We start from the raw sequence: 72089 nt of genomic DNA, 5'->3' as shown, positions 1-72089 counted from the left end.
GTAACACAGGTATTGGCTCACAGTACCTGTTGGGAAAATTCAACTCACTCATGGTTTTCCTTATATTTCATCACTGTTCTATGTGTGTGTGTGTGTGTGTGTGTGTGTGTGTGTGTGTGTGTGTGTGTTTATATACAGTGCTGTGCAAAAGTATAGGGCGTCCTGTAGAGTAGTTGTTTTTGCAGCGTTGAAATGAACATGCATTTTTATTTCTCAGTTTCTTTTAAAAACTTAAAAGACACACACAAAAAACATAACTAAACAGGTTGTAAAGGTTTAAGCCAGTATTTAGACCAGTGATTTTCCACCTTGGGTTGGGACCCCACATGAGGTCACCTGAAATTTCTAGTAATTGATTTTAAAAAATAAATAAATCATAATTTATAGTTTGAGTTCTTGTTTGTTCAGTATTAATTATCCTCCTTGTAAATCACAGCTGGACTGACTGGACAGATCCTGACCAAGGAAAATAAAATTCTCCCTTTGTGCAGTAATCTACACCTGGATTTACTGCCTCTGTCCACAATAATATACATTATATAGACTAAATGTGTCTAAAATTAACATGTATTTGAAACATAGTATAGCAAACTATTACAGGATCAAAAACAAATTAATTTTAGCCAAAAATTTTTTCAAAAAAATTACATCATTTTAATCATTAATTTAATCATTTCTTCCTTGTGCCAGTATCAACATTTCCTGAAAATTTCCTGAAAATCCGTCCATAACTTTTTGAGTTATCCTGCTAACAAACAAACAGACAAACACACAAACAAACAAACAAAGCGATCACAATACCTCGTGGCAGAGGTAACAATCCTGTCAGTATACTTTATTTTAAAATACATCTAAAATTTAAGCTAAAACTCTAAAATAATCTCCTGCATTTAGCATTTTTCAGTGAAAATCAGTCCTATATTTAATTCAACAGATGTTCATAAAAGCTGAGTAATTTCAAAGGTTATTATACAGACAAAACTGAAGAAAAATGGGACTTCCTCAACCAAATGTATCAATAACTCAACATAAATACAAACATCTGTCATTGATCCAGCTCCATGGGTTTTACTGGTGAATCAATGTTGTAGAAGATGATGCGTTTCCACGGTAACTACAGAGCCTCTGAACGTCCAAATATGGTCATATCTGATGACCATGAAAAGATGAAGAACTGCATTTGACACTAATTATTGACATGGACTGATATGATTAGTGGATCAACAGGAATTAAACAGTTTAGATCAGTAGATGGTTTTTGTTGGTGGTGAATGTTTGGGTCTTCATGGGTTAAATAAAAGGTGCCCAGTTATTACCATCATACATTTATATATTTGAGAATTCTGGTAAAACCATCAATTTTTAGACAAATCAACTATAAAATTGGTACCTTATGTAAGTTTTATGTGAAAAACATGGAAAACACAGATGTGGAAGAATAATGAAGGGTTAACGTTTTTGTCACAGGTTTGTGGGGGACTTGAAATAAACAATATCAGAATCAGTCATCAGAATCCAAACACTTTATTGATCCCAGGGGGGAAATATCAGGTGTTGAAGTCACTCCATTCAAATAGAATAAAAAATATGAGGAAAAAAATTATCACTACAACAGAAAAAGAAAAAATATATACATATATAAAGCTCTAAATATACAAACATGTATATGTAGCTCTTGATATATATTCACCAAATATACATATTAAATATACATATTAACCCTTAAAGACCCAAACATCCTCCTTTAACCTAAAACATCTACTGATCGAAACTGTTTAATTCCTGTTAATCCATTAATCCTATCAATGCATGTCAATAATTGGTGTCAAATACAGTTCTTCATCTTTTCATGGTCATCAGATATGACCATATTTGGACATTCAGAGGCTCCATAGTTACCGTGGAAACACCGTCATCTTCTACAACATTGATTCAGCAGTCAAACCCATGGAGTTGGATCAATGACAGTGGATGGACACACTGGGCTGTTCAGTTAATGACAGATTGGACTGAAAAAGACACTTTTTCTTCAGTTTTCTCTGTTTTGATGTAATAACTTTTGAATAAACTCTGAGTTTTCATGAATATTTAAATTAAATAATAACAATATAATACATGAAATGTAGGAAAATACATGGTTTCCAGTGAAAAATGCAAAACACAGAGGATAATATGACAATAAATGGTTATAAATCACTTAGCAAAAGTTAAATAGACAGAAAACTTCATTTGGAAACTGGTGCAGAAGTAGCACTGGGTCTTTATGGGCAATTTGTACAATATGTACAAGACAATATATTATCGATATGATAATGAAAGAAAGACACGTGATAAGTGTGCAAAAATACTGTTGTGTGTAATCATAATTATGTGGTTATAAGTCATATAAAAGCATCAGTGTCCGAATGGAAAGGACTGAGTGGCAACAAGGTACAAGTAAAAGTATTTAGAATAAAATAAATAATAACAGACGGTTTAGTGTTCACAGTTAAAGTTAAAGTCAGCTTTAGTGTCAGTTTTTGTCATATGTGCATCACATACAGAAAACTGAAATGACAAGAGTCTACAAGACTCATGGTGCAAAGTGAACATAGAAAAAATATCAAAAAATAGAATAGAATAGAATAGAACTATATCCTATAAACACTAAACAATATAAACTTAGAATATACCAATAAACAGTAGGGGTTTGAGGAGACAATAAATAGACAGGTACAACAGTGAAGTTAAACAGATGAAGTATTATTATAATAATATTATAAAAAAGCATCTATTAAACAAAAATAAAAGTTCACAGTGTACTGTGTAAAAAAAAACAGACCAACATCTGTTAAAAAACATGGATTGTTACATGATAAAAGCATCATTGTAAAAAGAAGAAAAGAAACTCTGGTACTGTAAACACTGGAAATGTCAAGCAATGCTGTTACATTGATATGTGTGTGTGTGTGTGTGTGTGTGTGTGTGTGTGTGTGTGTGTGTGTATGTGTGTGTGTGTGTGTGTGTGTGTCAAAATGCATCATGTGTAATATGTGAAATTAGTAGAAGCTTTTTTCCACAAATTTCCAAGATTTCATGGTCTAAATTCACATGTCATGGTAATAATTCATCAAGAATTATTTATACATACATATATATATATATATATATATATATATATATATATATATATATATATATATATATATATATATATATATATGTATACAAATGTCAATTTATGAGAGATTTTGTGTTGCTAAAATGAATACTCATAAATAAAACAAGTGAATCTGGCATTATAGAATTTTTGTTTTTTAATTTTATATTCAAATAGATTTATGGCTTGTGACAAAAAACTGCAGGATATATTGCAGAGAACTTTTCACCCAAAGTCCATGAGTGTACAGTCTAAACAAAAAGGCATTTAAACAGTAGTGTCCAGACATGGGAAGGAAAAGCCTTTTCTGGACACTTTTCCCGGTTCACCTTATGGCCTATTAATACAAGTTATTGATTTAAAGTGACATGAACAACATGTGTAATATGCAATAAAGTGGAGAGTGGCTGGAGCGGGGGGGTGGACTGTGTGTGTGTGTGTGTGTGTGTGTGTGTGTGTGTGTGTGTGTGTGTGTGTGGGGGGGGTGCACTGCAGGTTCATGCATCCACAGTCCAGAAGGTCAGATCAACTCTAAGGTAATGTGGTAATGTGAGAGCAGGTGTTCAGCCCGTCTCATGTGTCGCCACTTGTTGTTCGTTCGTTCGTTTGGTTTCTTTATAAAACAGAAGCACATATCACAAACATTTAGTTCTTCATTTATTTATCTTTCACTTCCTGTCATTTTTAAACCATTTCGTTTGTTGTTTTTTTTTTTTTTGCCTTTCTTTCTCCAGCCTCTGTCACAGTTCCCTCTCCTGTTCTCAGCCTCTCTTTCATTCTTTTCTCTCTGTCTCCAACGTTCATTCATTCTCTCTCTCTCTCTCTCTCTCTCGTACAGGATATGAGCGCTGTGCCTGCCGTTGCCACGCAGTTACCACGGAAACATTGTGCATTATTGATGGGGTGCGCTGACTGCATCCCACCGAGCAGCACCCAAACTGTCCCAGCAGAGCACCAGCAGCATCTATGGAGCGAAGAAAGAAAGAAAAGACACATATGAGGTGGAAGGCTTCTGCACAGCACCAACAATCAGCTGAGCCACATGTCTGAACATTTACCTGAGCACGAAGTTTGATTTATCTGTTTAAAATACTGTACAGAAGTAACAGTAACTAAAGAACAGACTGGAACAGTACTGGAAAAATACACAAGTAAAGGCATGTACAGACATAGAATAATAGATTATTACATGGTTCACTGGTTCATAATATTATTATATTATTTTTATATATATTAAACTTTACTCATTTATTGATTTATTTTCTATGTCTGTTTTTTATGCAGGTTTGCTTACCTCCAAAACCTTGATGGTCACTACTGGCTCCTAAAAGCCAAGATGGTGACTGCCAAAATATGAACTTAAGGCTTCAAAATGACATTCCAAAATCCACTGTGTTGAGTCAAGTCAAATCAAATTTGATGTATATAGCTCCAAATTATACCTAAAGTTATCTCATGACACTTTACATTCAGTCTAGTCCAGACCAGAGTCTTGATAAACCATGTGTGACATTACAGTGGCTCTGTCCACTTCTTAAATATAGTTGACGACCAAATAGAATACAAACAGATACAGAACTAACAGTCTGAGTTCCAGGGTCATTGCAAATATTTCATTTAGTTTACCATATATGTTAGGCCTGTACCGGTACTCACACCGAACCGTTTCGGCACACACCTGTTCGGTTCGGTCCACAGCTGAACCCAAACGGCACAGTGTGATGAGAAAAAGAAAAAGGAACGAAAGACGTTGGTCAATGCGGAACTTTAAATCCGCGCAAGTTCCACACGGACATATTGAAGGAGCGCACATTGACCTGAAATATGAAACAGCAGCTGATATAAGGTAAAAAAACCCAAAACAAATATGATGTGAACCCGGAAGGAAGAGACTGAAGACCCTCCACCATCAATCCAGTCCAGTTTGGATCAGTTCAGGTTCAGGTGAAAGACAACAACCAGGAAAGAGAAGATAAGACAAACGTTTGGCCCCTAGGAACTACGGTAATTCTAAAACACTTACACTAACTCTCTCTCTCTCTCTCTCTCTCTCTCTCTCTCTCTCTCTCACACACACACGCTGTATAACAGAGGAATAGAACCTGGGAGTTGGATGCTGAAAGGATGTAAAGTTTCACTTTTGTTTCACACCAGCACACCAGAGTTATTGACCTCACTACCAGCTGTGACACCCCCCCCCGACTCCTACAAAAAAAAACCCAAACAAACATCCCCCCCTCTGTGTTTTTGACAAATCGCACCCTGCACATACAGTTTGTTAGCCATCCTAAAATAATGTTTCTCTTCGGTTTGTTTCAGCAGAATACCAGTTTGCCCTCTTCTTAATGTTGCACTTCATGTGGAATTTTTTTGTTATTTTTCTGCAGAATGTGAACTGACAGAACTGTGATTTGATTTTCGTTGTTTGTTCAAAACTCAGTTTCAAACTAACTTGCAATACTAATGTTTAAAATACATTTAGTAATATTAATAATTTATTTTATTTTCTACTTAATTTATAGCAGCAGAATTACATTATTCCTGTTTTTCTATATTCTGTTGTCTCCAAAAGTTGGGGGAAAAATGTTCAAAAATTCATAAAGGCATTAAAAACATTCTGAGTTTCTTTTTCTTCCCGTACCGAACCAAAAATACCGAACCGTGGCTTTCAAAACTGAAAACGTACCGAACAGAAAATTTTGTGTACTGTTACAGGCCTAGTATTTACATGTACATGTCAGTACGTTAGCAGTTAGCATTAGCTTACCCCTTGTACTTCTAAAAAGCACAGTGAACACTTCAAAATGAAAACGATAATTATGAAGGCTCTGTTTTCTTCCTGTACACAGTCAAGTATTCGGGTTAGAAGGGTTCAAAGTGAATACATTACAGAGCTTTAAGGCTGAGGTATAGTGACTGGAATTATGTCATTATGTTAACTATTAACCCTTTAACCCCTGAGCCCTGGTTCCAGGTAAAGGTTCACATATCCTCCTGACACCCAGCAATGCATTTTTGTCTTCTGTAGTGGACAAGAGTTTTATAGCTTTACTTTAAATAAATAAATAAATAAATAGATAAATAAATAAATTTTAAAAATGGGGCAACACGGTGGTGCAGTGGTTAGCACTGGTGCCTCACAGCAAGAAGGTCCTGGGTTCGATTCCAACACCAGTCGACGGGGGGTGGGACCTTTCTGTGTGGAGTTTGCATGTTCTCCCCGTGTCTGCGTGGGTTCTCTCCGGGTACTCTGGCTCCTCCCACCATCCAAAGACATGCACTGATAGGTTAATTGGTTAATCTAAATTGCCCATAGGTGTGAATGTGAGAGTGACTGTTTGTCTCTATATGTTCAGCCCTGACATGAACTGGAGAAATGTCCAGGGTGAACCCCGCCTTCGCCCCTATGTAGCTGGGATAGGCTCCAAGAGACCCCCATGACCCTAGTGAGGATAAAGCGGGTTCAGAAAATGAATGAATAAGTAAAAATGTGGACTGAAAAGGACATTATATTAAAAAAAATTAGGACTGGGCAAGTTAACGGGTTATTACTGCGTTAACGCATTCATTAAACTAGAAGCACTCGGAGAGCGCAGACCTCCGCCAAGGCTGATCAGTGGCCCCCCCCGTGGGCCCCCCCACGCCAAGGAGGTTATGTTTTTGCCAGGGTTTGTTTGTCTGTCTGTTTGTCTGTCCGTTAGTGTGCAACATAACTTAAAAAGTTATGGACAGATTTTGATGAAATTTTCTGGTCTGTGCCCCCCCCCCCCCGTGGGCCCCCCCACCCCCGATCACCACCAAAATTTAATCATTTCTTCCTTATCCCATTTCCAACAAACCCTGAAAATTTCATCAAAATCTGTCCATAACTTTTGAGTTATGTTGCACACTAACGGACAGACAAACAGACAGACAGACAAACAAACAAACCCTGGCAAAAACATAACCTCCTTGGCGGAGGTAATAATGCCGACAACTTTTTTTTATCTCACGTTAATGCCGTTTTATTATTTTTCTGCCTTTCAAGCAAGTCTTAGTTGATTACTAGTTGAGATATTTGATACTGTTCATTCTTACAACAACTGAACATAAAATACTCACAGGCAAACGTTTTGGGGCCATACAAACAGAGTGAAAGAAACACGTCTGTTAGTTTGTTCTTATGTCCGAACTAACTACGGTAACACGGAAAGGACAAAACATATGTTAGTGCAGCTTATTCTGACCACTTCAGGGCCCCTTTTGCCTTTTGAACAACTGAACATCACATATTATTGGGCTTATTAGTATTAGTACTGATTAGTGGGCTCAAGACTCCTGTCAGTCACTCACAACCATAAATACACTGGTGGGGACATAAACGTGTGTAAAAGTAGTGGTTTTTTACATGGACATTTTCATTTTAAATGTCTTCAGATGGTGGGGTTGGGAAGGACACAGTTGTTTGGAAGCACTGACATGCAATTATTTTTTTTTTATCACCGGAGTACTTCCAGTCTGGAATATCACTTAAAGGCAATACATGCTGTTGATGCACCCCCCCCCCCCCCCCCCCCCCCCCAACAACTATGCGATTAATCGCAGAAATCCACGCGATTAATCACGATTAAAAATTTTAATCACTGCCCACCACTAAAAAAAATTTAAAAATGTACCTGAAAAAACTGCTGTATCATGCTGTTTCTGATTAAGGCAAATATTTCATGTAAAATGGTGAAAGTGTTTTCTTACTGGGCCTCAGGATGATATTAATCTATTTCAGTAAAACAGGATTTAGCATTAACTCACCCCTAACACCCCCCCCCCACTAATGGCTCCAGAAGATGACAATGGTCAGAATGCAAACCCCAGAAACCCAGGACTGCTCCGCCCACTTTAGGTCTACGGTGTTTGGGTAGAACTACTGTTTACTAATGACCCTTAAGGTGTTTGTTTAAGTTGAACTCAACCATAAACCACGCACACGTCTTTTATACGTGGTCTTACCGTAACACCAGGCCTTTGGTTCCAGTCTGCGGACGTCAGATCCGTGCAGTTAGATACAGGCAGAGGGATAGGAACTGAACTGGGACCAGGCCATGGAGCGTTTTAAAACTTATGACTAAGATCTGAAAATCAATTCAAAAACAAACTGGCAGGCAGCATGAAGTCATTAAAGTGGGAGTGGTCAGTGGTCTGGTGGAGTCTGTGTGCTGCAGCCTGTCCTCCTGTACCAGCTGCCTTTACTGCACTGCCTCTGTCCACTGCCTCTGTCCACTCCTACTGTCCACTGCTACTGTCCACTGCCTCTGTCCACTGCCTCTGTCCACTGCTACTATCCACTCACTACTGTCCACTGCCTCTGTCCACTGCTACTGTCCACTCCTACTGTCCACTGCTACTGTCCACTGCCTCTGTCCACTGCCTCTGTCCACTCCTACTGTCCACTGCCTCTGTCCACTGCCTCTGTCCACTCCTACTGTCCACTGCCTCTCTCCACTGCCTCTGTCCACTGCCTCTGTCCACTGCTACTGTCCACTGCCTCTGTCCACTGCCTCTGTCCACTCCTACTGTCCACTGCTACTGTCCACTGCCTCTGTCCACTGCCTCTGTCCACTCCTACTGTCCACTGCCTCTGTCCACTGCCTCTGTCCACTGCTACTGTCCACTGCCTCTGTCCACTGCCTCTGTCCACTCCTACTGTCCACTGCTACTGTCCACTGCCTCTGTCCACTGCCTCTGTCCACTCCTACTGTCCACTGCCTCTGTCCACTGCCTCTGTCCACTGCCTCTGTCCACTGCTACTGTCCACTGCCTCTGTCCACTGCCTCTGTCCACTCCTACTGTCCACTGCCTCTGTCCACTGCCTCTGTCCACTGCCTCTGTCCACTGCCTCTGTCCACTCCTACTGTCCACTGCTACTGTCCACTGCCTCTGTCCACTGCCTCTGTCCACTCCTACTGTCCACTGCCTCTGTCCACTGCCTCTGTCCACTGCTACTGTCCACTGCCTCTGTCCACTCCTACTGTCCACTGCCTCTGTCCACTGCCTCTGTCCACTGCTACTGTCCACTGCCTCTGTCCACTCCTACTGTCCACTGCCTCTGTCCACTGCCTCTGTCCACTGCTACTGTCCACTGCCTCTGTCCACTCCTACTGTCCACTGCCTCTGTCCACTGCCTCTGTCCACTCACTACTGTCCCGTCCACCTGTGTGGTAAAGGTCACTGATGGACATGCGTTTCTGACCCACAGACTCCAGGCAGATCAGACAGTGGGACTGAAAACACTAAACAGAAACACCCAGTGCTACTTTTATGTCCGTTCTCTGTATCTAAGGTGTCTTAAGTGATTTATCACCATTTATGTACAATATCATCCCCTGTGTTTTGTATTAAATTAAGTCTTTTCCTGTATTTAACCCTTTCAGGCATAGTGGTCACTGCAGTGGACAGTTCTTCTCCAGCTGTTGTCTCATATATTCATGGGTTTAGTTGTTTTAGTTCCATATCAGACAACACAGCAGACTCTTATGCAACATCCCAAACACTGCAATTCATACCATTACTGTAACTTTGTTGTTCTTGACAAATGTAATCTGCAGTAACATGTTTGAGTGTAAATCATTTGCTTGTTATTGTTATTAGACTGTAATTAGCAGTTTTTATTTTTTATTTTTTAAACAAAACGTTTTTTTTTTTTGCATATTATCTCCATGAACTGAGTAATGACTAGTACTAGAGGATGTTAAAATGTGAGAAAACAACAGATTAGCAGCATTAGAAATGTTTTTATTTCACAGTTTAGTTTTTCTTTGCCTCAAATATTAAACACATGGTGTCCAGCTGAGGGGACATTTTTGCAACTCCATGAAAAATAGGTTCATAAGTACATTTTCAATTGCATTGTGTTTTTCATGCCTAAAGAGGAATAAAAACATTCAGGGAAAAAAAAAAAAATCTTGATTAAGGTTCTTATAATTCATGCATGAAAGGGTTAATTCACTGATCATGTTCATAAAAGTTCAAATTAACCCTTTCATGCACAGTGGTCACTCCAGTGGTCAGTCCAGTGGACAGTTCTTCTCCAGCTGTTCTCTTGTATATTCACAGGTTTTGTTGTTTTAGTTCCATTTCAGCCAACACAGTGGACACTTGTGCATCATCCCATACACTGACATTCATACCATTACTGTAATTTTGCTGTTTTTGATCAACCTGATCTGCAATAACATGTTTTAGTGTAAATCATTTGCTAATTGCAATTAGACTATAAGAAAAATAGTTTTCTTATACTTTTTTTTTTTGTTGCATATTATCTCCATGAAGTGAGTAACAGCTAGTCACATCGGATTAGCTGCATTGAAAATGTTTTATTTTATAACTGTCACACAGTACATCACTTTCTGATATACATGTTTCTTTGTTTTGTGGTTTTTCTAACTAAAACTAACTGTTTTTTTTCCTGCCTAAAGAGCAACAAAAACAATCAGGTAAAAAAATCTTGAGTAAGGTTTTCATAATTCATGCATGAAAGGGTTAAAGTTGAGCATTAATACATCAAAAACAAAGAAAACTGAAGAAAAAGTGAATTTTTCAGTCCAATCCATCATTAACTGAACACAAACCCAGTGTGTCCATCCACTGTCATCGATCCAACTGCATGGGTTTGACTGGAGAATCAATGTTGTAGAAGATGACGGTGTTTCCACGGTAACTACAGAGCCTCTGAACGTCCAAATATGGTCATATGTGATGACCATGAAAAGATGAAGAACTGTATTTTACACCAATTATTGACATTTATTGATAGGATTAGTGGATCAACAGGAATTAAAGTTTAGATCAGTAGACGGTCCTAGTCTGTGGTGGATGTTTGGGTCTTTATGGGTTAAAATAGGAAGATCCTGTCCGGTTGATTAAATGGACGTCAGGAGCAGATCTATGCAGCACTACCAGCACATCCGTACATCGGACAAACACTGAGAAATGAAACAGGATCCGCCGTCTGACGCTCAACATGACACTGGAGGTCACAGCGCAGCCGCTCAGAGGACGACAACAGTAGAACCAACCAGGAACTAAAGCCACGCAACAGGTTTAGGATCTTTGAACCTACAGTTCATTCATTTAATGAAAACAGAAAACTACTAGTAATCATGTTGCATTTGGCAGCTTGAATTTCTACATAAAAAGACTTCATCAGACAGTGTGTCTGAATGTAAGCTTCAGTGGACTAGCTCAGCTGTTATCTCTGTAACGTAGCAGGTGTCACATCACTTAGACCAGGGCTGTCAAACTCATTTTGGTTCAGTTCCATATTCAGCCCAATTTGATCTCAAGTGGGCCAGACCAGTAAAATAATGACTTAATAACCTATAAATAATGACAAATCCAAGTTTTACATTTTGTTTTAGTACAAAAAAAAAAAAAGAAAATATTTACATTTTGCAAAAAAGATGTGAATGACCTGAAAAAACAGAAATTTCATTTGAAAAATTAGTATATTACCTGTATACATTCTATATTTCCTGTATATATTCTATATTACCTATATATATATATCCTATATATTACCTGTATATATCCTATGTATTACCTGTATATATTCTATATTACCTGTATATATCCTATGTATTACCTGTATATATTCTATATTACCTGTATATATCCTATGTATTACCTGTATATATTCTATATTTCCTGTATATATCCTTACTTGTACATGTTTGTCATCTGTAGTATAGAGTTAGCGTTTGTATATATCAGTAGTTTTAATAGTACTTTAGTCGTATATGTATATTTAATATTTTATCCTGTAGCTTTTTGCACATGCTTACATTTTTCTTTCATATTTTATGTGATATTTTTATTCAGTTCTTTTTTGCACTAATTGTTTTTGCTGCTAAACTGATTTTCATTGTTCCTGTGACACTGATAATACAGATCTATTCTATTCTATTCTATTCTATTCTATTCTATTCTATTCTATTCTATTTCATTCTATTCTATTCTATTCTATTCTATTCTATTCTATTCTATTCTATTCTATTCTATTCTATTCTATCCTGGGCTTTACCTGAACATCCTGTCAGTCGGTGCTCAGGTCCCACTCACACTCATGTTTCCTCCTTCTTCACCCTCACTGGTTCACAGCTCGTGTTCTACTTCTTTAAACGCTGTTTCCATTCATGTTTCACATCAGTTCAGCCAATCAGTAATAATTAGGCAAGGCCGAGCGCGTCCGTGCGACCAGGTGGACAGTCAGCCGGCCAGCAGCATCACTCACCTGTTGTGCCCCAGGCCACGCCTCCCTCCGGATCCCCATGACGCAGCTGTCATCCCAGCCACTCCACCACTCTTTCTTTCTTTCTCTCTCTCTCTCTTTCTGCTCCTTTATTGTCCATCCTGCCGTGCACCGCCTACACACCCAGCTGAATGAGGCCTATTGTCCACTGTGCTCGCTGTTGCATCATCATCCTCATCCTCTGTGACCTCCTGAGTTCTGCAAACCAAGTTTTCTTCACAGCGCAGCCATTCAGTCCCATCATCCTCTGCTGTCATTTTATCCACACATATTTGATTATTAATCTGCAGACAAAACACACTAAACACATGGATAAAATACTACAAAAGCCAAAAAAAAGGGTCTAACTGGAACTGTATTCCACTAATCCCAGTTCTTTCTCGTTTGTACTCCTCTGGTAAAACTGATCCAGTTGTAAAAAAAAAAAGGAACAACAAAACAGAAAAAAAAACAGAAAAGCAAGAGAGAACAAATAAAAAATAAAGATGAGGGCATGTGTAGAGAGTCCACCGCTGGACCCCAAAGGGTTCCCTGTGCCGCATGTGGAAAAAAACAAAAAACAAATAAAAAAGAAAGACAGAATGAAAGAGTGGGAGCGGTGCCTGTGCTTTGAGCAGCAAACAGGAGTCTGAGTGAGGAGGAGAGGAGGCAGCCGGCAAGTTTATATGTGTTCTCTGCCCTCGACCAGGGGACTGAAAGGAATAAATAATACAATAGATATTCCTGTGATGAGATCTCAGCGTGCCATTCATAATTATTTCATTGTAGCTGTAATGAGAGCACCGGCCCTCCCAGTGCTACCAGGTACAAGTCTCCAGAAACCAGGGCCCAGAGGCAAGAGGAGCACGGACCTGCACTCAGACACCATTACCCACTTCCACACACAAAAAAACAGCTGTTGCATGGTGATTCAGTGGACGGTGATGACGGATGATGAGATAATCCACTAATTCACAGCAGCTTCTGCACGATTTTACAGGAAACGGTTTTTGAGTCCAACAGCCTGAAGGTCCCACACTGTAAAAAAATCTAAATCTGACACAAGGTTATTAACGAAAACTAACAAATGACGAAAACTAGAATTGAAAAAACATTTTCGTTAACTGAAATAAATCAAAACTATAATTAAAAGGAAAAAAAAAAAAACATAACTAACTGAAACTGTATTGTGTGTTTACAAAACTAACTAAAACTTAGAAAAATTATGGACAAAATTCCCTTCGTTTTCGTTTTTGTCAATGTTGGATTGATATGAAACTGATTTATTTCACTCCATCAGTTTTAGCTGCTGGCACCATATGATACTTCATGGTCTGTCACTTGGTTTGGAGTCGGAAACATGGAGACTAAAGCAGCAGAGTCCTGTCTGGGGAGAAAAGATATGAAAAAACTAAAACTAATACTAAAACTAAACTAAAACTAAGCATTTAGAAAATAATGAAAACTAATAAAAACTGGAAAACCTGCTCTAAAAACGAATTAAAACTAACTGAATTAGAGAAAGGAAAGTCAAAACTAAATAAAACTAAACTATAATGAAAAAATCCAAAACTATTATAACCTTGATCTTACCAAGTGTATTTTTCCCATTTCCAGTCCAAATATCTCATCACACTTAAAATCAGACAGAATCACCTAAAGCAGGGGTGTCAAACTCATTTTCTTCTAGGGGTCAAATTCAGCCCAATTTAATCTGTAGTGGGCCGGACCAGTAAAATAACAGCATGACGGCCAATAAATAATAACAACTCCAAATTTTTTTTAGTGCAAAAAATAACATTCAGTTATGCCAATATTTACATTTACAAACTATCGAACAAAAAGGATGTGAATAACCTGAAAAAAATACGGTTTCTTAAGAAATATAAGTACAATTACAAGTATCATTTATATACGGTGGCCCAGAGGTGCAACAGCTCAAAAAATTATCCACTATAAGAAAAAAAGAGAACAGCCCAAAAAATTATCCACTATAAGGAAAAAAAAAAAATCCTCCACCTTTTCAATAACAGGGGCGCTGTTTACTCAAAAGGTCTCTTGCTTTAAAATTAAGGTGACCACAAAAAATAAAAGCATAGGCTGAAAATTTTTAAGGCCTTCAGCTAATGTGGCTAATGCTAAGGGTAAATAGCACCCCCTTAATTAAAAAAGTGGATGATGTTTTTTTTTTTCTTATAGTGGATCATTTTTTGGGCTGTTGCACCTCTGGGCCACCACATTTATACATGTGCATTACAGATCTGATCTACAAAGGCACCACACATTTAGTAACAGGCTGAATAGTGTTAAAATTGCACTGAATTCTCTGTAGACATTTCAGGTTGTTCATATTTGTTCAGGTTTTTCACATTTTATTGTTAAAGGATAGTTTGTTAATGTAAACATTTTCATAATTTAATGTTTTTTGCACTAAATCAAAGGGGAAAAAATGGTGTTGTCATTATTTATAGGTTATTATATTATTTTTGAGTTTGATGCCCTAACTTGCACTTTGCAAATTCATCCCGTGGGCCGGACTGGAACCTTTGGCGGGCCGGTTTTGGCCCCCGGGCCATATGTTTGACACCTGTGACAACTTATTTTTGGACAATAGATCTGGAAAATCTGATTTCAAGAAGCTAATTTTCACTTGTTCCATTTTTTTTGCTTGAATTAAGCAAAAAAAAAAAAAAAAAAAAAATCTTGAATTATGCAAAAAAAATAAAAAAATTAAATTCAAAATTTAAAAAATCTGCCAATGGAACAGCTAAAATTATCTTGGTAAGATTTCTTGAAATCAGATTTTCCAGATCTATTGTCTGAAAATCAGTTCTTATATCTCACTGAAAAGTTCCTCTGTAGGTGATCCTGTCTGATTTTAAGTGTGATGACATATTTGGATGAGAAATAAAAAAAAAATACCCTTGGTCAGATTTAGATTTTTTGCAGTGTTTGGACTATTGGGATCAGCTGGCGTCTGTCCATAACAATGATTCAAGAATGTTCTTCTCTGAAACCGTCAGTCACATTGACTTGATATTTGTGGTGGAACATCTTTGGAGTAAGGTCTACCAAGTTTGTTCAAAGACCTCAGAAATATTGATTTCTGAATTTTTTTCATGAATTTTTAAAAAATTTTCCAAATCCCCATTGGTTTATAATGGGACACATTTCAAAGTGTTTTAAGTTCAAAACAGCTGAAGATCTTGATATAATTACTATTGATAATAGATAGGAAGTCACATATGGGCTTTGATTTGGTGCCATGACCTTTGACCTTTAGTGACATTGAAATGTTAAATGAATGTCAATGAATGTCTTTAAATATGCCGTTGGACTACAGGTCCTATTTTTATAACTAATGTCAGAGAAAGCAAGATTTAAAACCAGCCTTTAGAAATGTATACATCAGTCTGTTCATAGTAATGTTTACTTCTGACTTTATTTATTTTTATTAATAATTTGTCTTTTTTTTTTAAGCCTAATGTATTTCATTGAAATTTTCTTTATGGGATAATGGTTATTATGTCAACTCACCTCTTCTATATACACCCTTGTGCTACAACTGCATTATGTTACTGTGTATGTTTTCTCTTTAGAAAGTTACAAAAAAAAAAAAAAAGAAAAGAACCCAATTGCAAAACAGAATGTTTTATAGGTTCTGCAATCGTCATGTTTTGTTGTTGTTTTTTGTGTGTGTATGTTTTTACCTCTATGTTATCCATTTGTAAAATATGAGCTCTACCTGATCTGACCTTCTTTGGTTCATCTCTGCTAGTTTCCACTCACAGTCCTCCATATAAATGATCTTTACGGTCCAGGTTTTGGCAGAACAGGAGAACTGCTTTTTCTAGCTATGCACATCAGAGATGAACATTTGTTATGAAAACTCATAAAATACCAGACTGATCTCATGAAATCATGTTGTATGTGATGCCAGTTTATTGCATTTGGCGTGCTGTACGTACGCATTTTCATCCTTTTGTGTGTTATTTAACACCATTTGATGGCGTGTCAATGCGCTAGCCGCTAATCATGCTACTTGTGCTAATTGCTAACCCTAGCCACTTATCACACTAGCTGCTACTCGTGCTAATGGCGTGCTATTTTACACGGCGTAAATATACACACTGAAATGCATGCACATAACACACCAATTAAAAGTGCCGTGTTGTCTGTATGCAATTCATGATATCACGTCGCAAAATCCAGATCACATACTTGCACTGGGCAGAAAATTCTGAAAATAATGTCTATATTTCTCACCTAGACAGTTATCAAATTACAATTTCATCCAGAAACTGTCAGAAAATGTTGCATTCCCCACAAAAAAGAGGATGTACACCATTTTCTTTTGTTTCACAGACTTAAGAGTCACATGATTACAGAGTTGCTTTCTATTGGCTCATACAGGCCATTAGATTTATTCAAGGCTTATAAAAACATTAACTGTCACATTTTCCAAAGTGCACAGACATGCTATCGTACAGTACTTATTGGTGTGGATCTTTGTGCCTGGAATGAAGAAAACAGAAAAAGACAGTAGGAGGGAGTCTAAGGAAGGTAACGGTTTTTTAGACCGTCGACACTGAAGCCCTTTGGACTGCAGTTTACACTGCATTAAAGCTTTGGACACGTTGAGTTCATAAAACACATAATAAAACAACCCTCAGTACTCCAAAGGCAGCAGCTGAAAGACTGAACCTGTCTGCAGCATGGTTCGAATAGTTTTGGATTTTTCATCATAGTTTAGTTTGATCTAATTTTGACTTTTTTTCCTCTAATTCAGTTAGTTTTAATTAGTTTTTACAGCAGGTTTGATAGTTTTTATTAGTTTTCATTTTTGTCTAAATGCTTAGTTTTAGTTTAGTTTTTAAAAAAATCTCTTTTCTCTTCTTCTCTGTGGTCGTATTCAAATCAATCCCAGACAGGACTCTGCTGCTTTAGTCTCCATGTTTCCAGGTAGAGTGGGGACCAGAAGACGACTGGAAACCACAAGTGAACACAAGTGACGGACCCTTAAATATCAGATGGTGACAGCACAGAAAACTGCAGGAGGGAAAAAAATCGATTTCATATCAATCCGACATTGACAAAGACAAAAACGAAGGGAATTTTATCCATAATTTTTATGTTTTAGTTAGTTTTGTAAACACACAATACAGTTTCAGTTAGTTATGTTTTTTTTTTTTCGAATTATAGTTTTTATTTATTTCAGTTAACGAAAATGTTTTTTCAATTCTAGTTTTCGTTATTTCGTTAGTTTTCGTTAACGATAATAACCTTGGTCTGCAGTCGACTGTCACCTGTCCTGGATTAGTATCATCACTGTGACACAGTCCCGTTCTCCAAAGTGGACAAACATAACCATCACATCCTACTGTTATGACACTGGTATGAGTGAAAACAGACTGGCTCCAAGAGGACCCAAGAGACAAGCTGTCCCTGCAGATGGAGCTTTAATACATTTAGATCTGCTATCTGCCAAAATAACCTGGAGCAGGTTAGAGTGAACCGCTGAGGTGAAACTGAAAACTCAGCACTGAACCTGAACTTACCCAGCTAATCCCTTCATTCTGCTCCGTCATGTAGGTCAGTGGTCTGTGTTCTGCCAGCCGCTGACCTTCATCATAAGATTTAATTAGAGCTGCAACCGATTAATCGACTCAAAGTGAATCAAAAAAATCATTCAACCACAATTCTCCTGAATCAAAGCTTTGTTTCCTTCATTTCTCTGCTGTTAAACATTGGTTCCACTGTTGTGTTTCACACGGACGCTTGTTGTGACGCACAAAGAAGCTTCAATTCAGGCAAACTGCAACAGAATATTTCCCTTCAATCAATTTGAGTCGATTAATCAAATCGTGAATTTCTGCATTCACTTCAAGCACCTAATTGATTAATCAGTTGCAGCTTTAGATTTAATATTAATTATTATTATTATTATTATTATTATTATTATTTTTCAGTTAGTACTCTGCTCCACAGTTATAAAGAAAGAGGATTTCCCAAATTTATACAACATCTACATTTGGCTCTGTCCATGAAACTGGGTTTATTTTGGTATTTGGCACTTCTCCAGCTTTTTAGACCCAAAAATTAAAGAGAAATGTAATCCAATCCAATCCAACATTATTTGTGAAGCACTTGAGAACAACTGCAGTGGACCAAAGTGCTGCACAGAAGAATAATTAAAACCAAAATAAAAGTATGAAATACAAGAATACATCAAAAAACATAGAAAGCCATAAAAAAAAAAAAAAAAAAAAAAAAAAAAGCAATAAACCTCTACCAAATAAAAACAATAGAATAAAAATAATACCTTCAAACATCTCACATGGTTTCAAAAGCCAAGGAGAAAAGATGGGTCTGAAGAATGGATTTGGACATATTTCCCCCCACGATGGACCTAATGATGACCTCAGATAAATGCACAAAAAAATTATACTCTTGCTCTGATCCATCCCATAATTAATGAATTTTTAATCAAATATTGGGTTCAAAAATAGGACCCAAATATGGACATTAAATCTCCCTTGGTGTCAGTGCATTAGCTGTGTAAACATGTGTAAATGCTCTTCTTAGACTCTAAATACAGACACTGTGTTCAGTGTGTGGATCCCAGTGGTTTTTCTGATCCACACATGTGGGTTTGGCATCAGTCTCAGTCTCATTCCAGGTTTGGTGTGGAACCCACTGTGTCCACTGGTGTTACATGCAGAACCTGAACATTTAAACACATATAAATCACCAGTGATTTTTCAACAGCGGTTGTTTTAGTCAAACACTCTGCCTTGAATATTTACTTCAATTCCCAAAATGCACCTGTGAGAGAATAAAGGGATATTTGAAAAAATAGTAGTGTGTCATTTTCATGTCCTTTTCCCTTAGTTCGGGGTAATCACTGCTGTAGAATCATTGGTGCACTGCTGGAATACCGACTAGTCCTAATTTCAGGGAAAACTCCGATATGACTGAGTTGTCTGTGTAATAGTGTGAGTATTGGAAAAAAAAAAAAACAGACAGAAAAAGACGGGTGAGTTTATTATAGAAACCAGTGGTGAGTTCTCTCAGACTGCAGTGGAAGCCCGGCTTCACCTAAATTTACGAAAATTAAATGGTTAAATATGTTCGGGTGTGTTGACATTTCACTGACTCCAAATGTGTTAGAACACGTTCATCTCACAGATGAGTTGGTTCAGAATCAGCTTTATCACAAACCAACAGACTGGCTGTTGTTCACTTCTCCTCCATTCCCGTGTCTGTGTTTTCTCCTCCATCTCTGCTCAGTGCATTTGTCCACAGACTGTGTCCGTCTCTGGGCTTCAATGGGACTGAGTGGAACTGGTTTTTTCATTGCGTCAAAACTGGACGGTAATTGGATAAATGCCACGATGTTGTCCCGCGCCCGGACACCGGGCGTCTCTGGGGGTGAATGGAGCTGTGGGCGGAGCTCAGCCGGGCCGGACGCCAGAATCCCACGTGCTGATTGGAGGATCGGTCGAAAGGCTGAATCCCGTTTGATTGACAGCTGTTTTCAGATCTGCTCCTTCACTGACACAGTTCAGTTTAATACCGTCACACATTCTGCTGTGAAATCACAGAAACCACGACGAAATTACTCGTTCATTTCTTGCACTGTAAATAAAACGCACTCATTGGACTTCCTTGTTTCAATTTAACATAATTTCAGCGTTTTTTTGTTTCAGTTCCATAATTTAATCATTTCTTGTTCGAGTTTAATATCGTTTTGTAGATAGTTAAATCAATCAAACTGTCGGCTCGGTCGCAGTGAAAGGAGCATCTGTAGTTTAAAAAGGCTGAAGTCTGACACCCACAATGCACTGGGCCAAGGCCGTCTGAGCAGACCAGCTCTGCGGGACATTCAGAGGACACTGGTCCAGTCCTGGAAAAGACGCCTACTGGTACGATAAGGACACTGAGCATTTACTGAAAAAGGAACGGAGGGCCGAATGTATGTTTAAATAACTTGACTTTTTTTTTTGATGTAAGCCGACAATGAGCTTCCCCTGTCTGAAAGACGAGCAGCCGCCACTGATAGAAACCTGGTGTCTGTGTTACATGTGGATTTATGTATAAGCGTCAAATAAAAATGTCTTAAATCTGATAATAGTTTCTTTTTTTATCTTAGTAGTATCTCACTTAGTTTTCAAATAGACCTAAAGTGCTTCCAAACCTGCTTCAGAACATTTGTCTACATCAGGCCCCTCTGTCCTGTTTTTAGGACCAGTTTCAGAGAATCACCCAGATACACTATGGTATTTTACAGTCACCACTCTCCATGTTCCGAGTCCATTTGTTTCTGTTTTGAACACTTTGGAGCACAAAGTATGTCTGTGTGTGTGCATGTGTGTGTCTGTGTGTGCATGTGTGTCTGTGTGTGTGCATGTGTGTCTCTATGTGTGCATGTGTGTACATGTGTGTCGGTGTGTGTATGTGTGTCTGTATGTATGCATGTGTAACCAATTTTAGAAATATAAAAGTGAATTACAGTGTAATAGCTGATTGGACTAATTAAAAGATCTGGACCAGAATCAGAAGAAACTAAATTCGGAAGGAGCCACTGTACTGAGCAACAATAAAGAGGCAAACGCAGGAGTAACAGTTGAGTAGCCACTCTTACAATTTTTACAGTGGATAAAGTAAATTGTCAAATTTGTACAGAATACAAAAATAATAACCCAAACAGTCAGAAAAAAAAGAAAGAAAAAAAATATCGTGTGCACACTTGAAACAAAAATGTCTGTTGGGGCCCTTAAATAAAATAGAAGTTTTTTGCAGGTTTTCTTGTTGTGAAGTTATTGCAAGTTCACCTGATTCCAAAAGTCCTTGCAGTGTAATGTAAGTGTATCATATGTGTGTGAATGAGTGGGTACGTGGATATCTCCTCGGTGCTGATCTTTCTTCAGGGTGGTTGGCTCGCCATCTATCACAGCAGGAAGTTTGTCCTGAACCTCGAATTCTTCCGTCCTAAAAAAAACCTGACCTGTAGACAGGTCACATAATTTACATTCAACACCGTCCATTCTCTGATGCATCATTAGGGATATCAAATGTCAAAAGATGTACACCATAACATCTAATTCTGACATAAATCTTCATCTCTATTCAAATCTTAAATCTCTATTTTAGTTGTACAACGTTCAGTCTTAAGTGTATCATTTATGAGAACTAAACATTAAAGTGCTCACACATTTACCTGTTCATGTGAACAGTGGTTCAATAATACTTATGGTAAGTAACCATTAACATTCAAAATATCATTTATAACTATATCAGAACCATGTGGAAAAAAACATAACCGTACACATTTTGAGTTAGACACAGAGGTATTAAAGAAGTGTGCTTAATGTGCTCTTACACTATAGGCCTATTCATGTCAGAGAACTGCACCAAAAATTACCCTCTAGTTACCTTAAACTCAGTTGAAATAACATAACTTTTCAATAATTTGCATAATACAAAATAAAATATTCTTTTACATTCAGTACAACATGCCAAATTACTCTTTTCTCCTTTAAATTGACATGAGAAAAATTAAACACTTCCCCTTTAATTACATACACATCAGCATAAAATAATAAACACAATGTGCATATAAAGTATTTCACCATTATTCACTTCAGTTTGCTCTTATAAACATAGTAGCACTACTGTTTTTTCAACATCCAGAAAACCAGAGGAAAATTGCACCATAGCATCTAAAAAGACACATTTCTCACCGTTGCTCTCCGTGTATCAAAGCGGAGCCTGCCGATGTCGGACCTCGCAGCGGCTCTCTGGATGAAAGGTTAGCAGTTAGCCTGTTAGGCACAGAGCTAGCATTAGCATGGACGATGGCGGTAAGCGCCAACAAGTTTTTTTTTTTCCCGCCGGATAATTGACTCGTCTTACCGACGTAACTCTCTCCTTCGTTCAGTCACTCGGCTCTGGACCTCCCGTGGGTGAGTACTCCGATTCTCTCTTTTCTCTTTTTTTTCACAGGTAAACTCTAGGTTTTTCTCCCGCTTTTCTCTTCCTCTTAGCAGGCAGCTACCCTCTCTCCTCTGGCTGAGATCGGAAAAAGACCGGAAGAGCAACGCACCTGCACTTTGCCTCTGAGCCGACAGGCTGAGCGTGGCCTGCGTAGCCTCTGATTGGCTGCTGAAAAACTAGGTACCCCTCGTGGGACCATGCGAGCTGAGCGGTGCATTCAAATGCAATAGGAAAATCGACACTCTGACGATGCAAAATAAATAAAGAAAATAAACAGTCTCTCCTTTTACTGTACTCTAATAAGTGTGTGTGTTTTACACCTGGCTACACCCTCCCCTCCTGAACTTATGCACGTCCCTGTGCATAGTAAACAGTTAAAGGACAATTATTCGAGGAGACCGGGTAGGTGGTTGAATAGGCTCTTCACTTATGACTTCTGCCCAAGCTGTGGACAGTCCTTGAAAAAATGATTTCACTGCTGTGATCAAAGGACTTCCTAGCTCTGTATAATCTAGCCGTCGTGGTGGTTGACGGTTTCTCTCAGATCTCCTGACAGAATCATTTACATCTGTGTTCTCCTCTGTATCCACTGGGACTGTCCCATCCTCTCCTTCCATTTTACCTGTTTCCTCCTTTCTCTCCTCAGGTTCTGCTTCTTTAAGACCATCATTCTCCTCATCTTTGTCAGACATAACTGAGGGAACTGAGAGTTGCTCTCCTTGGATGTCTGGATGATCATCCTCAGGTGAGTGATTCTGAATCACGGTGGTTTCATCTGCTTGTTCGGTTGGTGTGTTTCCATTGATGGGTAAGTACTCAGTATCACTCTGATGAGAGCTAGACTCGATGAACATCAAAGGACCATCAGAAGCACTATTGGACATATCAGGTAAGTTGTCAAAATCAGACTGGGTGTCAAGATTGGGTGGATTGTCAAGGTCAGGTAAGTTGTTAACATCTGGTGGGCTGTCGTCATTTTGAGCATTTACAGAGCTCTCAACAGGACAAGGGCCTGGACATTCAGTATGCTGAGTATCTTGGACATCGGTCATGGGCAGATCCGGGTGCATGGGAGTCTCACTGACCATGGGGACAGGGGAGCTTAACCAGACAGGAATGAGTGCATCATCTTCTTCATCTGAGGAATGCTCTTCCTCTACTACAGGGTTTGCACGAGTTCGTGGCCTGCGTGGTATCGGCTTTTGCACCAGCTCACTGTTTTCCTCCACAGGTAGGTAACCACATGGAAGCAACAGGTCCCTGTGTAGTGTTCTTAGGGGACCATCCCCGTTTTCAGGTTTAACAGTGTATACAGGGAGAGTGCCTGCTCTTCTCACCACCACATGGACAGTGGGTTCCCACTTGTCTGAGATCTTATGTTTTCCCCGAATACGGACATTCCTGACCAATACTCGATCTCCAGGTTCCAGGTCTGAGGCAGTTACATGCCTGTCATATCTCGTTTTGTTCTTGTGAGCTATCTTTGCAGCCTTCTCCATAGCTATCTTGTAGCTCTCCTTGAGACGTGACCTGAGGTTTTGCACATACTCGGAGTGAGATGAATGTTGACCCTCTTGTACTGGTAACTTGAAAGCAAGATCAACTGGCAAGCGAGGTTGGCGCCCGAACATTAGTTCGTACGGGGTGAAGCCAGTCACTTCGTTCCTGGTGCAATTGTAGGCATGAACCAGGGGTCTCACGTGGTCACGCCAACAGGACTTGTCTTGATTTTGGAGAGTGCCCAACATATCAAGCAGGGTACGATTAAATCGTTCCACAGGGTTGCCCCTAGGGTGGTATGGGGTTGTCCGAACCTTGTGGATACCAGCCACCCGACAGAGTTCCCTGATTGTGCGGGACTCGAGATCTGGACCCTGATCACTATGTAACTTCTCTGGGATGCCATAGTGTACCATAAAGTTCTCCCACAGACACTTTGCTACTGTGCGGGCCTTTTGATTGGGTGTTGGGATGGCAACCGCAAATTTAGTGAAGTGATCTGTGATCACCAGTATATCCTTGGTTCCGCTCTTGTCAGCCTCCAGGGACAGGTAATCCATGCAGAGAAGCTCAAGGGGTCGAGTGGTCCTAATGTTCACCAAGGGGGCTGCTCTTTCAGGCCGCGCCTTCCTCCTCACGCACCTGCCACATGTCCTCACTTTCCTTTCCACATCCATGACCATCTTCGGCCAATAGAATCTGGTCCTTACAAGATCCAGTGTCCGGTCGACTCCCATGTGGCCCATATGGTCATGCAGGCTGGTGAGAACCATGTTGCGGAGCTCAGCTGGAAGAACAAGCTGGTAAGCTGTCTGGGACCCCACTTGGCGTCGCCTGAACAGAATGTCGTTATGGAGCTCGAGACGATTGAGTTCTCGGAGGAGGAGTGGGAGATCAGGAAGTTGGGTGCGCAAGGTGGGGGGTGGTGTGTCCCCATGTTCAATCTGGGTGATAACATGTTTTATACATTGATCAGCTCTTTGTTTAGCTGCTATCTCTATTTCAGATAGATGGGGGATGGTTGGAAGACCTCCAAATTGTTCTTCTAGTCCATAGCTGTCGAGAACAGCACTAGGGGACACAGCGAGAGTCTCCACCAAAGCAACATGGTCTGTATCTCCCCCTCCCTCACCATCAGGACAGACGCTGTAGGTGAGCTGTCTCTCGCAGATTGCTTTCACAACAGACTGATCTACCACATTGATGTTACTTGGATCAGAGAGGTGATCTTGTGTGAACTGCTGTATGCGTTCTCTCTCTTTTTGTGATTTCAGATCATCTGCTAGCATCCCATGTGGTCTGCGTGATAATCCATCCGCATCTCCGTTCTGCCTTCCTGGACGATAGAGGAGTTTGAAAGAAAATGTGGACAGCGCTGCTAGCCACCTATAGCTGGTTGCGTCAAGTTTGGCTGAGGTCAGGATGTAAGTCAATGGATTGCTATCCGTTACAACAGTGAAGTGATTGCCGTAGAGATAGTCGCTAAACTTCTCCGTAACTGACCACTTGAGTGCCAGGAATTCTAGCTTGTGTGCTGGATAGCGGCTCTCACTTCGTGACAACCCCCTACTTGCATACCCTATGACTCTGAGCTGGCCCTCTTGCTCCTGATACAACACAGCACCGAGCCCGGTGGTACTGGCGTCGGTGTGTAGTATATAGGGTTTCTGGGGGTCAGCAAAGGCTAGGACAGGGGCTGTAGTGAGGTTCTGGATGACTGCCTCGAAGGCTTGCTGGCAAGCTGGCGTCCAGCGCCCTCCAAAGGGTTCTTTTGGGTCATAGTATTGGTTTGTTTGCTGTCTTATGTCTGCTAGTTTCACTTTTGATTTCTTGTGGAGAGGTGGGTAGCCGGAGGTTAAGTTGTGGAGAGGCTTTACAATGCTGGAGTAGCCCTTAACGAACCTCCTATAGTACCCAGCAAAACCGAGGAAGGATTTCAGCTCTCGTAGGGTCTGGGGGACAGGCCATGTCTTAAGAGCTGAAATCTTCTCAGGGTCTGTCTCAACGCCATTTCTGGAGACTACATGACCCAGATAACGGACTGATGTCTGGAAAAAGACACATTTTTCTGGGGATAACTTCAACCCAAACTCTTTGAGACGAGTTAGCACTTTCATGAGTCTTTCTTCGTGCTCTTCAAGGGTTCTGGAAAATACGATTACATCATCAAGGAAGACCAACGCGTCTTTCAAATGCATATCCCCCATGCACCGTTCCATCAATCTTTGGAATGTGCTGGGAGCATTCGTCACACCTTGAGGCATCCTGTTGAATTCCCAGAATCCAAGTGGACACACGAAGGCTGTCTTCGGTTTGTCTGCCTCTTCAACCTCAATCTGGTAGTACCCTGACTTTAGGTCAAGAACTGAGAACCATTGAGACCCACTGAGGGCTGAGAATGTGTCCTCCAGCTTTGGAAGGTTGTATGCATCTTTTATAGTCTGGAGGTTTAGACGTCTATAATCGATGCACAGCCTGACTTGACCGTTCTTTTTCCGGACTACCACTATGGGTGACGCAAATGGCGACTCTGACTCCCTGATAACTCCCGCATCAAGAAGCTCTTTAATGTGCCTTCGGACAGCTTCAATGTCCTGTGGATGGATTGGTCGGGCACGTAGTTTGAAGGGACTTTCATCTGAGAGTTTTATGTGATGTCTTACCCTATCCGTCCGGCCAAAATCCAGGTCATGCTGTGCAAACACATCAGCCATGTTGTTAAGCTGCTGAGTGATGCGCTGCTTCCATTCGAGTGGGACTGGGGAATCACCGAAATTGAAAGTTAAGGTGGGCTCTTGGGAGGACTGGGTCTCTGGGTGTTTCTGGAGGGGTTCTGATTGCTTGGCTATATTGTGCTCCTTTAATAAGATGGTCTGATAAGCACTAATCTCTGCAATCGTGCACTTAGCAGGGATGACAACGTCATGACCAGATTCATTGCTTATGACGACTGGCAGCTTATGGGGCCGTAGCTGAGGGAAATCAACTAGACCAGCTTTTACTAGCAGGCCACCTGGCAAGGGGGACGATGATGGGTACTCAATGATGACGGATTTCTCATCCTGAAGACCATTGACCAGAGCAACTCCCTCCACCACTACTGTTTCACCGGCTGGGATGACTTGAGGCATCTTGCCTTGCATTTTCACTACCCCCTGGTGGTCGTTGCTTGCCTCCTTCCGTCTCAGCTCAATGACCTTGAAAACTACTTTGTAGCCATGTGGAAGGGGCTGGCGATTGTTTAAATCACTTTCTGAGTAAATGTCAAACAGTACATCTAAGGTGTTTGTGCCTATGAGCATGAGGGATTGTGAAGTGTCGGGGACAACCAAAGCAAGTGTGTTTATATCTATTGGAGTTCCTATGAAGTCTTTTGGAAAGGTTATGGTCATTTCTATATAGCCAAAGTAAGGTACCAGCTGTCCATTTGCACCTTCCACTTCTAAGAGGTCATGAAGTGGTTTAATCTTCTGCTCTGAAAGGTACTGCTTGTAAAATGACTCGGGTACGGTGGTAACTTGTGAGCCTGAGTCAAGTAGGCAGTTGACCTCTTCACCTCTCACAGTCACCTGAGCTGTACTCTTAATACCAACCAACCGGGTGGGGAGTTGGAAAGGTTGATTCTGTTTTGAATGCCGTAGGCTGGAACATGTTTGAGTTTTGATGTTCTTCGCTGGTGTATTGACTTTGTTCGTTTTAACAGGAGTTTTGTCTTCACTGTCTACGTTGGAGGGACGCTGTTGACTCTTCTCAGTCCCTGTCTGTCCCACAACAGGAACTGTTAGCCGTTTAAAGGTGAGTTTGAACCATTTTGTGCTTCCCACTGGTACTGTTTTTCCTCCAACTGCTTCTTCTTTTCTGCCACTAGGTTGGGGTTTGCAGGGACGGTGCAGCAGAGGGCGATATGCCCGTCTTCACCGCAGTTAAAACAGTACCAGGGCTTGGGTTTGTATGTCTGTTTCTTTTTAGTTTGTCTTTGCACATCTGTATCATTTGGTTTTGACATCCTGCTCTGTGGCTTAGCTGCAGATCCCTTGCTGCTAGCCCCTTTTGTGTTTTTCTGTGACATGAATGTCGTTAGTTGGCTTTGCAGACTTGCCACTTGCTTTTTCAGATCCTCAATAATACTGATACTACTCCCACCCTTCTCCTCTGGTTCACAAACATAGGCATCATGGAACTGCACTTGAGCTCTTTGCTTTGTAATGCCAATATGCTTTTTCATGCGATGAGATTTTGCTTGCTGTCGATCTTCTTCGGAACGAATCATTAGCAAGAGGTCTGAGAATTGGGGTGGGCTGCTCTTCTTTTGCTCCAGTTGCAGGGCGCTGAGCAAGGTGTTATCCCAACACCCCCTGCAGAACTGCTTAAGAAGATGTTTGTCTGCTTCCTCATGTATAACTCCCCCCCTTTTCATGGCTCGGTTTAAGGCTAACTGGAGCCGATGAAGGTATGTGGATGGTTTCTCACCTGGGTCTTGGAGAGTGTTCAGGAACTGAGCGAAAAGCTCCTCCCCATCTTCCACAGTACCAAAGGCTGAGTCTAGAAGCTGTAGGTAGGCTGCAGGCAGTGACTCAGGCCGTAAGCCCTTGACTACGTCAGCTGCTGGTGGAAGCAAGCTCTCATGGATTTTTCTGGATATTTGCAGGGGGGACATGCTGGGATCATTTTGGAGCAACTCAATGTGTGTGCGCCATGTGTCATAATCAGTTTCATTATTAGGTCTGGGAGTCTTGCCGGAGAAGGAGCGGAGTCTCACCTGGGACTGGATGTGTGGGACAACGTCTTGCCTCTGTATAATATGCTCGACCACGACCTTCTGGATGTCAGGTGGGTTCAATTCATTTACTGAAAGGGATAGTGCCCTCGCTCCATTCATGAGGGAACCATGATCAGTGGCACCATTGTTGCTTGGTGTAACGTCCGAAGGTGAGGTGTGATACTGTTTCTCTTTATAAGCAGGTGATGATAGGACAGTGGTCTCAACATGTGTGGGGGAGGATTCTTCAGTTGTGTGCTGCATGGCTTCAACATCTTCCCCAATCTGAGACATCATCTCTTTTAACACCTCACCATAGTCTTTGCCACTCATTTTAGCTAGTTGCTTGAGCTCAGCTAAGTATGTCTTAGTAACATCACTTCCAACCTTGGTAGCATACACGCTACTGAGTGTCTTAACTTCATAGACAACTGTGGAATCACCTTGTGCTGTGCACGTGTACGGTAAGTGAGGTTCTAAACCTTCTAAGGCTGAACCGTTAGAATATTCAACGATCAGGTTTTTAAAGAACTCGGACTGTGAATCATCAACCAAAAGGATTCTCTCAATTTTACCATACTGTTTTAGAAAGTCAATCACTTGTTCATCTTGTTCAGCCACCTGCGTATTCCCACTGACAATAACTGCATTTGGAACTTTGACACCAGACTTTTCTATGAAATCCATACTGGTCATTACTTCAATATTGATGCTCAAATCAAATGGCTCCTGGCTGGCTCGCCACTTCTGTCACCAATTTTAGAAATATAAAAGTGAATTACAGTGTAATAGCTGATTGGACTAATTAAAAGATCTGGACCAGAATCAGAAGAAACTAAATTCGGAAGGAGCCACTGTACTGAGCAACAATAAAGAGGCAAACGCAGGAGTAACAGTTGAGTAGCCACTCTTACAATTTTTACAGTGGATAAAGTAAATTGTCAAATTTGTACAGAATACAAAAATAATAACCCAAACAGTCAGAAAAAAAAGAAAGAAAAAAAATATCGTGTGCACACTTGAAACAAAAATGTCTGTTGGGGCCCTTAAATAAAATAGAAGTTTTTTGCAGGTTTTCTTGTTGTGAAGTTATTGCAAGTTCACCTGATTCCAAAAGTCCTTGCAGTGTAATGTAAGTGTATCATATGTGTGTGAATGAGTGGGTACGTGGATATCTCCTCGGTGCTGATCTTTCTTCAGGGTGGTTGGCTCGCCATCTATCACAGCAGGAAGTTTGTCCTGAACCTCGAATTCTTCCGTCCTAAAAAAAACCTGACCTGTAGACAGGTCACATAATTTACATTCAACACCGTCCATTCTCTGATGCATCATTAGGGATATCAAATGTCAAAAGATGTACACCATAACATCTAATTCTGACATAAATCTTCATCTCTATTCAAATCTTAAATCTCTATTTTAGTTGTACAACGTTCAGTCTTAAGTGTATCATTTATGAGAACTAAACATTAAAGTGCTCACACATTTACCTGTTCATGTGAACAGTGGTTCAATAATACTTATGGTAAGTAACCATTAACATTCAAAATATCATTTATAACTATATCAGAACCATGTGGAAAAAAACATAACCGTACACATTTTGAGTTAGACACAGAGGTATTAAAGAAGTGTGCTTAATGTGCTCTTACACTATAGGCCTATTCATGTCAGAGAACTGCACCAAAAATTACCCTCTAGTTACCTTAAACTCAGTTGAAATAACATAACTTTTCAATAATTTGCATAATACAAAATAAAATATTCTTTTACATTCAGTACAACATGCCAAATTACTCTTTTCTCCTTTAAATTGACATGAGAAAAATTAAACACTTCCCCTTTAATTACATACACATCAGCATAAAATAATAAACACAATGTGCATATAAAGTATTTCACCATTATTCACTTCAGTTTGCTCTTATAAACATAGTAGCACTACTGTTTTTTCAACATCCAGAAAACCAGAGGAAAATTGCACCATAGCATCTAAAAAGACACATTTCTCACCGTTGCTCTCCGTGTATCAAAGCGGAGCCTGCCGATGTCGGACCTCGCAGCGGCTCTCTGGATGAAAGGTTAGCAGTTAGCCTGTTAGGCACAGAGCTAGCATTAGCATGGACGATGGCGGTAAGCGCCAACAAGTTTTTTTTTTCCCGCCGGATAATTGACTCGTCTTACCGACGTAACTCTCTCCTTCGTTCAGTCACTCGGCTCTGGACCTCCCGTGGGTGAGTACTCCGATTCTCTCTTTTCTCTTTTTTTTCACAGGTAAACTCTAGGTTTTTCTCCCGCTTTTCTCTTCCTCTTAGCAGGCAGCTACCCTCTCTCCTCTGGCTGAGATCGGAAAAAGACCGGAAGAGCAACGCACCTGCACTTTGCCTCTGAGCCGACAGGCTGAGCGTGGCCTGCGTAGCCTCTGATTGGCTGCTGAAAAACTAGGTACCCCTCGTGGGACCATGCGAGCTGAGCGGTGCATTCAAATGCAATAGGAAAATCGACACTCTGACGATGCAAAATAAATAAAGAAAATAAACAGTCTCTCCTTTTACTGTACTCTAATAAGTGTGTGTGTTTTACACCTGGCTACACATGCGTGTCTTTGTGTGTGCATGTGTGTCTTTGTGTGCATGTGTGTCTGTGTGTGCATGTGTGTCGGTATGTGTGCATGTGTGTCTTTGTGTGCATGTGTGTCTCTGTGTGCATGTGTGTCTGTGTGTGTGCATGTGTGTCAGTGTGTGTATGTGTGTCTGTGTGTGTGCATGTGTGTCTTTGTGTGTGCATGTGTGTCTTTGTGTGCATGTGTGTCTATGTGTGCATGTGTGTCTGTGTGTGCATGTGTGTGTGTGTGCATATGTGTCTCTATGTGTGCATGTGTGTCTGTGTGTGCATTTGTGTCTGTGTGTGCATGTCTGTCTCTATGTGTGCATGTGTGTCTCTGTGTGTGCATGTGTGTCTCTGTGTGTGCATGTGTCTGTGTGTGCATGTCTCTCTGTGTGTGCATGTGTGTCTGTGTGTGCATTTGTGTCTGTGTGTGCATGTGTGTCTCTATGTGCATGTGTGTCTCTGTGTGTGCATGTCTGTCTCTATGTGTGCATGTGTGTCTCTGTGTGTGCATGTGTCTGTGTGTGCATGTGTGTCTGTATGTGCATGTGTGTCTCTGTGTGTGCATGTGTCTGTGTGTGCATGTGTGTCTGTATGTGCATGTGTGTCTCTGTGTGTGCATGTGTCTGTGTGTGCATGTGTGTCTCTGTGTGTGCATGTGTGTCTCTGCATGTGCATGTGTGTCTCTGCGTGTGCATGTGTGTCTCTGCGTGTGCATGTGTGTCTCTGCGTGTGCATGTGTGTCTGTGTGTGCATGTGTGTCTCTGCGTGTGCATGTGTGTCTGTGTGTGCATATAACCCATCTCACCCTAATCCTAAATATTCTACTATGTCATTAAAGAAGCTAAAGTCATGTGTTGTGTTGTATAAATGTGAGATGTGGGTGGGATTTAATCAGTTTTCTTCTTCCCACTCCTTTTTGAGCAGTACACATTAAATTTATTTTGTTATTACTAGTGTACATGACAATTGATATTTTGTCTTGATTGTCTTTATTTATTAATGTATTTGCTCTGATATTATTTCCTTGAACTCAAAAAACATGTTTAATTTTTTCGTCTGCTCAAAACAAATAAATGAATGAATGAAAATAAAGCCTGTTTTGTTTAAAATCATTGCTTCCTGGTACTTTTTAATGCTAAAAACTCAAAAAAGACTGTTCTCGGTAATTTGCAAATGCCCATGTTCCTGTGACTTTAAATCATTACAACTTTCACCTCAATTTTTTGGAAAAGCTGCAGCAAAATCAGGCATTTTAGACCACAACAATAAAAAAAAAAGAAGCCTGCAAAATCCTGGAGGGTCTGTTTACTGAAACAATTCCTTGTAAATGTGAAGCCCTGTTTATAGGAGATATTTCATGTGAGAACTGGACTCTGAAAGATTAAAAAAAATGTTGATGCTTTTGCAGCAGAAAGACTATCAGTAGAAAATGGTTAAAGTCTGAAGCACCCACAACGGAAGAATGGATGGACATCGTACAGGACATTTACTTTCTGGAGAAGTGGACATTTTGTTTGAAGGGTCAAAGGGAAGCTTTTTCCACTATTTGGTCCAAATGGACAAACTATGTCAAACCTGTAAATGATGTGAATTGAATATATCTGATGTGAAAACATTTATATGATATACATTTGTGTTTAGGTTCATGTAAACATACACACATGGATGTGTTTTATCTTGTTGAAGAAGAAGTGGAACAAGCCCTCTCCTCCAGCCCAGTTTTCTTTTTCGTTTGTTTTTTTTCTGTATAAGTTCTATATTCTACTAAAAAACTTGGATCATCGCCTTTGTTGAAATTTGATGTGTGGATATTGAATTGTACTCGAAAGGGAAGTTCTGTAAGATCTGCTTTTCCAAGTAAACAATAAAAAAAACAAAACAAAAACACATCAACCAGGAAACAGATCAGAGGCGGAGCCACATTCAACAGAACAAAGATCATTTCCCAGAAATGACAGTATTAGTTGTTGTCAGTGTGATCTGAGCTGCAGACGTGTCTGTGGAACCGTCCAACCAACCTGAAACGACTTCATCACATCTGGTTCAAGTCTCATTGGTGAGTTTATCTGAGCTGAACCACAGCTTTAACATCATATTTCAACTCCAAACACACACATAGAACTGGATTCATTTCACACCAACTCTCCTGAAATGGTTCCTATCACTGAACCACACGGATAAACCAACAGGATTTACACACATTCTAGATGATTACAGCTATGAAGAACATTTAGTCTTTATTATGCAAGCAGAGGGAATAACAGGCAGACAAAAAATCAAGATCTGAAAACAAAAATGAAGGTTTCAAAACTTTTAAGCTTAACTAAATCAATTGTGTTTTCATTTTCTTTCATTTCTAATGTGAAACCTCTGCTTCCAGACCAAAATGTTCAGTCATTTTAAAGGTTTTGTTTGCCAGTCCAAAGGTTTTGCACCTCTAAATCTTTGGCAAATCAAGAACTTTTGCTTATAAATTCAACTGAACGTGATGGGTGGGATCTACACGTGCACAAGGGCTGGATTTCTATTGGTAGTTTGCTTCAGATTGACAGTGTGCCTGGTGCTCCCGCCCACTTGAACATGGGGGGAACATGGTGCCCCAGGGCTCCGAGCTGAACCCCAGCTGTGCACCGGAGCCGCCCCGTGTTCAAGTGGGCGGGAGCACCAGGCACACTGTCAATCTGAAGCAAACTACCAACAGAAATCCAGCCCTTCTGCTCGTGTAGATCCCACCCATCACATTCAGTTGAATTTACAAGCAAAAGTTTTGATTTGCAAAAGATTTAGAGGTGCAAAAACTTTGGACTGGCAAACAAAACCTTTAAAATGACTCAACATTTTGGCCTGGAAGCAGAAGTTTCAGATTTGAAATGAAAGAAAATAAAAACACAATCAATTTTGTTGAGCTTAAAAATTTTGAAACCTTCATTTTTGTTTTCAAATCTTGATTTTTTGTTTCAAAACTATATTTTTTGTTTGTCTTTTTTCTATTTGCTTTCATAATAAAGAATTAAAATTATCTTCATATCCAGTTCATGTCCTTTAGATGGTCTGGACATTAGTTCTTCGTCTCTTCCTGCTTTTGTTTCCAATATCATTTTCTACAGTTACACTTCAAAGAACTTCCAGAACATTTCACAGTCAAAGTATTGGACTGACGTCATGGATTTTAAACACTGCTGTAGAGTCATGTGACTGAGCAGTCACACTTATCTGAAGACCATAAAGGACTTTTATGAGTCTCCTTACTGTAAATGATCACATGATGATAAACACTGATGATATAATTCAAATATTTCAGTGTTGTATCTGTTCTGTTGGTCCGTAGATATGGCTGCTGCCGGTTGTGTCCGATCTGAAGATCAGTTCCTGTGTTCCATCTGTGTGGAAGTCTTCACTGATCCAGTCACAATACCATGTGGACACAACTTCTGCAAATCCTGCATCTCTGAACACTGGGGGGTTAATGTCCCATATCAGTGTCCCATGTGTAAAGAGGTTTTCAACACAAAACCTCAGCTGAAGATCAACACGTTCATCTCAGAGATGGTGGCTCAGTTCAGACATGAAGCTGAACATGAAGCTGAACATGAACCAAACATCTCCAGCTCAGACCAACAAGCTGCCAAACCAGGAGAAGTTCCCTGTGACATCTGCTCTCAAACCAAACTGAAGGCCCTGAAGTCCTGCCTGGTGTGTCTGACCTCCTACTGTCGGACTCATCTGGAACCTCATCTGAAACTTTCAGGACTGAAATTACATCAGCTGATCCACCCTGTGGAGAACCTGGAAGACAGGATGTGTAAGAAACACGACAAACCTCTGGAGCTGTTCTGTAAAACCGACCACACATGTATCTGTGTGTTCTGTCCTGTTGTAGACCACAAGAACCATGAGTTTGTTCCTCTGAAAGACGAACATGAAGAACAGAAGCCAGATCTGAAGAAGACCGAAGCTGAAATTCAGCAGATGATCCAGGAGAGACAACTGAAGATCCAGGAGATCCAACAGTCAGTGGAGCTCAGTCAGAACGCTGCAGACACAGAGGAAGCAGAAGGTGTTGAGGTCTACACTGCTCTGATGGAGTCTGTTCCAAGAAGTCTGGATCAGTTCAAAGAGAAGATCCAAGAAAAGCAGAGGAGCACTGAGAAACAGGCTGAAGACTTCATCAAAGAGCTGGAACAGGAAATCTGTGAGCTGAAGAAGAGAAGCACTGAGGTGGAGCAGCTCTCAGGCTCTGAAGACCACCTCCAGTTTGTCCAGAGGTTCACATGTATAAAAGCTGCTCCATCCATGAAGACCTGGACAAAGGTCAGTGTCCGTCCACCATCATATGAGGGGACTGTGGTGAGAGCTCTGTATCAGCTGGAGGACACACTCAGAGAAGACATGAAGGAGAAGAAGGAGAAGGTGGTTGAAGCTGAGCTGAAGAGAGTCCAAGAGTATGAGATGGATGTGACTCTGGATCCAGACACAGCCCATCCTAACCTCCTCCTGTCTGATGATGGAAAACAGGTTCATTATGGTGATGAAAGGAAGAACCTTCCAGACAAACCACAGAGATTCTGTCATGGCCTTTGCGTCGTAGCGAAGCAGAGTTTCTCTTCAGGCAGGTTTTACTTCGAGGTTCAGGTCAAAGGAAAGACTGACTGGACTTTAGGAGTGGTCAGCGAGTCCATCAACAGGAAAGAAGGGATCCTACCGAGACCTCGGTTCGGATACTGGACCATCTGTTTGATAAATGGAAATCTGTACATAGCTGCTGCTGATCCTTGTGTCTGTCTGTCTGTGAAGTCTGATCTTCAGAAGGTGGGGGTGTTTGTGGATTATGAGGAGGGTCTGGTCTCCTTTTATGACGTAGATTCTTCAGTTCTCTTCTACTCCTTCACTGGCTGCTGCTTCAGTGATAAACTCCTACCAATTTTCGATCCAGGTCGATCAGCTAACCCTAACGCTGGAGGTCTAAACTCTGCTCCTCTGATCATCACTCCTGTCACACACTGAAGAACAAACTCATCCAATGGAAACATTTTCTCTGATTTACTGGAGTCAGTAAACTTAGTGATGATGTAAACTGTTTGAACATGAATGAATCTGGATCCAAATGCACTGAAATACTAACGTTAGTGCTGAGAATAATCCTGGTTGGACTCATTCTGATGTCTGTGATTTAATCCAATGATAATGATGGTGTTTTAATGTGAACTGGAATTCAAATGTTGGGATTGGGAATGTGTTTAAATTATGGGATTGATTTCTATACATTTAAATGATAGAAGTGTTCAGGAAAATTCAATATTCAATAATAGCAGTAAAGATTCTGTTCATCAGCTTTATTAAATACAGTCATATACTGTCTTCATTCGAAATGAGTTGTTTTCTGTTTGTTCACAAACAAACACATGTAATTATTGTAAAAACTGTAATTATTTTCACATCAGCTCAGACGGAGGTTATACCATAATATTTAAGACCAAATATATAGAGAGGACTCATCATTTATTCAAATATTTTCAGAATAAAAGCGTATTGAAGTTGAAATCCACTCAATTCATTTGACAGTCCCTCCACGAATTTGCAATGTTGTGATCGCAACTATTAACATGAATTCAACCAATCACTGCAAATTCTGCGAGGCGCTGCAATTTTGTCCAACCACCGTGAATTTTCCGAAAATTTGACCAATCACCTTAGCCCCCTTTCACCCACCCCCCTCTACGTGACATGTACGTCACCACATTCACTTCCTTGTTGACGGTTGAGAAGACGAGGACATGTGAGAAGCAAAAAACTCACATTTACCGACAAATATCAGTGCCAAAGTTTGTGCAAGTCAGTTTCTAGATGTGTTTCAGGAAAGTGGAGGTAAACTGTTCTGTGGTGGAACCAAGGTTATTATCGTTAACAAAAACTAATGAAATGACGAGAACTAGAATTATAAAAACATTTTCGTTAACTGAAACAAATAAAAACTATAATTAAAAGAAAAAAATGATAACTAACTGAAACTGCATTCTGTGTTTAAAAAACTAACTAAAACATATAAAAATTCTGGATAAAATTCCCTTCATTTTCATCTTTGTTAATGTCGGATTGATATAAAATCGATTTATTTCCCTCAAGCAATTTTATCTGTTGTCACCATCTGATATTTAAGGGTCCGTCACTTGTGTTCACTTGTGGTTTCCAGTCGTCCTCTGGTCCCCACTCTACCTGGAAACATGGAGACTAAAGCAGCAGAGTCCTGTCTGGGACTGATTTGAATACGACCACAGAGAAGAAGAGAAAAGAGATAAAGAAACTAAAACGAAATTAAGACTAAGCATTTAGAAAATAACAAAAACTAATAAAAACTAGCAAAATTGCTCTACAAACGAATTAAAACGAACTGAATTAGAGAAAAAAAGTCAAAACTAAACAAAACTAAACTACAATGAAAAATCCAAAACTATTATAACCTTGGGTGGAACACAAACGAAAGTCTCTGCTCCACAGACACTTTTCAACCGCAAAACATGCAGGAGAACGGCTGAAACTGGAAGAGGACAGACGAGACAAGTCCCAGTGACAGAGGCTGTTGGATCCAGAACAACAGCAGGAGCTGAAAGGGTCAAGGTGAGCGCAGATATACTGTAGAAGGCAATAGAAGAGAAGAAGAATTAACTTGTGGAGGCATACTTTCCTTTTTATGTAGTGTGTGTGTGTGTGTGTGTGTGTGTGTGTGTGTGCGCGCGCGTGAGGGAGTGTGAGCACAAGTCTGTGTGTGGAGTTAAAAAAGGAGCTCACAAATGAAAATAGTTGTTAAACTTGGTGTTAATATAAATGTTTACTCTAATGTGTTAGAAAGCAACCCAAGTTTGGCTGCACTGTGTGCCTGTGTGTGTGTGTGTGTGTGTGTGTGTGTGTGTGTGTGTGTGTGTGTGTGTGTGTGCGTGTGTGTGTCTGTGTGTGTCTGACACTGTAGTAGGAGCTAAAATGTGAATGGTACATGATGACTGTTTAGTTCTTCACATTATTTGCATCAACCAAAGCATTAGCACTTTACGATCCTCATATCATAACTGTCTAACTCATACACAAATGGACAAAAGTTTGTGGACACGTTGAATTCGGGTGTTTCTTTTCTAACAGGGGTCTGGGATACAAAACAATAATGACTAATGTCAGAATATAGTTTTATATTATGGGATAAATATCATATTATTAATACTGATGTTTCTGTGTCAGATCCTCATGAACAGGACATCTGACAGCTGGAGACATGATGTGTCCACATATTTATGTCCAAATAGTTTAGAAACATCGATATTTCCTTAAAGTTTAATGGTAGATTTTTCTTCCTCAGTCAGATGTGATGACAGTAGATGGTTAGATGTGGAAGAAAATTGTTATTTATAGTCAGAGCAGGAAAAATAGACATTTATAGGTAGAACATTTAAAATCATGGTCATGAATTAAAAAAAAACAAAAAAAACCCCCAAAACATCAGTGTTGACAGAAATGAAGTCCAAACCACCTCTGAGGCATTTTGGAAACAAAGATAACAATTTAACCCAATGCACTGATATCTATCCCATAATATAAAACTATATTCTGACATTAGTCATTATTGTTTTGTATCCCAGACCCCTGTTAGAAAAGAAACACCTGGATTCAACGTGTCCATATACTTTTGTCCATTTGTGTATGAGTTAGACAGTTATGATATGAGGATAACAATATATTTTTTCTTAACATATTTAGATACACAGCCCCAACACAGACAGGCCCATGGTCCAAGTCATGTCTTTCTTTTGTCCCTCAGGACCCCCAGCTCAAAGCTTTCTGGGTTCATCTGAGCTACATGCATGAGACGGGGGCATTTTCCCACTAAGCCCCCCCCATCACCCACAAACACGCAAATCACCTCTCGCTTGCACATACGTCCTGAGGTCTGCCCAGCGATCACCTTCCGTCCTCTAATCCTGTTAGTGAGAGACGGGGGGTCCTGGAGGAGGAGCGGGGGTGGGGCGGCAGCAGTAGACAGTGTATGGGGAGTGAGGACAGAAGAAAGGGGGGGGGGGGGGGGGGGGGCTACATGGGACACAAAGACGCCTCCCATCCCACCACCACCGACTCCATCCCCCTGTCCTTGTCCTAGTACCTCACCAGATGGAGTCCTGTGGTACACTTGAGACCACTACCCCCCACCCCCCTTTAGAAAACACTCAGTCATACAGTATATTCATTCACTCATCCATATTGTTCAAGAGGACGGGCATTAACAACGCTCACATGTTGGGCTCAGTTTCCTCTTGAGCTAAAGATGACAGAATTTGAACAGCAGTTTAATGGTTCCAGATAATCACTGTTGGATTTGTTGGATTTAGGTAAAAAAAACAAAAAAAAACAACACTTAAAACACCTCTGTTAGTGTTTTGAAATGATCGTAGTAGGAGCTAAAATGTGAATAGTACATGATGACTGTTTAGTCCAGGGCTCTCAAACTCATTTTCTCTCAGGGACCACTTTCGATTTGATTTCCAGTGGACTGAACCAGTAAAATAACAGAATGACCTATAAATAAAGACAACTCCGAATTTTTGTCTGTGTTTTAGTGTAAAGAAAAAAAAACATTAAATGATGAAAATACTAACTTTTATAAACTATCCAAACCAAAAAGATGTGAATAACTTGAAAAAACTTAAATTTAAGAAAAATCAGTGCAATCTGAACAATATTCTGCCTCAGCTTCTCATTAGTCCATGTGCATTCTGGATCAGATCTACAAAGACACTAAACACTGAGGAACAGGACGAAAAGAGTTCAAATTGTGCTTAATTTTCTTTAGACAACTCAGGTTGTGCATATTTGTTCAGATTATTCACATTTTATTGTTACAGGATAGTTTGTAAAAGTAAATATTTTCATAATTGAATGTTTTAGTGCAAAAAATAACAAAGACAAAAAATTTGAAGTTGTTAATTCAAGATTTTTTTTGCTAAATTCAAGATTTTTTTTGCTTAATTCAAGATTTTTTCCTTAATTCAAGCTAATTTTTTTTTTTTTTTTTTTTTTTTTTTTTTTGGCTTAATTCAATTCAAGACTGTAGAATTTTTGCACTTGGCAAAAACATCCCACGGGCCAGATTTGGAACCTTTGGCGGGCCGCATTTGGCCCCCGGGCCGCATGTTTGAGGCCCCTGGTTTAGTCCTTCACATTAACCAGTGAATTAGCACTTTACGATCCTCATATCATAACTGTCTAACTCCTACACAAATGGACAAAAGTATGTGGACACACTGAATCCAGGTGTTTCTTTTCTAACAGGGGTCTGGGATACAAAACAATAATGACTAATGTCAGAATATAGTTTTATATTATGGGATAAATATCCTATTGATTATTAATATTGATGTTTCTGTGTCCGATCCTCATGAACAGGACATTTTACAGCTGTAGACATGATGTTTCCCAATATTTATGTCCATATAGTTTATAAACATCAATATTTCCCTAAAGTTTAATGGTAGATTTTTCTTCGTCAGTCAGATGTGATGACAGTAGATGGTTAGATGAGGAAGAAAATTATTATTTACAGTCAGGGCATGAAAAATATTATAGAAATTTAGAGGAAGAACATTTAAAATCTGGGACATGGAGGAAAAAAACATCAATATTGAAAGAAATGAAGTCGAAACCATTTCTGAGTCATTTTATAAACAAAGATAACAATTTAAACCAAACTAACCAATGCACTGATATCTATCCCATAATATAAAACTATGTTCTGACATTAGTCATTATTGTTTTGTATCCCAGACCCCTGTTAGAAAAGAAACACCTGAATTCAACGTGTCCACATACTTTTGTCCATTTCTGTATGAGTTTTGTCTCTATTTAACCTTTATCACCATTTATTGTAATGTTATCCTCTTTAGTTTGAGGGGTTTTTTTTATGTGTGTGTAAATCATGTATTTTTCCATATTTAATTCACTGATCGTATGGATCAGGGTAATCCCACCCCCTGAGGGGTCACAGGACACCAATGGGGGGTCACGAGTTGATTTTCAGAAACCTCCTGAAGTGACCCCTGAAGTAAATACAACAGAATAAAGATATTATTGTTGCACTAACAATTTGAAAGGAGGACATTTGATGTGTGAGTTACAAATAACTAAGGAAGAGCTTTTACGTTGAAAGAACAGACGATTCAACACTAACGCATGAACAACTGTACAGTGACAAACAGGTGAGGGATTGTTGGGCCTATGGTTTGACTAACGGCGTCACGTTAATAAAAAATAAACATAAAAAAGGTCAATAAACAGAGTAAAACAGACACATAAACCTAAATAAACATTAACACAACATCCCCCCTTGAACCCTTGCACATAAAATAGAATACAACAGACACTTTCATACAAACATTTCCCACCATAGGCCGGGAGTTTAGTTTCACCACTGAAAAAGCAAAATAAATAAATATATGAATATAATTAAACAATAAATAAATAAATAGGCTAAATAAATAAAGTTGCAGCAGTGCTGTGATGGTGAGGTGAGGCAGCGGGGGCAACGGCATTAAATGCCAAAAAATTGTACTTTGAATCTCATTTGGTTATTTTCATTTATTTACTTATTTATTTTTAGTAACCCCCCATTTTCCTCTTTTTTTTTTTCTTTCTCTTTCCTTCTCTCTCTTTTTCCTTTCTCCTCATCTCAGTTTCAGCTACCTAATGACTGTATTTGGTCATATCCCTGACTTTTATTTTTTCATTTTTTCATTTTTCCTTTTTTCATTTGATTTGATTTGATTTGATTTGATTGTTCTTTCAGAAGTCCACGTCACAACAGTCACACCACATACACATCTTACACACTCCACCACACACAGAACATTTACACAACCAGGACAGGACATTGGTTTTTATTACTGACTGACGTGTTTCTTTTGTATATTACACGCCATATATCTTAACACCCCCCCCCCCCCACACACACACACACACACATTATGAAGATGTAATATAAATACTCTATAATACTGTACATAAATCTCTTCGTCACTTGGTGTTGCTTCAATAAAAGTTTAAAAAAACAATAGAATACAATGGGTAAAATGTCCAGTACCTACATTTTTTTGTTGTTGAACATTTCAGTCACTTCAGGGATAGCGGGGGTCGTCAGTCTCTGGCACCGTTATTTTGGGGGTTGTGAGTTTAAAAGTTTGGGAACCCCTGATGTAGATGTTCATAAAAGCTCAGAGTACATTCAAAGGTTATTATGGTCTGTCCAGCCATCCGTCTTTCTCAGTGAGAAATCTGTCTGGAATCGCTGGGCTTGAATCCAAATATGAAGGCGGGACTAACAGGTGTCAAGTAAACCAATCACAGATAAGACGGACATGACGAATTTGACAGAAAAACTTAAGAATACAGGATGTAATCTGTAATTCAAACCTTATTTTTGAATCAAGTGAATGACAGATAACAGTTGTAAACAGATTTGTGGACTTGGAACTGACTTTAACTCGCGACAAAAAGAAGTCAGTGCATCTGACGCATCGTGAAACACCGCCCCCCCAGACTTGTGATTGGTTCGGTATAGAATAGATGGTGCATATTTTACAGCCACTGGCCCAATTTCAGACTGTTTTGTCGGTATTGAAAACACTGAGAAAACCAGACGACTGGGCAGGCTAATGTTATTGTGTCAAAAGAGAAAAAACTGATGAAAAAGGGACATTTTCAGTCCAATCTGTCATTATCTGAACATGTACAATAATGGATATGAGGTGTATTTGCATTTAATGTCTGCATGTTTAACCCATAAAGACCCAGTACTACTTTGATGTCAGTTCCCAAATGACATTTTCTCTATATCTGACCTTTAAGTGATTTACCACCATTTGTTTATAATATTATCTTCTGTATTTTGTGTTTTATCAGTATAAATCAGGTATTTTCCAATATTTAATTCACTGATCATGTAGATGTTCATTAAAGCTCAGATTAAAGTTGAAGGTTATTAGATCAAAAAAAAAAAAACCTGCAGTAAAAGTGTCTTTTTCAGTCCAATGTGTCATGAACTGAACATAATCCCAGTGTGTCCATCCACTGTCACTGATCCAACTCCACGGGTTTTACTGGGGAATCAATGTTGTAGAAAATGACGGTGTTTCCATGGTAACTACGGAGCCTCTGAACGTCCAAATATGGTCATATCTGATGACCATGAAAAGATGAAGAACTGTATTTGACACCAATTATTTGCCTGTATTGATAGGATTAGTGGATCAACAGGAATTAAACAGTTTAGGTCAGCAGATGCAGTGGTGTAGTCCAGGGTATACGCTGTCATACAGAGTATCCTCACTTATTTTTCAGTCATTGGGTGTACTCACTTCTAAATCCCTCTGATGTGCTCCATTCAGTCGTATCTGCAGCCAAATTGTCCATTTTTTCCCCTCAGATGGTGAAGCCATGACCCGCCCTACTCTGCCTCTAATTAGCTAGTACTCGCTGCCTTCACTGATTAGATTGGTTAACTTTTGGCATGAGGACTGCCCACCTCTGGAACCTGATTGGACACCTCCTCAGATGCCAGTGCCACCCCAGTTGATTGACAGGTCACTGCACGTTGTGTTGAAAGATGCGCAATTATTGGAAATGCGAACAAGAAAGGCAGAATAAACGTATTTCAATTTCACATTTAGAGGAGAGATTGTCGCCAATAGTTCAAATATGCGAGTAGGCTAACGTTATGAAAGGCTAACATTATGAAAGGCTAATGTCATGAAAGGCTAATGTTATGAAAGACTAACATTATGAAAAGGCTACCGTTATGAAAGGCTAATGTCATGAAAGGCTAATGTTATGAAAGACTAACATTATGAAAAGGCTAACGTTATGAAAGGCTAATGTTATGAAAGGCTCATGTTATGAAAGGCTAATGTCATGAAAGGCTAATGTTATGAAAGACTAACATTATGAAAAGGTAATGTTATGATAGGCTAATGTTATGAAAGGCTCATGTTATGAAAGGCTAATGTCATGAAAGGCTAATGTTATGAAAGACTAACATTATGAAAGGCTAACGTTATGAAAGGCTAACATTATGAAAGGCTAATGTTATGAAAGGCTAACGTTATGAAAGGCTAACATTATGAAAGGCTAACGTTATGAAAGGAAAGGCTAACGTTCTCCTATGTTTGCCTCATGTTGAATCCATTTCCATTCCTGCAGCTGCTTGTGTTTCCAGTAAAACCTACAAACTGCTCCTGATCAAGTCATGACCATTTTATAATAGTGAGCAAATACTACTGATGGATTTTGGGTAAATTAAATTGAGTAGTCTGACATGTCAGTTTCTAAAACGGCATTTTTCTAGACTACTTAAAAAAAAAAAAGGGAGGGGGTGCAAAAATTGAGAGTATAGCCACTTGTCCAGGGACCACTACACCACTGAGTCGATGGGTTTGGTCACCAGTGGCTGTTTGGGTCTTTACGGGTCAATCTGGACCTAGGACACCTTTTTTTTGGTCCAGACTGGACTTTTGGGGTTGATTACATTCAAAGTGTACTATCATCCCATTTCTTACACTTGTGTAACACTGTGCCACAGGTTTTTAGGTGAAGGCTGTGTTGCATAATATTTTATTTCTTTACTTTTCAGCTGTGAATCCCATGTAAAAAGCTTTTGCTAATGTGTTGAAGGTTGGTGTGTTTGGTTGGTGGTTGGTGAGCGTTACCTCTTCCTCCGTATGTCAGCGTGTCGGTCTGCATCCACATCCCGTCTCATCCGTATTAGTGTTATTTCTTCATCATTACGTCGACATTTGGGAGCAGAGCTGAAACAAAGTCTCCGTTCAGTTTCTTTGAATAGCTTTGACGCATTTATTCTATCACTCTCCCTGCAGTTTCAAACACCAGAGACAGATGCAAAAAGATTAATTTTCATTTACATACATACAGTCTAATCCCTGTTATTTTTTCCCCTCATCCCGGTGACATGTTCATACATCATTTTGTTTGTTTACTTGTTTTTCCTTTGTTCCACTGCTCTCTATTCTTGTAGTACAGAGGAAAGCAGAGCAGAGGATTTTGTTTGTATGGAAATGAGTGTGAGGCGTCTCTCTGGGGAAACGCTCGGAGGGCTGAGCTGTTTGATGCCAGGCCCTCCGCGGAGTTTCAGGATGCCACTGTAAAAAAGACGTTGAGCTCAAAAAATGATGGAGCAGGAGGAGGAATCAGCAAGGTGATCTAGTATCAACACCCCTAATGTGGTGACCTTAAGTTTAAGTTAATTCCATTTCAGACAAGGGATGTAATGATTACCGGTATAACGATAAACCGCAGTAAAATTGCAGATGGTTAGTATTACCGTTTAAATTCTAATTATCATGATAACCGTGTTTGATTACTGCATTTTTAGGGGAAAAACCCAATGTAAAGATCTGCTTTTATGTCAAATATTTGAGTATAGTCTAAATTTATTACACTTTTAATTTTCTATACCTAATATTTGGAACCAATATTCACTTTTAAAGTCTTTGAAAATGTTCGTTAAGCATCTGTGTGTTATTTATGCAATAAATTATATACATTTTTCAAATCAGATTTTATTTTTTTTTGTGGTTTTTTTGTCCTTTTATGTTTTTATTTTTGGTTAAAGTGAAAAAATGATAGACAGATGCTATAGATGAAGTTGTGCTGAAAAAACAGATCTCAAACATGGGGATAGTAAACATTTGTTTCTATAGTATATAAAGGCAAAATCAAAAGGACTGAAAAACACACAGAATAGACTCAGACCACTAAGGGTTAATATTTGAATGTTTCTGACACAGAAGCTACATTGTGCCTATTATTTTATTTTTATTGATTGATTGATTGATTTTTTATTGATTTTTTATTGATTTATTTTTTTTCAAAATACAACTTGGTTAAATTATTTCAATGTGTGTATTAGTACTTTTTGAACGTTTTGAGCACAATTTCAACTAGAAGCACTCGGAGAGCGCAGACCTCCGCCAAGGCTGATCAGTGGGCCCCCCCGTGGGCCCCCCCACCCCCGATCACCCCCAAAAGTTAATCATTTCTTCCTTATCCCATTTCCAACAAACCCTGAAAATTTCATCCAAATCTGTCCATAACTTTTTGAGTTATGTTGCACACTAACAGACAGACAAACAAACAGACAGACAGACAAACAAACCCTGGCAAAAACATAACCTCCTTGGCGGAGGTAAAAATACCATGATAATAATGATAACTGTGATAATTTTGGTCACAATAACCGTGATATGAAATTTCCATATCGTTACATCCTTATTTCAGACCAAAGAGCAATTATGTCTCAGTAGTCTTTAAACCACACCCTCTTAATTATATCACATGCCCTTTGAAACAGCTGTATGTTAAAAAATGAGAGAACGTAGTTTTTTATGTATATATTCAATTTGTCTGGCTAAGAGAAAGGGAGCTAGTTTTCTGCTGCATGTCATGAATGAGTGTTTGCTAGATTGTAAACTATTAGTTTGTATTAATTTTGCAGGTTTTCTGTGCTGAATGGAATTGTATTTTAGTTGTTTTTACAAAGAGAGAGTACGGAAAATATTTATGTTTCCAAACTATTACTGCTGTTGTGTTTTCTGAAATATAAAATCTGAAACAATCATAGGATTTAGTAACATGGAGCTTTATCTACTGCTGAAAATGAAAAATATAGCTGCAGAAAAAATTATTAGACCATCAAAAGTCATCAAAAACAATGTTTATGCAATCCCGTCCTAACTCCTGTGTGTGTCATGTGACTAAAACAGACAGAAAAGAAAACATGGAATGTCTAAAAGCACTGTTTTTGTCAGTACAGTGACATAAATATTGATGTAAGAACTGAAGTGATTTTGGTTTTTATCAAGAAAACATGTTAAATGGATAGATATCAGCTCTGAAATTAAACTACTATGAGATATTTTTGTTGTTATCATTATATTTGTCCAAACAAATGGACCTTTATTTGGACCAGGCATTAAAATGAACAAGAAACTGAAGAAAACAAGGGTGGTCTCATTATTTTTTCCGCGACTCTATAATAGTATATAATATAATACAGCTGAGTACAGAATAGAAGACGATTATTACTGCCCTAATGTCTTCAAGTCAAATGAACAGATATTCAAAGTAATGATTTCCAGATACAATTTTCATTAGATGGGAGGTTAAAACATGAAACAGAAATGTAAATTTTTATACAGTCTGTCACTTTAAGGGTGTGGGAGACTTTCGTGACCAATTTTTCATCTCATCTGTCAAACCTCAGTCCTATCCTCAGTATCTTAAATCTGTTCGTCTGTCTGTCATTACTCACTTGAATCTCTTGCATTATGGTGAACAGTTTATTTGTGCCATCCACCAGAAACAAACCCTTTGTTTACAAGCAGAGCCGCGAGATAACTCGGGCATCTTCGGAATTTTGTCACGACATGCAGTATGGGAAACGCCAGGTCAGTCCGCTGTCTGGCAGCGGCAGCTGCTAAAGACATGAGGCGGAAACAGCATGAGCTCCCTTCCCTCATGCATATTCCTCCAGCCATTTCTGCATTTCAGCTGTTTCTGCACGTTTTTTTCATCCATATAATATCCTACAGCGGCAGCGAGAGCCTTTGCTTCCCACAATACATGTCATGACAAAATTCCAAAGATGCCCAAGTTCCTTCCTGACTCTGTTTGTAAACACATGGTCTGTTTGTGGTGGATGGAACTAAGAAACTGTTCACTGTAATGCAAGAGATTCAGCTGAGTAATGACAGACAGACGAACAGATTCATGATACTGAGGATAGGACTGAGGTTTGACAGATTTGATGAAAATTGGTCACAAAAGTCTCCTGCAGCTTTAAGGATCAGAATTCAATTCAGTAAATTCAAATCTATGTTTTTTTCTCTCTGTCTTTCTCTTGCACTGCTGTGTTGTACACTGCTGCTATAAACTGTGAAACTTAAATTTCCTCATGGTGGGATCAATAAAGTCTTATCATATCTTATCTTATCTTGTCTTATCTATGGTCGTTTCACAATATGTGTTCTTGTCTGTTCTTCTATTCTCGTGAAACGTCATCGTCATCAACGCCTAGGTACTGTTCATTTGAAAGTCCGCACAAACCAAGAACACATGGATTAGACCAGATGTTGTTGTTGTCTGCTAGCTTAAACCAAGGATGCACTGGTTGGTGACTCGTGTAGACTTGGCTGCAAATATCCTAAGATGCACTTCATGCTGCTCTCGAAGGCAACGGCGGCTTCTGTGAAAACTTCATTTAGAAATGTTTAACTGACACGATGACCGTGACAAGATGATGTGATATTATAGTTTAACATGCGCTAGAGACAGAGTTACGGTGGCTGACAAAGGTCAAACACATTCCAACGGCCCAGTGCGTCTCAGTTCGAGAAAACAGCTGCAAGTGCAGAAATGATGCAAATTCACAAACTCAAACCCAGTCTGAACCAGGAACAAAAACAGGAACGTGGAGCAAATGAACACAATGCACCACAAGAAACACAAACACATGCATAGACATCAAATGTTCTGCAAATAAAGAAACAATTCAAACCAAGAAAACATGTGCAGATGCAAACCTCTGCAGAACCAGTCAGTCCAACAGAAGTGTTCCAAACCTGTAGGGGGCAGCGTTTACGGACAACAGGCTAGTGTCCAATAGAATCTAACAGAAGTCACATGACTGCGGTGCACTGTAACTTCAGTTTGTTCCTGCTGTCGTTTAAACCTGTCAGTCAGCTGTTCTCCGTCTGTCTGTCCATCCTGTGTCTGTTCTGTTGTCAGCGCCCCCTTTTTCAGTTACCAGTTGTGTTCAATTTATGTTATTTTATATGTATGTGTTTTTGTACAGAACTGAAATAAAAATATTCATTCATTCAGGTTGTCAGGGACATTAGAGTATTTTACTGTAATAAAAGTTTTTACTGGTCATAGTCCACCTTTACAACCCTGTCATAAAACATCCTTTATGAATTTACATGAAACAGAGCAGGATTTGCTTTCTGTTTTGTGGGGGTGTAGTTCATTGGTCGGGTGCATACGTCACATGTATGAGGTCATGGGTTCAACCCCCGGCATCTCCACTGTTAATAATTTCCCCTGGGTTTAATAAAAGACTTTGATTACTCCTGAATTAATTAAGGTTCATTGTGAATCTTTGCCGTTGCAGCCCTAACCATTATCTTTTCTTAACCTGAACCAAATTCATGCTCATCATCAATGAGTCTGTTCACATGACCATAAAAGTCTGATAACTGGGAGTAATCGGATAATTGTAATAATCTGATCTAATGCATTTACACACACTTAAGAAATGTGATAATCAATCATCCCTGGTTCAGATGCTCCGGTCCGTTATTGGATTTCTATCCAAGTACGTACGTACATAGTGATGGTAGAATCAAGCTTCCTATTGTTTGACATTTGACCATGCAACTTCAGTTTTCTATAATTTTAATTGTTTCTACACGTGCAGATGTAAATGAACTAAATAAATCAGATTAACCTGTATACATGCAGGAAGACATGGGAGTATTAGGGAGTAACTGTTATAATCAGATTACTGCTGTTACCTGATAAAACAGATCCGATTATACTGTTTACATGATCTACTGGGAGCAATTTAGGGTTAAGTGCCTTGCCCAAGGACACTTCAATATGTGGACAGTCAGAGCCAGGATTTGAACCACCAACCCTTTGGTCATTGGACTCTACCAGCTGAGCCACAGTCACCCATATAAATAAAGGATAAATAAAGGAAAATCACCATAATACTGCAAACCACAGTAAAAACAAAAAAATGACAAGGAAAACTGTAAAAAAAAAAAAAAAAAAAAAGCCCAGACCGTCTGTTTTTATAGTGAGTCAGTGTCACTCTTAGGGCTGTTAGAAAATATCGGTTCTGCAATATATCGTGATATTTCATTTCACAATACTGTATCGATATTAAAAAGTACTGTATCAATATTTTTAGGCATTTATTCAAATGCAGATATTGTGGAGGTTCATTTTTGTTTTTTCTTTATATTTTCTTTATTATTATTTAACACTGTTTTATTAAATAATATTAGTTCCTTTGTTGAGATTGCACAAAAATCCTGTTCTGATGTTAGTTGTGAACTAATAGAATCTGAACATTTGAACAGGATCTGAAACTGGAATGTCTGTGAAACAGAATTTCAGTTTGAACACAGGAACATTTGGTGATAGAACATTAGATCCTGTTGGGATCAAATAAAAATGTGTTTAGTATTTGTGCAGATTTTGGGTGTAATTTAATTCTTCAAGGAAATAATCATTTAAAAAAAGAAACAAACAAAAAAATTGCCTTTTTAACAGTATCATGATATATCGTAAAATATATTGTATCGTAATCCTAGTATTGTGATTTATATCGCATCGCCAGATTCTTGCCAGTACACAGCCCTACCAAGGACACTTCAACATGTGGAGAGTCAGAGCCAGGATTCGAACCACCAACCCTTTGGTCAATGGACTCTATCAGCTGAGCCACAGTCGCCATATAAATAAAGGATAAATGAAGGAAAATCACTATAATACTGCAAACAGTAAAAACAAAACAGATGACAAGGAAAACGGTGTAAAAAATAATAATAAAAAAAAAAGCCCCGACTGTCTATTTTTATAGTGAGTCAGTCTCACTCACTGCTCTGTGTTTTACCCCCCCCATTCCACAGGCAGTGGGGGGGTGGACTGAGCATGCTCAGACGTCTATGGAAGGAACAAGGTCTATTCTATCAACACGATTAGAATTTTTCTTATTAAACAAACGGTTGAATTTTTATGACTATTTAAACTAAATCCTACATTCAGAACATTCACCACAGACACGTCAGGGGTTTAAGGGTTAATACATTCAGGCCAGAAGTTCTCAGCTTCTCTAATTATGAACGTTTGAGGACGTTGGTGTTTTGTCTTCTCCATCAGAAGCTCAGCTGGGTTTGAGGACAGACCTGGTCTGGCCGTGGTTCGGCTCCACTCGGGTCTGCCCGACATGTCTGAGGTCCCCTTCTACTGTGGAATGAGTAAACAGGCCCGCGGTTATAAAGCTTTTACACGCCAATCCTGCACAACATTCCCTTTATGTGCAAGTGCTGCAGGGCTCAGATGCATAATACATGAGCACTCAGTTAATCTATTGATCCAAAATATGTCTTCTCTCTCTCTCTCTCAGTCTCATTTACTATCTGTCTTTCTCTCATTCTGTCATTCGCTCTCTTTGATTCTTGCTCACTATTTTTCCTCCTTTTCTCTCCTTTGGCTTTTTTTTTTTTTCCAGCAGCAGGCGGACACACATAACAAGAGATGAGCAGACGAAGAAAGAAAGAAGAGTCACACATAAAGATAAAGAAAGGTGTAAGCATGAAAAATGCAGAAAGAGGGAAGAAGGAATAACCCAGTGATCTGGATTAAACCAACAGAAAACATGATGAGATGAGAAAGAGTTGTCTGTAATCACATAGAAGAACATGAGGAGCGTTTCATGGACTGGGGGAAAAAGGCTAAAAGCAAATGTGTTCCATCTTAAAGCTAAGAGATGGTCAGACTTTTATGGAGCTCAACAAAAATACTAAACCACTGGAAAAAAAACAAAACAATGAAATGAACCACAAATATTCAGCCTTATCTGCACACATTAATGAGAACAACCCCAGAATGAATGAACGAATGGTTTATTTTTGGTTTGCACACCAATCACTGCACCTAGCACCAAGGTTATTATCGTTAACGAAAACTAACGAAATGACGAAAACTAGAATTGTAAATACATTTTCATTAACTGAAATAAATAAAAACTATAATTAAAAGAAAAAAACAATAACTAACTGAAACTGTATTGTGTGTTTACAAAACTAACTACAACATATAAAAATTATGGATAAAATTCCCTTTGTTTTCATCTTTGTCAAAGTCGGACTGATACGAAAGCGATTTATTTGGCTCAAGCAGTTTTCTGTGCTGTCACCATCTGATATTTAAGGGTCCGTCACTTGTGTTCACTTGTGGTTTCCAGTCGTCTTCTGGTCCCCACTCTACCTGGAAACATGGAGACTAAAGCAGCAGAGTCCTGTCTGGGATTGATTTGAATACGACGACAGAGAAGAAGAGAAAAGAGACGACTAAACTACAACTAAACTAAAACTAAGCATTTAGAAAAAAATGAAAACTAATAAAAACTATCAAACCTGCTCTAAAAACGAATTAAAACTAAGTGAAATTAGAGAAAAAAAAGTCAAAACTAAATAAAATTAAACTATAATGAAAAATCCAAAACTATTAGAACCTTGCCTGGCACAATAACCACAATAAATACAAGAACCAAAAAAGGAATATTCTAGAAGCCGAAGCTTATTCCCTGCCCGTCCTTTTTCTCTGATCCACTGCTTCCATTAAATTAAATGTGTTCAGCATCGAACTTTCTCATTATAACAAAAACACTCAACAACAAAAACAGATCTACCATCTCAGCTTAATATTCCTGTAGGATTTTAGACTGAAGGCATTTTTTAAACTTGGTCAAAGAAGTGAACAACTTAAATTCATCTTCAAGTCCATCCTATAATTTCACACCCACAACTCAAATCCATCTAGACTTCACATTTGTCCTCATTTTAGTCCATTTAAAAATATAAAGACCTCTGAAATTAGAATTACTCTTAATTTAAAGAAGTCTTGAATTGTATTTGAAACAATATTATTTTTTACTTTATTAATCATCTCTAATGTTTTAATATTAGAGATGTTTCTTCATCTGCATTTTTCTCCAAAATTTTCTGTTTATATAGACTTTAAAAATGGTGTAGGGGAGAAAAAACAAAAATGAAAAGAAAAAACTAGACATTAGCCACTGAGCTACGTTAGCTCATGTCCATGTGCATATGTGAGGTTTATGTTTGGATCTGTGTTGTGTACAGACTTATGTTGATGTTGGTTAACTCCATTTCTGTACTAATGATCAGGCTGTTAAATATGACGTCATTGAACCGTAAAACCTACTTTCTGGGCCCAAACAGTGGAACCTTCATGCTTGTTTAAGAAGAGAAATCTTACCAAGATAATTTTCACTTGTTCAATTGGCAGATTTTTTTGCTTGAATAAAGAAAAAAAAAATAAAAAAATCTTGAATTAAGGGAAAAAAATCTGGAATTAAGAAAAAAAAAAAATCTTGAATTAAACAGAAATCTTGAATTAAGCAAAAAAAAAAAAAAAAGAAAAAAAATCTGGAATTAAGAAAAAAAAATCTTAAATTAAGCAAAAAGAAAATAAAAAAAATCTGAATTAACAAAAAAATCTTGAATTAAGCAAAAAAAATCTGGAATTAAGAAAAAAAATTGAATTAAGCAAAAAAAAATAAAATCTTGAACTAAGCAAAAAGTCATGAATTACACAAAAAAAATCTTGAATTAAGCAAAAAAAAATAAATCTTGAAATAATAATATATATATATATATATATATATATATATTGAATTAAGCAAAAAAAAAAAAAAAAAATTGGAATCAACCAAAAAAAAAAAAAAAAAAAAAAATCTTGAATTAAGCAAAAAAAAAAAAAAAAAAAAAAAAAAAAAAAAAATCTGGAATTAAGGAAAAAAAATCTGGAATTAAGAAAAAAAAATCTTGAATTAAACAGAAATCTTGAATTAAGCAAAAAAAAAAAAAAAAGAAAAAAAATCTGGAATTAAGAAAAAAAAATCTTAAATTAAGCAAAAAAAAAAAAAAAAAATCTGGAATTAACAAAAAAATCTTGAATTAAGCAAAAAAAATCTGGAATTAAGCAAAAAAATTGAATTAAGAAAAAAAAAAAAAAAAAATCTTGAACTAAGCAAAAAGTCATGAATTACACAAAAAAAATCTTGAATTAAGCAAAAAAAAAAAAAAATCTTGAAATAATAAAAAAAAATTTATTGAATTAAGCAAAAAAAAAAAAAAAAAAAAAAATTGGAATCAACCAAAAAAAAAAAAAAAAAAAAAAATCTTGAATTAAGCAAAAAAAAATAAATAAATAAATAAATAAAAAATCTGGAATTAAGAAAAAAAATCTTGAATTAAGCAAAAAAAAAAAAAATCTTGAATTAAGCAAAAGGTCTTGAATTACACAAAAAAACTTGAATTGAGAAAAAAAAAAAAAATTGAATTAAGCAAAAAAAAAAAAAAAAAATTGGAATCAAGAAAAAAAATCTGGAATTACGTAAGAAAAAATCTTGAATTATCCACAAAAATTTGCCAATGGAACAAGTGAAAATAATCTGAGTGAGATTTGTTGAAATCCCATTTTCCAGATCTATTGTCTATAAATCAGTTCTCATATTTCACTGAAAAGTTCCTCTTTAAGTGATTCTGTCTGATTTTAAGTGGGATGAGATATTTGGACTAGAAATGAGAAAAATACACTTGATAAGATTTAGATTTTTGCAGTCTGTATGCGTTTTTTTTTTTTTTTTTTGGGGGGGGGGGGGGGGCTTCTCTAAACATCCGCTTCCCATTTAATTGTCATTCATCTTTATCCTTCTGACTTTGTATATTTTGTATGTTTTGGATTCTGTTTTTTTCATTTTTTTTTTGGTCTTACTCTATATTCTGTCCGCTCCTCATCTGTTCTCATCCACAGTTCATTCTCAGACTTAGATTGGAGAGTTAATGGATGGAACATACTCTAATTCCACTGAGACTTGTCCTTAAAAACCCTCCAGTTTTCCCTGGCCTTTGTACAATGAATGCGTCCGATACTGTACCATCCTGTCCTGGTCACTCTGCTGACACTGGTGCCTTCATACATATTTGACCAACCACTAAACCTCCTGTAACTGTCTTTATTTCTGCTTCAGTTCAAGTATATGAATGTAAGTATTTTTAAACCGAGACAGATTTTCCTGATTTGTCAGCAAACACACATAAAAATAAAAACTCTTTCCCCTTGAACATACAAAAACAAACATGAATCACAGTCAAACCAGGATGTCATGTAACTTTGACCCCAAACCCAACCATTATGCACAGCTCAGAAGTACGACAGCGTATTAGGGCCACATAAGAAAATAAAAACCTTTGTCACTACGTGAATAAAGTAATAATTGAATTCAATTAAATGAGTTTTATTGGCATGAATCCCACCAGTGGATGGGGGTGGGACCTTTCTGTGTGGAGTTTGCATGTTCTCCCCATGTCTGTGTGGGTTCTGTCCAGGTGCTCTGGCTCCTCCCACCATCCTAAGACATGCACTGATAGGTTAATGGGTTAATCTGAATCACCCACAGGTGTGAATGTGACAGTGGTTGTTTGTCTCTATGTTCAGCCCTGAGATGAACTGGAGACAGTCCAGGGTGAACCCCGCCTTCGCCCATAAGTAGCTGGGATAGATTCCAGCGACCCCCGTGACCCTAGTGAGGATAAAGCGGGTTCAGAAAATGGATGGATGGATGGATGGATGGATGGATGGACATCCAATAATAGTTTAGCTATGACCATCCAATCAGAGGAAGGATCAGTGCTGATGACATTGAGGACCAGCTAGCTGGAATCTGATTGGTTAAAGGAACAGTCCTGATATTTTACAGTTGAAGTTCCATGGTCCTTCACTGCTGATTCTGAAGGACCAGGGCAGATTAAATTAACCCTGGTAACACACAGACACTGAAATCTGATTGGACCAAATATATTTTACCCACATCCACAAACTGGAAATAGTGGAGCCGAGAGAAACAATAAGAAAGCAAGAGGATAGTCTATTGTAGGGATGTAACGATTATCGGTATAACGATAAACTGCAGACGATAAAATCGCAGACGGTTAGTAATACCATTTAAATTCTAATTATCATGATAACCGTGTTTGATTACTGGACTTTTCCAGAGAAAATGCCTATGTAAAGATCTGCTTTTATGTCGAATATCTGAGTATAGTTTTAATTTATTACAATATTAATTTTCTATACCTAATATTTGGAACCAGTATTCACTTTTAAAGTCTTTGAAAAACTTTGTTAAGCATCTGTGTGTTATTTATGCAATTAATTATATACATTTTTCAAATCGGATTTTATATATTTTTTTGTTGATATAGTAGGTTAAAGTGAAAAAAATAATAGGCAGTTGATATAGATGAAGTTGTGCTGAAAAAAAAACAGATCCCAAACATGGGTATAGTAAACATTTGTTTATATAGTATATAAAGGCCAAATCAAAAGGACTGAAAAACAGACAGAATAGGCTCAGACCACTAAGGGTTAATATTTGAATGTTTCTGACACAGAAGGGACATTGTGCCAATTATTTTATTAGTTTTTTTTTTGTTTTGTTTCAAAATACAACTTGGTTAAATTATTTCAGTGTGTGTATTAGTACTTTTAGAACATTTTCAGCACAATTTCAACAATATCGCGAAAATAATGATAACTGTGATAATTTTGGTCACAATAACTGTAATATGAAATTTTCATATCGTTACATCCTTATTCTATTGGGAGTAAATTAATACAATTCCATGTTAGACTTTAGTTTGTAAATGTAGGTCAGTGTTTCTGATGATGATGAGGCCAGCAGAGAAGGCCCTGACGGACCAACACTGAACACAACATATAAAGGTAAAATGTTGTTCTGGCGACTGGTATGTGACCTGTATCCTCCTTCTACGGTGTGATCTATCATCACTACAAGCTTCACATAGCTACTAACTGTCGCTACAGCACAGATAACGCTGAATCACCACAACAAATGATCTCCTAGTTGGTCTTTCACGATGTCTTTCACAGTTTGTCAGTTTGTTATCTTTATGGATGCATGCAGAAAAGAGGTGAAGTCTCTTTCTCATCCTCCAAGCACAGGTGCACAGGATCTCTTCCTGAGCGAACTAAACAACCCTTTTTCCAGCCTTGTGTCTTTAATTTGTACTGGCAGACAATGAAATATTTACAAGGACCCCTACAGGCAATTACATTAAAAGTGTGTGGTTAGACACTGCCTACCCTTCGGCGGACCCCCTCAGTGAGAAGCGAAGGCCGATTTGGTGAATGGTCACAAAGTTTACAACGTCAGATTTTACTCGCTATCAATAATTCAGAGCTGGAAGAAGCAGAAAGAGGGAAGAAAGGAAGGACAAGAGTGAATAGAAACGAAGGGAAGGAGAGGATTGGGGAGGAGGAGGTGGAGGGATGTGAGGAGGAGTGTGTGTGTGTGTGTTCTGACGGCGCTGGATGTCAGAGGAAGGCTGCACTTCACTGTCCATTTGCTAAATGTGGCAGAAATATATGTGGTCGCCATGTTCTTTTAGCTGAAAGCTTCTACAGACGAGTCCATTCTACGCTCTTAACGTACACACAAACACACACACTGGACTTCCATGTGTTTGGGGGACATTACGTTGATTTGCGTTCATTTCCTGGACCTTAATCTGAACCACAACAAACCTAAACCAAACACAACACTAACCTTCACCCTTTAAGGCCTGACGTGTCTGTGGTGAGCGTTCTGAATGTATGACTTATTTTAAATATTCATAAAAATTCAACCATTTCCTCAATAGGAAAAATATCAAAGCGTGCTGATAGAATAGACCAGTGTTTTTAACCTTGGGGTCAGGACCTCACATGGGGTCGCCTGGAATTCAAATGGGGTCGCCTGAAATTTCTAGTAATTGAACAAAATAAAAATAAAAACTTACTAATAAAAAACATATGGTGAGTTGACAGAGACAATCCCTAACCATAAAAGACATGACAAACTGTGAGTGTGAAACTGCAGCACTGTGGTTCTGTTTATCTGTCAAATGTTCACTGTGGTCAGTTTCAGATGCTGCAGCTCTTTCATAATTCATAGTTCCAGTTCTTGTTTGTTCAGTATTAATTGTCCTCCTTGTAAATCACAGCTGGACTGACTGGACAGATCCTGACCAAGGAAAATAAAATTCTCCCTTTGTGCAGTAATCTACACCTGGATTTACTGCCTCTGTCCATATACACTAAATGTCGTCTAAAATTAACGTTTATTTGCTACATAGTATAGAAAACTATTACATGATCAAAAACAAGTACATTTTAGCCAAAAAAGTCTCTGTTTTGAATGTCTGGAGTCGCCAGAAATTTGTGATGTTAAAATGAGGTTTGTTCAGCACCAAAAAGCAGCCAGACTACCATTCTGCTGTTAGGATGCTGGACAAGACAAGTTTAAAAAAAAAAGGGGAGGGGTTTCAGGTGTGTCCGTCTGGGTGGAGACCTCGGGGCCGACCCAGGATACGCTGGAGGGGTTCCATCTGTGGGCTGGCCTGGGAACGCCTGGAGAAGAACTGGTGGAAGTGGCTGGGCAGAGGGGTGTCTGGGCTCCTCTGATGAGGCTGCTGCCCCCCCGACCCAGACCCGGATAAGAGGAAGAAGACGGACGGACAGACAGACAGTCTTGGTTTACGTGCACTAATTGAAAATGTGAATAAAAATCACTGGATAGACATTCAGTGAGGAGGTTAATACACATGTATCGTACTCAGTGTTGGGGAGACTGGAACTACATGTAGTTCAACTCCATTTTACTGTAACTTCCTGGTTGTTCAACTACATTCATATTTTGTGCTGTGTCGAGTAGTTCAAGTACTGTTTGGGTAATTTTTTGTAGTTTAAACTACTCAGTTTGCAAAATACAATTTTGGGCAACAACATAAAATTAAGGGGGGGGGGGGGGGGGGGGGGTTATAATTATTTTTGGTAATATAAACTGTATTTGTCCACTGAACAGACAGTCCCTTTGTCTTTCCTCCTGAATGTCTTTGAAGACATGATCATGTCATGACATCACAGCCAACGCTCTCTCTGATTGGCTGGTCCTGGCACCACTCCAATACTTCGCAGATGTGCAGTCATTACTAACATCGTGTGGTCGTCACCACCGTGGACAACCCTCCCATCAGCCCCACCCCTGATAGCCACGTGCTGCCCCAACCATGTCCATATTTGGTTTCATATTCACCACATGTACATTCACTATTCAACGATGAAAATACAAAGTAGTTGCTAAACTACTTCTTCTAGCTGTAGTTTTACAAAGTCCGTTTGTCCAGGACAGTGTTAATTTTGACACAAATTTTTCATTTAGTTTTAGTCATAGTCTTTAGATGAAAATATTTAGTTTTAGACATAACTTAGTCATCTAAACTATTTTAGTTTTAGTCCAGTTTTAGTCAACTGAATATCATTACAATTTAGTCGACTAAATTCTTATGTAATGATATTAAGGCTATCTGAGGTCATAATTTTGACTTAGATTAAATGAAACTTCTAAGTATTATAGAATGGTATTAAGGTTTGAATGCACAATACACATACATTTCACTGTTATTTTTTCAAACACAAATGTATGTATATTTGCCACAGGTTTTATTAAAGGGCATCTGAATCACAATACAAAAACAAGAAGTACAGTCCTACTAATAGAGTCCTACTCATACAGTCCTACTGTCCCCAGCTAAGATGTGCATTAATCAGAACAAACTACACTTGACGTTCTCCATGAAACTGAAGTTTGTAAACGCAGCAGTGCCATTGGTCTGTAATAAACCAACTGAACTCTAAATAGTTCTCACCTGAAACTACTTCAGTGGTTCAAACTGTCAAAAACATTTCAAAGGATGTCACACATGATGAACCAGGGATTTGAACTTGGTATCAATAAAAATGGCATTGAATGAAAAACCCATTTCTGAGCCTTGACAACAGCAGTAAATACCACTGAATAATACTGGGAATGACAGACACATACTGCACATGCGTCTGATTGGCCATAATATCAGAAGTCAAACGTTCTCATATATATCTGCTCTTCTCTTTCTCCTAAGCGACACCATTTTTGGTTTCCCATGTGCAGCTTTACTGTGGACACACTCTGCCAACGGCTTCATGTAAACAAATGTTAACACCTTCTGCGTCGCTCATAAAGTTGAGTTCTGATTGGAGCTCCTCTCAACTTGTTCCGCCTCCTCTGCCTTCCCATTGGGTCTCCTTCTTAAATCATCCCGCCTCTTCCTCCTATTGAGTGGATGTTGTCTTAACTCCTCCCTCTTTCTTCTGACTGGATCTCATCGCTGGCCAACCTATTCGTCCAGTTTTTATTCGCTGATGTAAGTGTCACTACTGTTAATCCGTCTGTTTGCTCTCATGAATTACTTTTTATTTAGTTATTGTCTCGTTTTTGTCAGAAAAAATGTCGTTGACGAAGACTACAACAGAAATTATTCATCAATAAAATTAGCACTGGTTCAGGGGTAGAAATGTAGTTGGTTTGAACAACTGCCAGAATGAAATACTTGTATTTTTACAAACTACGCTTGCAAAGTAGCTTCCCCAACACTGATCATATTGTTCATCTGTGGCAGTTTTACACAATTACTCATAAATTGCACATTTATGTAAATTTGTTTATATTTTTATTTTATTTATTTACTTACTTAGTAATAGTAGTTTAGTTTCTATTATCTATTTTTTTTTTTTTTTAATTCTTTTTTGAATGGCATTCTCAAATTTCACTTTGTTTTGTTTGGTTTAATTTCCTAGTTAAATTATTCAACTTTTATTTATTTATTATTTTTTTATTTTTATACATCTTAAATTCTTAATCTTAAATTCTCTTGTTCATTCAGCATGGATGGCAAAGTAAGATTTTCATTGTACAGGGAAACCTGTTTCTTTACTGAACACATGACAATAAAACTCTTTGAATCTTGAATTGTATTATTACTGAATGACTCTGCAGCCTTTCTTCATCCCCAGGTCTTCCATTGTGCAGTAGTCAGTGGCCTGGTGTGCAGATGGTTCACCCCGTTCCTTCTCGGATGCTTTTGGACCACTCTTGCTTCACTGAAGATGGAGTTGATCATAGAATGGATCTGAGTTTTGGTTTGATCTTCCACAGGCTGAGGATCTTTTGAAGGCATACCGGGTCTGTGAAATACTGTCCATATGGGGTCCATGTTTATGCCCCCTAGAGCAGGGTGGAGGAACAAACTCCACCGTATACGGCAACCTTGGCGCTAGCCTTCACATTTCTGACAGATAGTCAGAATAGCTTGTGCAGAAGCGCCCAAAGGCTGATGAGTCTTTGTTGATGCTGCTGTTTATTTCACTGTTTATGGAGGAGGCATCAGCTGGTCCACTTCTCTGCAGAGCTGCACATTCTATACATGAAAACACTTTATGGTCTTGTCTCAGGCGCATTTACACAGTGCACTCAACCAACGTTGGAGTTTGATGTCAGGTCTAAAGCAAGCAAAGGAAAACCGCTCCACATTTCAGTCACACACACACATCACAAACACTAAAACAAACAAATAAAGAGGTTAGGTAACTTTTTTTTTTTTAATCAATGTTGTCCTTCATTAAAGACCACACAGATTGGGCCCCAGAGTTATAGACCTATATTAAAATGCAAAAAAGGAGACAAAAGAGTGGAAAAACACTGCTGTAAAAGCCAGTCACCTGTATGTGGGGGTTAAAGGGACGTAAAAGAGAGCATAAAGGGAACGATACCATAGTTTAAATACTCTGTTGTAAGACAAAGTTCTCTCTTCAAAACTTGAAGGTGTTTAGTGTTTATGAGGGAGTAACTGCAGAAGTGGAATACAATGTTCAAGTTTTTTTCTGTGAAATCAGGTAAAAAAAAAATAACAATAATTACTACAGAATAAATGCCCCCATCCCTTTAAGTGGTTCAGAAAATGGATGGACCTTAGAATGAAATGTTTGATCGATCAATCAAACTTTATTTGTATAGCACTTTTCATACATTACATGTCGTACAAAGTGCTTTACATTATATCTGCAGAGGAAGTGGGTCATGTGCATGGCATCCACACTTGTTATTAATATTTTTTCCGTCGTGCCAGGTAGTATCTACTGTTGTTCTATAGAACTGCTTCTGCATTTTACATGTGATTTTACCTTTTTTAATATTCACAAAGTGTCTCTGGGCCTTATGAAAAGTGGTCTATAAATAAAATGTGGTTATTACAACTAATGTGTTATATATACAAAGACATGTAATACTTGTAAATGTACCTCTGTAGGCAGTACAGTACTTGTTAATAATAATAATAATAATAATGATAATAATAATAATAATACATTGGTTTTCTTTGTTGCACTTTTCTAAGTACTCAACAACGCTTTACAATAAACAGCCAAGAGATGAACACACAGCAAACAGGTAAAACAGATACGGAGTTAATACTAAAGGGCAAACAAAGAACAAATACTCATGCAAAAAGGTAGAGACAGATACAGAAACAGAAAACACATGAGAGGAGGTAGATGAGGGTGGTTGAGGTGGAACAGGCAGTCAGTTTTCAAATGATGATGACTTGTTGTGGGGTAGGAGAATTAAAAAATGGACATGCCCAACACTACCTACTAAGAGTTATTACATAATCACAATTATTTCTAATATTGAATATTTTCATTCATTTTCTGAACCCACTTTATTCTCACTAGGGTCACTGGAGCCTATCCAAGCTACTTAGAGGCAAAGGCAGGGTTCACCCTGGACATGCCTCCAGTTCATCTCAGGGCTGAACATACAAACACTGGCACTTTCAAACCTATGGGCAATTTAGATTAACTGATTATTAACCTATCAGTGTATGCCTTTGGACGGTGGGAGGAGCTGGAGTACCTGGAGAGAACCCACACAGACACAGGGAGAACATGCAAACTCCACACAGAAAGGTCCCATCCCCATCCACTGGTGCTGGAATCGAACCCAGGACCTTCTTGCTGTGAGGCACGGGTGCTATCCACTGCACCACCCATGTTATTATTGAATATCTTAAATAATGTAAATAATCATCTAGATAATCATTAACATTCAGTGAAACAGAAACAACCATTTCTATTTTATTACCAGTATTTCACTGGTGCTCCTTCAATGGCATCATATCAACTCATCCTGTTCTATGACCCTGGTCCTCAAGAACCACTGTCCTGCATGTTTTAGATGTTTCCCTCTTCCAGTCCACCTGACGGTCATTATCAGGCTTCTGCACAGCTTGATGATAGGCTGATCATTTGAATCAGGTGTGCTCGAAGAGGGATACATCTAAAACATGCAGGATAGTGGCTCTCGAGGACCAGGAATGAAGACTAGGGTTCTACGATATGAGTTTAATGGAGAACTACTGCTATATCCCTTGTGTCAGTAAAACCCTATCTGTATTACTAGGCTTAGCATTACATAGGAATTAGCTTTCACATGATAAACCATAAAACTGTGCATTTCACATTGAAATAAACATTACATTGGACCAAGAAAAATAGTTCAAAAAGGACCAAAAGGGCTTTGTAATACTTTAATGAACTTGAATCGCATTTGGCAAAACCATACATTAAACAGGCATAGCCTTTTCATTGCTTTTAAACAGAAAGTTCCCACTCGTGATTAGCGTTAGCCTAATGCTAATATTAGCATAGCGTTAGCATGTTCTCCTTAACAAGTACATGGGCTAAACTGACCGAGATGAAGCACCGGCACGAGCACGGCAATGGACAGTCACATGACCTCTAGCTCGTGCTCCCCTCAACTATATATCTAATTAGCATTTGGATAGTGCAAATGTTTGTTTACAACAATTTTCTGAATCACAACGCACCAAAATGAGCCATATGTTTCGACACGGACCATCTCACAACCTTTTCCGTTCATTCTCAGAGCGAAAATGACCGGAAATCTAATGTGTGCTTCCGTCCGCTGTTCGGTAGGCGGGACTAATACTTCTAACAACAAATGAGAAGGTCACGATCACCCAAACAGGAAATTAAGTTAGACAGAGAGGATCACATTTCCTGTTTTCAAAATGAACGTTTTTCAAAATAAAATGGTGCAAATGTACTAAAATAAATAAAAGGAGAGAAATGAGGTAGTTTTTTTTTTTTTTAACTTGTCTTGTCCATCTTCCTAACAGCACAGTTGTAGTCTGGCTTCTTTTGGTGCTGAACAAATTTGCTTTGCCAGGGGTAACTTCATAAAGAATATGAAGCTCCCCTTGATATTCTACTGTCTTTATGATGAGTTTTGTCGAACCACATTTCGATGCTGGACCTGACATGGGGGGGGGGGGGCAGTGCAAGAAAGAAGAAGGTGGCGAAGACCCTCACAAGAAAATATCAACAATACAGTAACAACCATGATGATAATTATAATGGAAACAATAACTACAACCAGAACTGAGTAAACTGGGCAGAAGAGAGAGAGAGAAAAAAAAAACAAAACAAACAAACAAAACTACAATAAAAATAAAATAAAATACACAAGACCTATTAAATGATGAATATAAGAAAAGAAAGCATGAACAGAATATCATACACCACCAGCATCAGAAAGGGGGTGGGGGGTGGGGTTCAGTGACTCAGTGAATGTAACATGGTGTCGGTATTTAAGATGTTGTTGATCTACTGGGGATTCAGATGATAATAGTCCAAATAAGAGCGATCTTCAGTGTGAGTGGCAGTTCTTTGATGCCAGAGGTCAGAGGTCAGACTGTTTCAAGCTGATACAAAGGCAACAGTAACTGAAAGAACCACAGATATGAAGAAGAGCATCTCTGAAACCGTAACATCAGATTTTGACACAGATGGGTCACAGCTGCAGCAACACACACCCACTGGCCACTTTATTAGGCACACTTGGCACTACCAAGGTGTACCTAATAAAGTGGTCGGTGTGTGTGTCCGATGCAAGTACATAACTGAAGTCCGTTTTTTTTTTTTTTTTTTTAATTATTCAGTTATTTATTTATTAAAATAATAACAAAATAAAAGCTATAATAAAGTGATGACAGTAATAGTAGTCATAACAACGATATAAGTAATATAAGTATTCAAGGCTGAAGAGTCACTACGTCATTTTTCAAGTTCAACTTCAGACAGATCTGTTCCCTGTTCCCTTTTCCTCGCTCCTTTTCCAGCTAGACTGCCTGTGTTGTTCTTTTGTGTGTGTGTGTGTGTGTGTGTGTGTGTTCACTGTCACCTTCCCAGAGGAGTGTGTTGCCTGCTGGTCCTCCTCCCAGCGGAGGCGGAGGCTGCTGCTGATGCATATTTGATGAGCGGGTGCTGGGGACCCTCTGGAGGGCCGTGGATCCACCAGCAGGACAATGAAGCCTCGCTCAGGTTTCCTGCTGGCCGTCACCGACACTCCTGCTCTTTTTGTGGCCGGGCCGGTGAGTCAGGGCTGGAGTTTCAGCTGGGAAACCAAACCGACGGGCAGAGTTACAGCGGGGGCAGGACCCAACACAATCCAGGTTAACCAAGGAATCAGCTGCTTCTGCCTGTAAATGTCCAGTTAAAGGGAAAGAAGCACACAGACAGCAACCATGTAGACCACGGGTGTCAAACATGAGGCCCGCAGACCCAAAGTGGGCGGCTGGGGGTCCAATTCTGCTCATGGGATGAATCTGTGAAAAGCAAAATATATACTTAACCACGTAAAACCTGACCCATTAAAAACTAACCACAAAATAATGTTTTTGGAATTGAAATGTTTATTGTTTAATTGTGTATAATCCAAACAACTTTGTTTATAATACTTTTTTTGTATCACATTCGATACGTAAGGTCATTGATTTCCAACCTTTTTTGGCTCGTGACCCCATTTTAACGTCACAAATTTCTGGTGACCCCAGACATTCAAAATGGAGATATTTTTCTCTTGGCAATGTCTTAGCGGGGCCAGGCAGGTGAAGAAATCTTTCCATTCTCTGTTTTGACTGTGTCTGGGCAGGTTGAAGCATAGTAATGTATGCGGTCACATGATCGGGTCAATCAAGCTATGCCCTCTCAGTTGTTATATCCTGCATTTTATCTGAACTTGATTTTTAGTAGGAAAAATGTGTGGTGTTTCAATTATAATGAAATATATTTTGAATCATTAAAAATATGTTTTTATTAGGAATTTATTTAATTTTTTTTTTTTTTTTATCAATTACTAGAAATTTCAGGTGACCCCACATGGGGTCGGGACCCCACAGTTGAAAAACACTGCATTAGGTGTTTTTGGCAACTTTTTGCTCAAAACATTTCAGGTAGGTTTTTTTTTTCTAACTTTTTACAGCCTTTTTTTCCCTGTGAACGGCAACATAATTTCAAGATTTTTCCAAATTTTTCAGCTTCCACTGATCCTGTAGCTGTTCATAAAAACTCAGAGTAAAGTTGAGGGTTATTCTATCAGAAACAGAGAAAACTGAATAAAAAGTGTCTTTTTCAGTCCAGTCTGTCATTAACTGAACATAAACCCAGTGTGTCCATCCACTGTCATTGATCCAACTCCATGGGTTTTACTGGTGAATCAATGTTGTAGAAGATGACAGTGTTTCCATGGTAACTACGGAGCCTCTGAATGTCTGAATGGGTCATATCTGATGACCATGAAAATATGAAGAACTGTATTTTACACCAATTATTTCCATGTATTGATAGGATTAGTGGATCAGCAGGTATTAAACAGTTTAGATCAGTAGATGGTTTAGGTTAAAGGAGGACGTTTGGGTCTGTAAGGCTTGAACATTATGTCAAACTTTCTGTGCGATGTGGGAATTACTGTGTGTATACAGGTGTGAAATTTGGGTTTACAGCTATGCCAGGAAGTAATAGAATACTTTTATATGATTACAGTACATAAACTGAGTAACTCTATATGTTGCATTTCAAATAAGAGGTAGTCACAATGCAGTAACTTTAAGGTCTGTAATATAAAACAAATTAAAATTATATTCTGACATTAGTCAGTATGTTTTTTGTATCCCAGATCAATGTGTCCACATACTTTTGTCCATTTGTGTATGATATGAAGCTAATGAAATGAGAAATGCACTTTAAAAAACTACAAATAAAATCTAAACTTTTAAAGTGACCTTAAGCCTCTGTGTCTGTTGTGTCCACAGTTTCAAGTCCAACAGAAACACAGGTTTGTCTGTGGCTGGAATCAAACTGTAATCTCATGACATGTGCTGGAACAAAAAGGTTTTGTGGACAGATTTAAAATAGGAAAAACAGACAGAACAGACATGGGAACAGGGAAAAATACAGAAATAAATAAAAGAAAGACATCCATTTTAGTGTTGGCACAAAATGTATTGGTTTTCACTTGAATTTGGTGTCACTGAAAATAACAGATGAAGGAAAAATGATCCCTTTGTCTCTTTTGACCAGTGTTGGGCAAGTTACTTTAAATTAGTAACTTAGTAACAGTTACTGGTTACTTCTTTCAAAAGTAACTCAGTTACTTCAACCCTCCGGTATCCGGGTGTGCCTGTAGACACACTTTCCACTTTGTTTTAAAAAACTTCATGTTATTTTTCACAATTTAAATAAGGTTAGAATTCAAAAGTTGTTCATTTTTGCATGATCTTTAAAATTTTGGCCATCAAGTAAAATGTGCACATTGTAAACAAAAGAAAATGACCAGACTAGCATCTGTCTGTCAAGTGTGCCTAAAACGCACTATTTCTTCCATTTGATCTGTATGATTAGGACTGAGCTGGATTTACAAAAATAAAATCAAATTAGAGCAGAAAAATAAATCAATATTGTAATATTTAATAGTTTGATTTATAGGTGTGCATTTTACCCACACTTGGTGACAGATGCTAGTATTTTTGAACATTTGACCTCGCGCCAAAAATAATCATGCAAATTAAGTGATGTTGGAGTTAATCACTGACATATGCCAGGATGAAAAAATCAAATAATATGTGATCCACTTTTTATGTAGTATATTGAAAAAAAAATGTTTTTTTGTTTTTTTTGTATTAAAAAAATGGTTTGTTTACATTGCAAACACGGCATTTAAAGGGTTAAAAAAATGTGACAATTATTGAGTATTTGGTATTTTTATTTATGGCTCAAGTTGATGAAATAGAAAAAAGTGTAAAAGAATTAAAAACAAACTGTATGAATTTTTTTTGACATTATTCCACTAGTGTGCGAAAAAGGCACACTTGGTGCATAGTAAGGGCCTTGCTGAACGGGGTACCGGAGGGTTAAGTTACTCGTTAATTTCAAGGTAACTAGTTGCTAGGGAAAGTAACTTTATTAATTTTTTTTTTACTCTAAATGCACAGTCCAAATGTCTGCTGTTGTGGAGACATGTTCTAACTCATCGAATGTCTTTTTGAGCTCTGACTCCATGTTAGCACATTCTTAGTCCAGGTAACCGGAACACGTCTTTCCGCACGGTGCTGGCGCAGCGCCGTCTCCCCCTGCACAGGTATTTTGCAGACCAGTCCTCTGAAAGCAGGGGACTCAACCGTTGACATAGGTTGCCTGTCTTCCACAACATCAGTGTGTGTAGCTGTGTGTGGGTGACAGACTGTGCAGCAGCTTTTGTCAAATCCAGCTTTGGTTGTTTGGCTGCAGTGGTCCGTCCTTTAGCATCAGCAGAGCTAGCATCACCTGCGTTACCTTCAGGGTCTTCTTTTCATGGTAGATGCCTGTTGTTTCTGAAAATGTTTCATTAGATTAGAATTGCTAGTCTCTGATGTGGATAGAGTTTTCAAACCTCCACAGAGATTACAGCTCACCACAATATTCCTCTTGTCTTTTATCGACCGAAAGAAAAAATAACGTGTGTATTTCCACGAGAGAAATCCCACACCTGGACGTTCATCGACTGCTGCCATGGTTGTTTTCATTCATTCACTTGCACGTCGCTGTCACGTGCGCTTCATGTCCACCATGGAAACTGTAGTCCTGAGTTATGCACATGGAGTAACGACTAACGAGCCTGTTTAAGCCTTTCATGCACAGTGGTCAGTCCAGTGGACAGTTGTTCTCCAGCTGTTCTCTTGTATATTCATGGATTTTCTTGTTTTAGTTCCATATCAGCCAACACAGTGGACACCTATGCATCATCCCATACAGTGTAATTCAGACCATTACTGGAACTTTACTGTTCTTGTTAAACCTGATCTGCACTAACATGTTTGAGTATAAATCAATTGCTTGTTATTGTTAATAGACTGTAATTAACCATTTTTCTTAAACAAAAAGTTTTTTTTTTTTTGCATATTATCTCCATAAAGTGAGTAATAACTAATATTAGAGTATGTTAAAATGTGACAAAACATCAGATTAGCAGCATTAAAAAAATGTATTTCATAGTTTTCACTCAGTATATCAGTAAATACATGTTTCTTTGCTTCAGAAATTAAACACATGGTGTCCAGCTGAGTGGGTATTTTTGTAACTCCATGAAAAATAGGTTCATAAAACAATTTTCAATCACATTGTTTTTTTTGATGCCTAAGAAGAATAAAAACACTCAGGAAAAATATCTTGATTAGGATCAAAAAACGGTATTCAAAATCTCTGACGGGACATTTTAGAGACAATTTGACCCACATTTTTACTTTTAAATTCATTTTTGCTTTAGTTGGACCATAAGGGATTATCCAAAACAAGGAGCTACTTTATATTGAAATAAATGTTGGAATGGCAATCAATTAAATTTCGCTCTCTGACGGGACATTACTGTGTTTTGACCCATTAAGGTTCTCATAATTCATGCATGAAAGGGTTAAATCGCAGTAATGATAAACGCGTTCCTGATTTTGACTAATTAGTTATAGTGCTCGTCACCACAAAATTAACGTAGTTACTGTAACGTATTACTTAATAACGCGTTAGTTCCAACACTGCTTTTGCCAGACACAATATCCCACCACTGCTGTGATTCCATATTTATTCCATATCTTCCATCTGGACACGCTGTGTTCGGATCCCTTCAGAACATCTGTCCAGTCCACGTCAGGCTTCACTACAGTATGAACACCACAGTCAGATGCAGAGTATTGGAAATAAACTACTGATAGATTACAGAATTTATTAAGAAATATTCAAGGGTAAGTATTCTGTGTATTCTGTAGTGAAATCCATGTTGACCACCAGTTCAGGAGGAGGCGTGGCCTCCAGTGCAGGGCGGTCTGTGATGGATGCACTTATAAATGTACACGCAGACATTCTTCTACACCAGTCCAACTTCATAGAATGGAGTAGACGAAGGACCGTTTGTACTGGAAATGTCTGAATGAAACAGGCTCCTACCTCCGCCTGTGGGAATGCCCCATGGTCTGACCTGTTTGGAAACAAATTATTCAAACTATAGACCACTGCCACCGGCGCCGACAATACCAGAAGTAAACAGATACGCCGCCATATTGGAAGACAAGAGCGGAGACTACAGAGTGACAGACTGTGTGTTTAGCAGCTGTTTTATCAGTGATAAGATATTTAAAACAGGTTATTAGTGACAGTTTATCCTTTATATATGAGACTATTTTCAAACTCTGAACCTGCTGAAAGGCAACGGTATGAAAAACAGGCTGTGATGGATGGGTTTGACCCTAAACAAGACCCATGCTGAGTGGGAGCAGAACACCTACAACTGATAACGTTTACATTTTTCAGATATTTTATGAACCAAAACAATCATTATTTTACATGCGTAAACATATCTTTTTTTTTTTAATTTACCTTTCTTCATACCAAGGTTATCATTGTTAAGGAAAACTGACAAAATGACAAAAACTAGAATTGAAAAAACATCTTCATTAACTGAGATTGGGGGGGCTACATTTGTAGTTTACTACCACCAGAGTGTGAATGTGAGAGCGAATGAATAATGGGTCAATAATGTAAAGCGCTTTGGGTGTCTAGAAAAGCACTATATAAATCCAATCCATTATTATTATTGTTATTATCATTATTATTATTATTATTATTATTATTATTATTATTATTATTATTATTATTATTATTATTATTGGGAAAAAAAACTATAATTAATTAAAATTATAAATTATAACTATAATATAATTATTCAATTATAATTATAATATAAATTAATTATTATAAAATTATATTAAAAGAAAAAAATGAAAACTAACTGAAACTGTATTGTGTGTTTACAAAACTAACTAAAACGTATAAAAATTATGGATAAAATTCCCTTTGTTTTCATCTTGATCAAAGTCAGACTGATACAAAATCGATTTATTTCCCTCAAGCAGTTTTCTCTGCTGTCACCATCTGATATTTAAGGGTCCGTCACTTGTGTTCACTTGTGGTTTCCAGTCGTCTTCTGGTCCCCACTCTACCTGGAAACATGGAGACTAAAGCAGCAGAGTCCTGTCTGGGATTGATTTGAATACGACCACAGAGAAGAAGAGAAAAGAGACCACTGAACTACAACTACACTACAACTAAGCATTTAGAAAATAATGAAAACTAATAAAACTAGCAAACCTGCTCTAAAAACAAATTAAAACTAACTGTATTAGAGAAAAAAAAGTCCAAACTAAATAAAACTAAACTATAATGAAAAATCCCAAACTATTAGAACCTTGTTATGAGGTTCTGGGTTTGACTGAATCGCAGTAGCTGAGGTACATGTGCTTTTCCTCTAGTTCTGAATGCTGGTGGTTCAGCTGACAGGGAAAAGTTTGCCTAACGCATTTCAGACGTGGATGAGAGTGGATGGATAAATAATAAAAACCAGCAAACCTGCTCTAAAAATGAATTAAAACTAACTGAATTAGACAAAAACTAAGTTAAAACTAAATAAAACTAAACTATAATGAAAAATCCAACACTTTTATAACCTTGGTAAAGTGTTAGCTGTTAAAATGATATGTGTCGTGTGTTTCTTGTCAAAAACAAAAATCAATAAAAACTATGATTATAACATGTAGACCAACAGTGTTTAAAGTCATAACCATTTAAGAATAACGACAGTTTTC

General features: G+C 38.5%; 1 protein-coding gene across 1 annotated transcript; it reads left to right on the top strand.

Annotated features, from left to right (window-relative positions):
- The first annotated feature begins 34596 nt into the window (after positions 1–34596).
- On the top strand, positions 34597–36270 carry LOC115433203 (E3 ubiquitin-protein ligase TRIM39-like). Its single transcript, XM_030154486.1, has 3 exons — positions 34597–34849; positions 35138–35476; positions 35549–36270. The coding sequence occupies exons 1-3, from the start codon at positions 34597–34599 to the stop codon at positions 36268–36270; spliced, it is 1314 nt and encodes a 437-aa protein (XP_030010346.1).
- Positions 36271–72089: the final 35819 nt, after the last annotated feature.

This window comes from Sphaeramia orbicularis, chromosome 14 (genome assembly GCF_902148855.1).
Source record: "Sphaeramia orbicularis chromosome 14, fSphaOr1.1, whole genome shotgun sequence".
Classification (NCBI taxonomy): domain Eukaryota; kingdom Metazoa; phylum Chordata; class Actinopteri; order Kurtiformes; family Apogonidae; genus Sphaeramia; species Sphaeramia orbicularis.
Note: the sequence above shows the minus strand (reverse complement) of the source record. Positions and strands in the feature narration are given on the sequence as shown.

What these genes read in the sequence shown, in the direction of transcription:
- LOC115433203 (XM_030154486.1), top strand. Translation starts at nt 34,597, where the DNA reads ATGGCTGCTGCCGGTTGTGTCCGATCTGAAGATCAGTTCCTGTGTTCC. An exon ending in ACATGAAGCTGAACATGAAG is followed by an intron (nt 34,850 to 35,137) that starts CTGAACATGAAC and finishes GTGTGTTCTGTC; the next exon opens with CTGTTGTAGACCACAAGAAC. An exon ending in CTGTGAGCTGAAGAAGAGAA is followed by an intron (nt 35,477 to 35,548) that starts GCACTGAGGTGG and finishes CATGTATAAAAG; the next exon opens with CTGCTCCATCCATGAAGACC.